Here is a 60,948-nt window from a genome sequence, read left to right on the forward strand (position 1 = left end):
AAAACTCAATGCCGGCTGCCTTGCTGGAGGCCATCTCACCTTTATGATCCAGCTCAACCACAGCTCCCTTTGAAGACTTCCCTTAGAGGTGGGGTGATTCTGCTCATTTACACTCCGTGGGCAGCACTCTGGGTCTGATGCAACCCACCTGGCCCTCAGCCAGGGCTTCTTATGAAGGCAGTGCTGGCCTTATAGGAGGTGAGAATGGCCCCTGGCCCTGCTCTGGGCTTTGGAGGGCCATGCCCTTTCCAGTGGGTTGGAAGCCCGAGGAGAGAGGGCAAGGACCTGGATCCCCTCTTATGGAATGTTCTGAGTACTTGGCAGTACTTGAGAGTCCCGTGGACTGCAAGGAAATCCAACCAGTCCATTCTAAAGGAAGTCAGTCCTGAATATTCATTGGAAGGACTGATGCTGAAGCTGAAACTCCAATCCTTTGGCACCTGATACGAAGAACTGACTCCTTGGAAAAGACCCTGATACTGGGAAAGATTGAAGGCAGGAGGAGAACAGGACAACAGAGGATGAGATGGTTGGATGGCATCACCGACTCAATGGACGTGAGTTTGAGTAAGCTCCAGGAGTTGGTGATGGACAGGGAGGCCTAGTGTGCTGCACCATGGGGTCACAAAGAGTCGGACACGACTGAGCGACTGAACTGAACTGAGTACCTGGGACCCTGGAATTCCCTGCATGAATGGTCCTGCAATTGTCCCCTGCCCCACTCTTCCAAGGGTAGCATTGCTCTCATGGGTTATACCAGCTTAGGATGTGCCCTCCCTCTAGGCCTGAAGGATGTCTGAGAGCAGGAAGCAGAGGACAGAACTGACATGAAAAGTGGGTGTCTATAAGAATGAACACAAAGTCCCTCAAGACTCAAAATAAAGAGAGGGTAGGAAGAGAATGTGAATAACTAACTGGGGGCTGGGACTGAAGGACAACTCTCTCAGCAGTATCATTGTATTCATTTTCTGTTGTGTAACAATTACTGAAAACTTAGTGACTTAATACATATTTGTTATCTCACAATTGCTGTGAGTTAGGAATCGGGCAGAGCTTAGCTGGGTACTCTTATTTCGGGGTCTCTCATGGGTGCTGTCCAGAGCTGAGGTCTTACCTGAAGGATTGTTTGGGAAAGGATCTGCTTCTAAGATTGTAGCTATTGGCAGAATTTCAGTTCCTCTAGGGTCACTGGACTGCAAGCTTTACTTCCTTGCTAGCTGTTGGACAAGACCACCCTTGTGTACTTGTTACATAGGCCTTTCCACACAGCAACTTACTTCATCAAAACCTGGAAGGGAAAGAGTCTATTAGCAAGAGAGAAACCACTATCTTGTATAACCTAATCATAGATGTGATATCCCATCCCATTTAATACATTCTATTGGTTAGAAGCAATTTACGTAAAAACCACTATGCTTCAATTAAAAAATAAATAAATGTGGACTTTCCAGCGGTTAAGAATCTGCCTGCCAGATTCTTCCCTGGTGGTCCAATGGCTAAGATTCTGAGCTCCCAATGCAGGGAGCCAGGGGTTCTATCGCTGGTCAGGGAACTAGATCCCACATGCCACAACTAAAGATCCCATGAGCTGCAACTAAGACCCAGTGAAGCCAAATAAATAACTATTTAACAACAACAACAACAAAAGAATCTGCCTGCCAATGTAGGGGACACAATTCCATCCCTGTTCCAGGAAGATCCCACAAGCAGTGAGGCAATTAAGCCCACCCGCCACAACTACTGAAGCCTGAGCCCACACTCTGCAACAAGAGAATTCACCAGGAGGAGAAGCCTGTGCACCAAACTAGAGAGTAGCCCCTGCTTCCTGCTACTAGAGAAAAGCCTGCTTGCAGCAAAGAAGACCCAGCACAGCCATTAAATAAGTAAATAAATTAACAAACAAAGAAGTAAGTGGTGATTCACATCCACACTCAAGAAGAGGGGATTACACAAGAGTGTAAGAGATGGAGTTCACATTATTAGAGAAATGCAAATCAAAACCACAATGAGGTACCATTTCACACCAGTCAGAACGGCTGCTATCCAAAAGTCTACAAGCAATAAATGCTGGAGAGGGTGTGGAGAAAAGGGAACCCTCTTACACTGCTGGTGGGAATGCAAACTAGTACAGCCACTATGGAGAACAGTGTGGAGATTCCTTAAAAAACTGGGAATAGAACTGCCATACGACCCAGCAATCCCACTGCTGGGCATACCCACTGAGGAAACCAGAATTGAAAGAGACGCGTGTACCCCAATGTTCATCACAGCACTGTTCACAATAGCCAGGACATGGAAGCAACCTAGATGTCCATCAGCAGACGAATGGATAAGGAAGCTGTGGTACATATACACAATGGAATATTACTCAGTCATTAAAAAGAATACATTTGAATCAGTTCTATTGAGATGGATGAAACTGGAGCCCATTATACAGAGTGAAGTAAGCCAGAAAGAAAAACACCAATACAGTATACTAATGCATATATATGGAATTTGAAAGATGGTAACAATAACCCTATATGTGAGACAGAATAAGAGACACAGATGCATAGGACAGTCTTATGGACTCTGAGGGAGAAGGTGAGAGTGGGATGTTCTGGGAGAATAGCATTGAAACATGTATATTATCACATGTGAAACAGAACACCATTCCAGGTTCAATGCATGAGACAAATGCTCAGGGCTGGGGCAATGGGATGACCCAGAGGGATGGGATGGGGAGGGAGGTGGGACGGAGGTTCAGGATGGGGAACACATGTAAACCCATGGCTGATTCATGTCAATGTATGGCAAAAACCACTAAAATATTGTAATTAGCCCCCAACTAAAATAAATTTATTAAAAAAAAAGAGAGAGATGGAGTTCACTGGGCACCATCTTAGAAGCTGCCTGCCACAGCCTTACCCAAACACAAAACTCCAAGGAATCACAGAGGGAACTCTACATTCAAACCTGGCCTTCTCTGGTGCTTCAAAATTATATTTATTACAGGAGGAGAACAGATAATATTTTAGTCAACAGTGTGGTAGCTTGAGTTACAGCTTTTAAATCTTTAGACACATGGGATGCGGCCTCTATTAATACTCTCATCCTGGCCTCATAAATATTAGGACAGGCCTGCTTCTGTGCATTCGTCCTGACTGCCACTTCACACAGGCAAGGCCTTGTTGGCAGAGTCCCGTCTCCTGATTGCTTTTTCCCACACACAGCCTAGTATGCCGTCATGTGGGAGGCACTCAATGAAGTCTGTCTGGGCATCTGCTGGCAGCTGCCCGACTCCAGGGGTGGCCCTCCTCCAGCCATGGCCATGAGGTAGCTGGGCTGATTTTGAAACCTCATGGGTTGGGCTTCCTCATGAGCAAGAAGAGAGGATCCTATAAGGTACAAGAAGAAAGGGAGAGGAGCAAAAGCCGCCATGTCAGCAAGACAAAGCTGACTCCTTCCAGGGGAGCAAAAGCTCTACCTTTAGAGTAAAACCTGATTATCAAGTTTCTTTTCCCTTTTTATTATAAAAATAATGAATATGGTTTACTTATTTTTTAATCTAAGAGACAAAAGCACTACAATTCTATCAGTAAACTCCCTTTGGTGTTACCTGGGCACATAACATACACATATATATGTACATGAGCTTCGAGGAGGCTAACAGGCTGCAGTCCATGGGGTCCCAAATAGTTGGACACAAATGAGCAACTTCACTTTTCCTAGGTGGTGCTGGTAATAAAAAACCCATCTGCCAATGCAGGAGACATAAGAAACATGGGTTCAACCCCTGGGTGGGGAAGATCCCATGGAGGAGGGCGCGGCAACCCACTCTAGTATTCTTGCCTAGAGAATTGCAATGGACAGAGGAGCCTGGCAGGCTACAGTCCTTGGGGTCACAAAGAGTTTGACACAATGAATGAGACTTAACACACACACACACATATGTACATATATATTCGTGTATATTTATAAATACGTATTTTAATTTTATAATGTAATATATTACATTAACATAATTTGTATTTAATGTATTTTACATTTCCTTCCTCAGAAAGTTTTTTATGCATAACTACTCTTGCTAGTGGTGGTGGTGTTAAATTTGTGTGGTTTGAGGGCTTTAAAGAAAAAAAAGACTGAACTGTCTATTCATTTATATATCTACTTTTTCAGGACAGTGAATGTTTTTTTCTAGATTAAAGAGACAGAATTTAAAAATAACTTAAAAATAGATGATAGTTTCACAAGCTCAGAAAAGTACCCAGTGAAAAGTTTCCCTCCCTATTCCCAGTTGATACCCCTGGTAGTAACCAATGTTAACAGATCCTTCTATGTTATTCCAAAGATAGTTTTATATACAAAGCAAATATACAAACATTTTCTTTATTCCATCTTATACATAGTGGTAGTATATTATGCACACCATGCTGCCCTCAGTATATCTTGGAGATAGTTCCATATATCTATACACCAATAGTTCTCAACCTTCGTTGAACACTAGAACTATCTGAGTAGCTTTAAAAAGTTCTGAACGCCCAAGCCACACCCAAACCAATTAAATTAGAATCTATGGGGGTGAGGCACAGGCATCAGGATCAGGCATCAGTGATCAGGATCACTGTAGCTGGCCAGTCTCCTCTATCCACGGGATTCTCCAGGCAAGAATAATGGAGTGGGTAACCATTTCCTTTTCTAGGGGATCTTCCCAACCCAGGAATCAAATCCATGTCTTTTATGTCTCCTGCCTTACAGGCAGATTATTTACCATCTGAGCCAACAGGGAAACCCCATATATTAAAGTAGCTATGCAAAAATGTTTATCACAAATATTGTTTAAAGTAAGAAAAAATAGAAAAACATCATTAATAGTGATTAAATGAATCATGGTCCGTCCATATTAGCAAATGCTATGCAACTGTTGAAAAGGTTATTACATCTATTGACTTGCAGAGATTTATTCATGTTGTCATTCATTAAACATTTACCAAGCATTAGCCGTAAACCTGGTAGTCTTCTAAGTACTAGAGATACGGCAGGAATAGGACAAGGTTTATTGCTTATGAAATCCACATCTTAATGAGGAAAGACAGACCATAAACAAATAAAGAAGTAATATGTCAGATGGTGGTTAGTGCTATAAAGAATGATAAAGGTAGGTTGGGAGACAGAGTCTGGAAGGAAGTGAGGGAAGGGGCTCTGTGGCAACGGGGAGGAAGGGCAGCTGAGGCTGAGGAAACAGCAAGTACCAAGACTTGCTTTGGGAGTGTGCTTAGTGGGAACAGAGAGCTCAAGTATGCCAGGGTGGAGCAGGTGAGATAAGAGAGAAGAGAGGTAGAGTTGGTGTGAGTGTGTGTGTGTGTGTGTACACCCAGATCATATACGGTCTTGTGGCCCCTGGTGAGAATTTTGGTTTTACTCTGCATAGGGTGAGAAGCCAGTGGAGGGCTTTGAGCTGAGGAGCAACAGGACCTGACTTAGGGTCGTTTTGGGGTTTTTTAAATTAAATTAAAAAAATTTTTTGGCTGCACTGGGTCTTCATTGCTGCACGCAGGCTTTCTCTAGTTGTGGCAAGCAGGAGCTACGGTTTAGTTGTGGTGCATGAGCTTCTCATTGCAGTGGCTTCTCTTGTGGAGTGTGGGTTCTAGGTGCACGGGCTTCAGCAGCTGTGGCTCATGGGCTCTAGAGCACAGCCTCAATAGCTGTGGTGACTGGGCTTAGCTGCCCCATGGCATGTAGGATCTGTCCTTGCATTGGCAGGTAGATTCTTAACCACTGGATCACCAGGGAAGTCCCCTGACTTTTACAGTTTTAAAGGATCCCTCTGGGTGCTGTGAGGACAGTAAACCAAAGAGGGCAAGATTGGAAGCAGATAAGAGGGAAGAGGCTGCTGCCTTGAGAGAGAGAAGGTGGCCCTTACACCAAGGTGGAAGCAGTCAGCTGGGAGAAGCAATGGGATTCTAGATAGGTTTTGAAGAGGAACAGGGGCTGTGGATGCCATAATGGAATTGGAGGTGGGTGTGAGTAAGGAGCCAGATGGCCTTTACATTGTGTTAATGAGCAAAGCTAGTTCCACAGTAATATAATTATAGGATGACCCCATTTCTGCTCAAATAAACAACAAATAAAACACCCTCTCTGTGTGGAGAAAAGGGAATCCTCTGTTGATGGGAATGTAAACTGGTACAGTCACTATGGATAACACTATGGAGGTTCCTTGAAAAACTAAAAATAAAGCTACCATATGACCCTGCAATCCCACTCCTGGGCATATATCCAGAGAAAAACATGGCTTGAAAATATACGTGCACCACAATGTTCATTGCAACACTTTACAATAGATAAGACAAGGAGACAACCTAAATGTCCATCGACAGAGGAATGGATAAAGAAGATGTGGTACATATATACGATGGAATATTACTCAGCCATTAAAAAGAATGAAGTAAGGCCATTTGCAGCAACATGGACGGACCTAGAGAGTGTCATACTGAGTGAGGTAAGTCAGACAGAAAAGGAGAAATATCAATGACATTCCTTATATCTGGAAGCTAAAAAGAAATGATACAAATGAACTTACTTACCAAACAGAAAGAGACTCACAGACTTAGAAAATGAACTCATGGTTGCTGGTGGGGGGAAGGGATGGTTGAGGACTTTGGGAAGGTCATGCACACAACTGCTATATTTAAAATGGATAACCAACAAAAACCTACTCTATATAGCATGTGGAACCCTGCTCAGTGTTATGTGCCACCCTGGATGGGAGAGGGTTTGGGGGAGAATGAATATACATATATGCATGCCTGAGTCCCTTCACTGTTCACCTGAAACTATCACAACATTGTTTATCAGCTACACCCCAATACAAAATGTGTTTGATATTAAAAAAAAAAAAAAGCTCTCCTCTTTGTGCCTGGATCTTTTCATCCAGGTTACATGAGTGTATTAGTCTCCTAGGGCTGCCATAAAAAATTGCTACAAACTGGGTAGCTTAAACAACAGAAATGCAGTTCTGGAGGCCAGAAGTCCAAGACAAAGAAACCATCAGGGTTGTTTGTTGTGAGGCCTCTCTTCCTGGCTTGTAGATAGCAGTCTTCTCACATGGCCTCTGCTCTAGAAGGCTCCATTCTCAAACCCTCACTGAACCTTTATTACTTCCTTATAGACTCCATCTCCAAATAAACACACTGAGGGTTAGGGACGAATTAGGGGTGTGGGGGGTGGGCACAGTTCAGTCCACAACAATGAGTATAGGGAAAGTTTTGAAAGGTGACCCACAAACAGTTAACATTGATCATCTGAGGGACAGTGGATCAGGCAAGGGTGGTTTTAGTTTGTTTTTTTTTCCTTTGAATAGTTTCACTGGGTACATGTCCATTTTTAAAATTTTTTGAGAAAGTATTTAATAAAGAATGACTTTAAGAGAGGAGGAAAAAAAGCTACCTTGGCTTAGAATTCATTCCTGTGCATGTTTTTAAGGCCACCACTGGCCTCTGGCTCTGAGCCTCTGTGCTCAGCCCCTGGTTCACTCCTGGCCTTGGCCAGGGAGCAAGGATACCCAGGCAAGCTCAACACTTGATCAGAAGGTTAAGGAACCCAGGAGAAAGGAAGAGGACATGACTGCTTTACCTGAACAGATGTGGGGTATCCATGACAGGACCCCTCCCTAGCCCTGCAGGTACCTTAGGGCAGAGGGTCTGAGATGGCAGTGACTGTGAGGAAGGAAGGCATAGTGAGGTCAGTGTAACATCCCCTCCTCTGAAGCTTTAGGTGGTCCTACCCACCTCTGCCCTACCCCACACAAGTGACTCAGAGCTGGCTCCAGCTGGCACCTTCTGTACTCAGTGACCTTGGCTAAGCTGCTTGACTTTGCTCACCCTCAGCTGATAGTTGGTGGTGAACATTCAGTGAAACAATGTGGGGACCACTTACCTGTTTCTTCCTCTATCAAATGGGACCTATCTCTCAACACACTCTCACGACAGCAACACCTTAGCTTGTAGCAGAACCTGCTGTGTGCTGGCACCCCAACGGTACTCCACACACAGGTTCTCTGGATTCTTGTGGAGACCAGGATCCCATTTTACAGCTGAAGAAAAGTACGGCTCAGAGAAGAGAGGTAACATTCGTGAGATCATGCTGCTTACAAGAAGGAGAGCTGGGATCCAGGCCCAGCTGTCCCCACCCCAAGGCCCGAGCTCTTTCACCCCATCGTGTAGCCCTCACAGGGCTGCAGAGAAGCCCACATGATTTAAATTGTATGAAACCACCTTGAGAAGCACAAAGTCCTGGGTAAACATGAGGTATTGGCATCTCTAACAGCTCAGCGCCAGGTCCAGGGCACCCAGTGACTGCTCATGAATTCACCGGTTACCTGCTTTTATGCCCATCACTGAGCTGAGAGTCCAGCCATGTGGCTCGGTCGGTGAAGGCACATTGGGCCTTTGCTCCTGCGTCCCAGGTGTGCTCTGGGGAGGCTTCACGGTGAGGAGGGCTGCAGGGCCCCACAGAGGGCACAGCTGTAAAATAAAGTGGAATCTGTCACTTCTTAGGGTCTTCCCAGCTGTAAAGTTTTGCAATCCACAGAGAAGCTGCCCTGGGCTTCCTCATCTGGGAGTGGAGGCCTCACGGACAATCACGAGGCTCGTGGCTTCTAAAAAGCTCACCACAAAATATCAGAGCTCACCAATCCTGTCACGATCTCCCAAACCCAGCTCATGGTCTGACCTGTCTTCCTGTTCCAAATCTACTCTTACTTCTCTTCTTGTTCCTTATATTCTGGGAAGAAAGCCCTTCCCACTCCAGGGACTCTGTCCACAGTCCCTCTGCCTAGAACACCTTCTAACTCAGGAGTATGAGGCCAGCTCCTCCTCGCCTTTTGAGATTCCACCTTCACAGTGAAGGGGTCTGGAATATACCATGCTGAAAAGGTTTGTTCCTGAACCTCCTTTTTTCTTCCTAAAAGAAGAGCCTCCCCAAAGAATTCAACTGTCATATGACTGATTCATATCGAGGTCTGACAGAAAACAACAAAATTCTGTAAAGCAATTATCTTTCAATTAAAAAATAAATTAATTAAAAAAAAAAACAGAACTCAACTGTCATAAATCTTCTCCCTAAGACTTCTGCACTAGGAAAGATTGACTTCTTTCACTCAGACAGAAGTTGCAAGGGGATAAGAAATCTCTTAGACGTTGTCACAAAACTATATCACCTCTCCCATCTGTTCTCCTGAGGGCCGTATATCTTTCCTAAAAGTCATATATTTTCCCATAAGTGCTTTTCTCCCTCTTTCCCTCCTCTATTAAGATAGTATGTAAGTCTTAAATTGTAACAGCCTCTTTGAGTCACATTTTTCTGTGAACTCCTGCATACATACAAGAATAAAATTCTGTCTTTTCTGTCACTAATTTTTTTTGTCACTTTAATTCACAGGCCCCTATTACTAAACCCAAGAGGAGAGAGGAAAAGTGTTTCCTCCCTGAGAGTTGTCACCACCTAAGAGGGGTCTTCCCTAACCATTTTATCTCTGCCACCTTTCATAGTATTTATTGTAACTTATTATTATAACTTATGACTTTATTTATTTGCCTGCTTATTTAGTTTTTGTCTGAACTTCCATTAGAGTATAAGGTGTATGGAGGCAGGGACAGCATCTGTCTCATTCATCACTGAATACTCCTGGCCTACTATAATACTTGGCATATAATAGTTCATTAAATACTCAGTGAATGAATGGATGAAGAACTCCATCCACAGCTCAGGTATGTTGAGTCTAAAGCTCATCTCAGTTCCATACTCACTCACTGAGAACTTATTAGGTGCCATGATAGTTCTCAGTGTTAGCAAGCCACAAAGATCTGCTCCCTGTCATTGGGGAAGTGAAGTGAAGTGAAAGTCGCTCAATCGTGTCCGACTCTTTGCGACCCCATGGACTATACAGTCCATGGAATTCTCAGGCCAGAATACTGGAGTGGGTAGCCTTTCCCTTCTCCAGGAGATCTTCCCAACCCAGGGATCAAACCCAGGCCTCCTGCATTGCAGGCGGATTCTTTACTAGCTGAGCCACAAGGGAAGCCTGTCATTGAGAAGCTTACAGGAAAATATGCATCTGTGCTGGGTCCTATGTGGGGCAAATATGAGAAAAGAGACACAATTCCTCCCTGGAGAAGTCTCCTGATGGAGTAGGGGGAGGAGAAAATGGAAAACATGTGAAAATGAGCTTGGAAACAAATACATCTCCAAGTACAGTTATTTAGTACATAGATAAAACAGACTGTTTAGCTGTTCTCTTGGCCTTTGTTTAGGAAATAATTCATGTCATTCTGCTAATTACATTGGATGGAGCTCATGCTACTTCTGCTTCATTTATACACCTGAGCCTGAGGAGTGTCTGTGCCCCTGGCACTCAGACCCACTGACAGGCCTCGCTGGTCCCCTCTTCACAGCTCCTAGAACAGACATGGAGATTCTAAAAAGCCTTGCAGAACAGCCTCCCTGCCTCAGTCAGGACCCCTTAAGCCAGAAGGGCCACAAACATACTAAAGTTAACTCCTTCACCCTCCAAAAAGTAAATAAATAAGAGGCAGAGTTTATTGCAATTCTTCAGCGCACAGGAACCCAAGAGAACCTGACAGCAAGGCGAGGCCTAGTGCGTGGTCTCAGCTCTTTAGATTCCCAAGTTCACATTTCCATTCTCTCACCCTTCTGCATTTGCCCTCAACTCCTATATGCTGGCTGACCTGTGGCCAGAAAGCCCTGGGTCAGGTGTTCATAGCCTGGTGCAATTAGCCTACCTCTGGGCAAGGATGTGGGTAGCAGACCAGGCCCCTAGACCAGAGGAGACAGCCCCAGAAGAGGACTGAGGTAGGCAGAGTGGTCAACCTTTGTCCAGGACTGAGAGAGTTCAATGGAAAGATGACTCCAGACTAAAACCAGGAAAGTTCCAGGCAAATCCAGGTGAACTGATCACCAATGCAGCCGACAGCACATCTGTTCCATGCCCATAAATATTATCAGTTCTGAGGAACACATTTCTGCACATTTAACATCACTGAAATTGGGATGTGTCTTAAAATCGACGGTATCCTACGACGGCTGTCAGCCAGGAAAGCAGCCCAGTTCTCCAGGAGAGGATGTGTGTTTGGCAGTCACTTCTGAGACACTACCAACATGAAATGATCTTAAGTTAATTTTCTGCTTGACTTTTCTGGAACATTTGTTGTTGTTTTTCAGTTGCTCATGTCCAACTCTTTGTGACCCCATGGGCTACAGCATACCAGCCTTCCCTATCCTTCACTATCTCCTGGAGTTTGCTCAGACTCACGGCTATTGGGTTGGTGATGCCATCCAACCATCTCATCCTCTCTCATCCCCATCTCCTCCTACCTTCAATTTTTCCCAGCATCGGGTCTTTTCCAATGAGTTGGCTCTTCGCATCAGGATCAAAGTATTGGAATATTTCTAGAACATACTTAAGAGTGAGATCAAACCTGAATGAGGACAGACTTGTGGTTCAGATTCTCATAATTATTTTTTCTCCTTCCACATAGTACCAGGATTAAGACATGCATGTTTGCAGCCAGTTTCTTCTTCGGGAAAATTTCTTAATCTCTGGTATCCCAGCTCTGATGTGGAGTCTTCCTCTTCAGCGGTTTTTCTTGCTTAGTCATACATAAAAAATGGTACAGTTTACAGCTGATGATATCTCAAACTGGATGAAATATGAGTAATCAACACCCAAAAGTCTGCATGTGAGTGTGTGGGGTGGTCATTGCTGGTGCTAGAAGGAGGCACAGTGCTGGATGCCCTGGGCACTCCGGGCTGGATCCAGAGACTGTAGAAACCATCCCCTCCACCCATCCAGGCTTCTTGGTCCTCATGAGCCTTGTTCTAAGCTCAGGGGTCACTTCATGGACCTGTACAACCCAGCCCCTCATTCAAAAAACTCTTCTTCACCTGTTTCTCCAGACAGGTTGGTGTTTGGAAACATCAATAGCTTTCCCTACATCAATGAGTGGAAAATTTCCCCCTACCCCTCTTAGTTCTTTTGGCTGGTGCAATAATTAAATTGACACAAGGCAGGTTAATAGGAAGAAAAAACAAATTTAACTTCATATGTACAGAGATAATAATATACATAGCTATGAGACCCAAGAAGTGACCAAAGCAAGCTGCTTATATACCTTTTAGACAAAGAAACAGTAAGTCTGTAAAGAACTGACAAGACAAACATACTTAGGTTTATGTACTAAGTAGTGAAGAAATGAAGGCTTCCCTGGTAGCTCAGCTGGTGAAGAATCCGCCTGCAATGCAGGAGACCCCAGTTCGATTCCTGGGTAGAGTAGATCCCCTGGAGAAGGGATAGGCTACCCACTCCAGTATTCCTGGGCTTCCTTGGTGGCTCAGATGGTAAAAAATCCACCTGCAATGAGGGAGACCTGGGTTCAGTCCCTGGGTTGCAGAAGATCCCCTAGAGGGCAAGGCAACCCACTCCAGTATTCTTGCTTGAAGAATCCCCGCGGACAGAGGAGTCTAGTGGGCTACAGTCCATGCGGTTGTGAAGAGTCGGACATGACTGAGCGACTAAGCACAGCATACAGCACAGTGAGGAAACGCAGCAGAGTTTGTTTACAAGCCTTCTGGCCTTGAACTCCCTGTCTCTGATGATAAGGATGTCTCTCTACCTCCTGGTGCAGGGAGGACACCTTTCACATGGGAGATTTATTTCCCATTTTCAAAGGGACAGAGGAAGAACTATATCTTTCTTTGCATGCACTGTTTCTCAAGTAAATTTAAAATCATCAATATGCCAATATTGATCGCCTGTCAGGAGATCCATCAGTTCACTCTTCTGAAATATCTCTGGAAGTTTCATAATTAAAAGCTGAGTTTATTGTAGAGAGTAGAATAGATTAATAGCTGAATGGTAGATTGTTCCATATCTCAATAAACTAGTTTCTTAGCCCTGAGAATAGGTCAGATCAGCTAAACTCAATTCAGGAGGCAATGATGCAGGTGGACTCCCAAGTTTAGACCTATAATTGGATGATCAACCAGGTATTTGATGAAGCATTTACATGGAAACAAAAGAAAAACAATGGTTAATAATTGGAGCAAACTATGAAAAAGTTTTTGAGTTCTGAAGATAGCAAGTCAGGATGATTTCTAGATGTTAGGTTTGAAGCTTCTTTAGATGGAGTGACTACAAGTAGTGGTAACCTGATAGGTTTCCCTGGTTTGTAGTTTGAATGTCTCATGTTCTTTCTGAGGAGCCACATAGCAATAAGCATGAAGACTGTCCACACACAAGCTGCTGGACTGTTTTCTCCAAAGCTTACATCACATTGTCCAACCTTAATTAACATGGCTTCAGAAAAAGGATGGTGTTAATTCTCATAAGTCAGAAGGGTGGGAGATAAATTGGAAACGTTAGTTTGGAAAGTTGTAGCCAGATATTGGAAGAAACTAGAATTTTAAGATCTAGTCAGTTTACAGGTAGAAAACAAAGCTGAAAGACAATTAACAGAACTAGAATTTAATATTCATAAGTATATATTACAGCTTCTACTGAAAAAATCTTTCTCTTATAATTACCCTCATTTTTTATCAAAAATAACCATAATAAGACTACAGTAAGTACATGAACCTTCAAGTTTCAAACTTTCAAAGATCCAAATAATAAATGTATTTAGTCTTATTCAGCTTGATCACACATAAAATTCCTTTTTCAAGATTCCATTTTTACAAAACTTCTTATCCTTTAAAAAATGTTTTTCTTTTATATTGGAAGACAGTTGATTTACATTGTTAGTTTCAGGTGTATAGCAAAGTGATTCGGTTTCATATATACATATATCTATTCTTTTTCAGATTCTTTTCCCATTATAAGTTATACAGAGTATACAACTGAGTTCCCCATTCTATATAGTAGGTCCTTGTTGATGATCTATTTTATATATAGAAGTGTGTATATGTTATTCCCAACTTCCTGATTTATCCCCCGCCATGTCTCCCCTTCAGTAACCGTAGTTTGTTTTCTAATTCTGTGACTCTCTGTTTTGTAAATAAGCTCATTTGTATCATTTTTTTTTTTAGATTCCACATACAAATGATATTTTTATTTCTCTGATTTACTTCAGTTAGTATGACAATCTCTAGGTCCATCCATGTTGCCACAAATGGCATTATTTCAGTCTTTTTCATGATTGAGTAGTATTCTATTGTATATATGTACCATATCTTCTTTATCCATTCCTCTGAGATGGACATTTAGGTTCCTTCTTTGTCTTGGCTATTGTAAATAGTGCTGCAATGAACACTGGAGTGCATGTTTCTTTTTGAATTATGATTTTCTCTAAAAATATTCCCAGTTGTGTAATTGCTGGATCATATGGTAGCTCTATTTTTAGTTTTTTAAGGAGCCTCCATACTGTTCTCTATAGTAACTGCACCAATTTACATTCTCACCAACAGTGCAAGAGGGTTCCCTTTTCTCCACACCCTCTCCAACATGTATTGCTTATAGACTTTTTGATGATGGCCATTTTGACTATTGTGAGGTGATACCTCATTGTAGTTTTGATTTGCATTTCTCTACTAGTGATGTTGGGCATCTTTTCATGTGCTTTTTGGCCATCTGTATGTCTTCTTTAGAGAAATGTCTATTTAGATCTACCTATTTTTTGATTGGGCTGTTTTGTTTTTTTATATTGACCTGCATCAGCTATTTGTGTATATTGGAGATTAGTCCCTTGTTGGTCTCATCATTTGCAAATATTTTCTCCCATTCTGCAGGCTGTCTGTTCATTTTGTCTATGGTTTTCTTTGCTATGCAAAAGCTTTTAAGTTTAATTTGGTCCCATTTGTTCATTTTTGTTTTTATTTTCATTATTCCAGAAGGTGGATTCAAAAAGATATTGCTGTGATTTATGTCAAAGAGTATTCTGCCTATGTTTCCCTCTAAAAATTTATTAGCATCCAATCTTACATTTAGGTCTTTAACCCACTTTGAGTTCATTCTGGTATATCATGTAAGAGAATGTTTTAATTTCATTCTTTTACATGTGGTTGTCCAGTTTCCCCAGAACCACTTATTGAAGAGAAAATCTTCTCTCCATTGTATATTCTTGCCTTTGTCATAAATTAATTGACTATAGGTGTGTAGCTTTGTTTCTGGGCTTTCTATCCTGTTTCATTGATCTGTTTGTCTTTGTGCTGGTACCATTGTTTTAGTTTTTAGTTTTTTGTTGTTTTTTTGTTAAGGAAAGGGAAATTAAAAAAAAATTTTTTTTTTAATTAAAAAAAAAATTTATTTTAGCTGTCCCAGGTCTTCATTGCGGCATGTGGGATCTTTAGTTGTGGCATGCAGGATTTTTAGTTGCAGCATGTGGGATCTAGTTCCCAGATAAGGGATCAAACCCAGGTCCCCTGCAGTGGGAGCACAGAGTCTTAACTAGTGGACCACCAGGGAAGTCCTAAGTACCATGCTGTTTTGATTACTCTTGTAGCTTTATAGTATAGTCTGAAGTCAGGGAACCTGATTCCTCCGTTTTTCTTTCTCAAGATTGCTTTGACTATTCGAGGTCTTTTGTGTTTCCATACAAATTTTAAGAATTTTTATTCTAGATCTGCAAAAATACTATTAGTAACTTGATAGGGATTGCATTGAATCTGTATATTGTCTTGGGTAATATAGTCATTTTGACAATATTGATTCTTCCTAAAACTTCTATACATTTTAATCCCTATTTTAGTTTGTCAGTTGTTCTCTTTTGTATTCAGAAATAATCAGCATTACTTTAAGATAAAATTACTTCTTTTTCCTTCAATAAAAATGCATCTCCATCCCTCATATCATTTTTTAACCAAAATAAACATATTCTACTTTTCTTCCATACAGAGTTGTTTCCCTTATTATTTTTAGTAGCTTTAATTACATATACAGGCCTACTTCGTTTTATTGCATTTCACAGATTTATTGTGTTTTCTACAAACTGAAGGTTTATGGCAACTCTGTACCAAGTTAATCTGTCAGTGCCATTTTTCCAAGAGCAATTGCTCACTTCATGACTTTGTGTCACATTTTGGTGATTCTCACAACATTTCAAACTTTTTCATTTAATAAATATTTGTTATGATCTGTGATCAGCGATCTTTGATGCTACTATTGTGATTGCTTTAGGGCACCACAAACCATGCTCACATAAGACATGAACTTAATCGATAAATGTTATGTGTGTTCTGACTCCTTTACCAACTGACTGTCCCCCATCTCTCTCCTCACACCACTCTCTTCTCTGAGACACAGCAATACTGAAATAGGCAAATTAATAACCCTACAACGGCTTTTAAGTGTTCAAGTGAAGAGTCGTATGTCTCTTACTTTAAATCAGACGCTACAAATAATTAAGCTAGTGACAAAGGCATATTGAAAGCCAAAATAAACTGAAAGTGAAACCTCTTATGCCAGTTAGCCAAGTTGCAAATGCAAAGGACGTTTTTGAAGGAAATTAAAAGTGCTAATCCACCGAACACATGAATGATAAGAAAGCAAATTAGCCTCACTGCTGATATGGAGAAAGTTTTAGTGGCCTGGGTAGAAGATCAAACCAGTCACAATGTTCCCTTAAGCCAGAACCTAATCCAGAGCAAAACCCCAACTCTCTTCAACTTTATGGAGGCTGAAAGGAACAAGAAAGATGCAGAAGTAAAGTTTGAAGCTAGCAGAGGTTTTTCATGAGATTTAAGGAAAGAAGCCATCTCCACAACATAAAGGTGCAAGGGGGAAAGAGTAAGTGCTGATATGGAAGCTGCAGCAAGTTATTCAGCTCTAGCTAAGATACTTGATGAAGGTGGCTATGTTAAAACACAGATTTTCAACGTAGACAAAACAGCTTCTTATTGGAAGAAGATGCCATCTAGGACTTTCATAACTAGAGAGAAGTCAGTGCCTGCCTCAAAGGATAGACTGACCCTCTTGTTAGGGGCTAATGCAGCTGGTGACATTAAAGTTGAAGCCAGTGCTCATTTACCATTCCAAAAATCCTACAGCCCTTAAGGATGTTGCTAAACCTACTTTGCCTGTGGTCTATAAGTGGAACAATAAAGCCTGGATAACAGCACATCTGTTTTCCACATGGTTTCACTGAATATTTTAAGACTACTATTGAGATCTACTGCTCAGAAAAAGAAATTCCTTTTAAAATGCTACAGTGGCAATGTAACAGGTCATCCAAGAGCTCTGATGAAGATGTACAATGAGATTAATATTGTTTTCATGCCTGCTAACACAACATCCATTCTGCAGCCTGTGGATCAAGGACGCTTTCAACTTTCAAGTCTTATTATTTAAGGAATACACTTCACAAAAGGACAGCTGCTGCAGATAGTAAGTCCTCTGATGGATCTGGGCAAAGTAAATTGAAAATCTTCTGAAAAAGATTCACCACTCTTGATGTCATTAAAAACATTCACGATTCATGGGAAGAATCAAAATATCAACATTAACAGGAGTTTGGAAGAAGTTGATTCCAACACTCATGGATGACTTTGAAGAAGTTCAAGACTTCAGTGGAGGAAGGGAAGTACAGATGTGGTAGAAACAGCAAAAGAACTGGAAGTGGAGCCTGAAGATGGGACTAAATTGCTATAATCTCCTGATAAAACTTTAAAAGATGAGGGGTTGCTTCTTATGAATGAGCAAAGAAACTGGTTTCTTGAGGTGTAGTCTACTCCTGGTAAAGATACTGTGATAACTGCTAAAATAACAACAAAGCACTGAGATTATATAAACAGCAGTATGGTTTGAAAGGTTTGACTCTAATTTTGAAAGAAGTTCTACTCTGGGGAAAATGTTATGAAACAACATTGCATGCTACAGAGAAATGGTTTGTGAAAAGAAGAGTCAATTGATGTGGCAAACTTTGTCATATTTTAAGAAATTGCCATAGCAACCACCATGCTGATCAGACAGTAGCCATCAACAGTGGAGGCAAGACCCTCTCCCAGCAAGAAGATTATGATTTTCTCAAGGTTCAGATAATAGTGAGCATATTTTAGCAATAAAGCATTTTTAATTAAGGTATGTACATTGGCTTCCCGGGTGGCACTAGTGGTAAAGAACCCTCCTGCAATGCAGGAGATGCAGGAGACATGGGTTCAATCCCTGGGTCAGGGACAATCCCCTGGAGGAGGGCATGACAACCCACTCCAGTAATCTTGCTGGGAAAATCCCATGGACAGAGTAGCCTGGCAGGCTGTGGTCCATGGGGTCATAAAGAGTTGGACATGACTGAAGTGACTGATCAGTTTGATTATGTTCAAGGTAAAAATTTCTGTGCAAAAAGGACAAGATAAATAATGTAAAAAGACAAGCCACAAAATGAGATAAAAATATTTGCAGGACATATAGTGAGAATCTAGAATAAGAAAAGAACTAAAAATCAAGAAGAAATGACAAGTGGAAAGAAAACGAAAACAGGGGAGCTAGGAACATGCAGTTCACAAAGGAGAAACATCAGTCATTGGTAAACTTATGAAAAGATGTTCGCCTTTTTAGTAATCAGGTAAATATCAATTAAAACTAGGATGCACTACTGTTTTATAGCATCATATTTACAGACATCTTAAAGACTGATCGGAGAAGGCAATGGCACCCCACTCCAGTACTCTTGCCTGGAAAATCCCATGGACAGAGGAGCCTGGTAGGCTGCAGTCCATGGGGTCGCTGAGAGTCGGACACGACTGAGCGACTTCACTTTCACTTTTCCCTTTCAATCACTGGAGAAGGAAATGGCAACCCACTCCAGTATTCTTGCCTAGAGAATTCCAGGGACAGCGGAGCCTGGTGGGCTGCCGTCTATGGGATCGCACAGAGTCGGACACAACTGAAGCGACTTAGCAGTAGCAGTAGCAGTAGCAATAAAGACTGATATTATTAGTATAGAGTTTGTCCCACCACTTTGAAGAGCAATTTGGCACTATCTCATGAAGTCGGGCAGTCCATGGGGTCGCTAAGAGTCAGACATGACTGAGCGACTTCACTTTCACTTTTCCTTTTCATGCACTGGAGAAGGAAATGGCAACCCACTCCAGTATTCTTGCCTGGAGAATCCTAGGGACGGCGGAGCCTGGTGGGCTGCCGTCTATGGGATCGCACAGAGTCGGACACGACTGAAGCAACTTAGCAGCAGCTTAGCAGAAGTGACTGAGCACACACATGTACAGTGTTTCTTTAGACATAATGCTATTGCATATTTAATAGACTATACAGTATAGTGTAAATATTACTTTTACATGCCCTGAGAAACCAAAAAATTCTTGTGTCTTACTTTATTGCAATACTTGCCTTATTGCAGTGGTCTAGAACTGAATTCCAAGGTATGCCTGTATTAACTTGAATTCTCAATCCTTAAAAGCCTTAATTTCTAGTGAAAAATAAGTAAGCAATTGTGAATTGCCTGTTATACAAGCATACTTTAGTTTGGCAAATTTATGAATAGATTTAAAAATTTCTTAAAACATCATTTCCTCATAGCTCAATTTTTCAGTGTGGCACAAAGCATGTTTACTAATACACTCAAATACCTTTAGTCTCCATAATAAAAGGTCAAAGTAGATAAACTTAGATTGGTTTAGCAATTAATGTTTTAGTATTCTATCTTATTTGAAAATGATACAGACATTCAATGAATTCCCATCATTTAATTTAGCTTAGTAAAATTCTAAAGTAACCAAAGAGATACGGGAAGCTAAGTAGACTTATCACAAAGCAACCATGGCTAAAAAGTTTACCTAAAACACCTCATTAACATCTATCTAATTAATTCGTTCTTGACAATTATACTCATGAAATGCTCATGATACATTAAAACAGGTAATCGTCACATTAAGTTATTTTTCTTGCTGAAAACTTTTGTAATAGAGATAACATGATCTTTTTTCACTTAGGTAAATTAAAAGTATTATACTTAATGCTGATTACTCTAAAACATGCCTGAATTATTTAAGTGAACAAACCAAAACTACTTTTTATTTACTGAAAATTGTCTTCGATCATGTGCACTTGAAAAACATTTGTATGTTTCTATATTTCTGAGACTTAGACATAATAAGTGCTTATTTAAGCCAATTAAATAGAGCTCTTTAACAAATTAAGTCTGGCAATGCTATTCAAAAGTAGAAAAATACTGTATCTATAATGCACGTACATAGACATACATAAAAACAAACACAGAGATGTTCACTTTAAAATGTTAGCTATAAATCAAGTATATTGATTCAAGTAACAACAATATATTCTACATGAATTTATAAATAACAGTTGGAAAAAGTTGAGTTTATCCATTCAGATAGCTAAAGCTTTTTACTATTTGTGGAGATAACTTTTAATATTTGTATTTGTCTTTGACAAGTAATCTTTAAGAGGCTGTGGTCTAGGGCTTGGGCAAGAGAGCCCTTTTAGCAGTTTGTATTTTTAAAAGACCTACTTCCTCCTTTTAAATATTTTTTCCTTTAGTCTCCAGGCAATGAGGGCTGTATTTACTTTTCAAAGACATGATAAGATTTACAACTTTAAGAGACAGAGAAAGAATGTAAATTTTCTCCAAGGAATTTGGGGTTTATTTTTCTATTACCAGTAGTTTAGAATATTTACAATCTTAAATTTTCCTTCCATTTTTCAAGTGCAGGACCACTGTGTTTCCAATGTCCTGTTTTTTTACAGTATCTGCAAATATCTGAAGGCAATTAGGAAGAGATATGCTTGGAGCTGCTTTTCAAGTTATGCTTTTGTTTTTGTAAAGAGTCAAGCTGTTGATTTTAATTTTTTTTTTTTCATCTGCATTCCTGCAAGCTACCTACAAAGAACTGGGGAGGCTTTTCAATCATAATGTTTAGAAGTTGATTTGCCCATTCAGTCATACTATCTTGAATTTGCCTTTTGATACCATAGAGAAATTTTCCAGCTAAATGGAAATAAAAGATTTCTATGTTCTGTGGTCCAGGAGACATAACTTCTTCAGGTGGAGATCTAGAATATATCTGCAAAGGACGTTGCATAGGAAGGGCCAAAACCTGATTAAGGAGCTGAGCAAAATGAGACTTATTGTCCATCCCAGATGCTTCTGCTGAATTTATTTCCTGGGTTTTAGCATTTATACGAATTACTGGTAAACCTTGGGCCTAGAGATTAGGCTGGAGGGCTCTCTGTAAATCTTGTAGCGAAAGGGAAGTTAAACAAGCAGCTGAGTGTTTCAGGGATTTTCTGGGGAAGGTAGAGGAGTTTGGGGAGTTAGAGGAATTTGCTGAGAAGATGGGGTCAGATTTTTGAGAAGGTGAATGTATGTAGAATGGGAACTATTTTTTTCTAGGTTTAATTTCTATTCTTTCATCTTCTTACGAGAGTTGCTAAACTAGATGTTACATTTCTCTATCAGTTCAGTCGCTCAGTCGTGTCCGACTCTTTGCGACCCCATGAATCGCAGCATGCCAGGCCTCCCTATCCATCACCAACTCCCAGAGTTCACCCAAACCCATGTCTATTGAGTCGGTGATGCCATCCAACCATCTCATACTCTGTCGTCCCCTTCTCCTCCTGCCCTCAATCTTTCCCAGCATCAGGATCTTTTCAAATGAGTCAGCTCTTTGCATGAGGTGGCCAAAGTATTGGAGTTTCAGCTTCAACATCAGTCCTTCCAATGAACACCCAGGACTCATCTCCTTTAGGATGGACTGGTTGGATCTCCTTGCAGTCCAAGGGACTCTCAAGAGTCTTCTCCAACACCACAGTTCAAAAGCATCAACTCTTCTGTGCTCAGCTTTCTTTATAGACCAAATCTCACATCCACACATGACTACTGGAAAAGCCATAGCCTTGACTAGACAGACCTTTGTTGACAAAGTAATGTCTCTGCTTCTTAATAGGCTGTCTAGACTGGTCATAACTTTCCTTCCAAGGAGAAAGTGTCTTTTAATTTCATGGCTGCAATCGGCATCTGCAGTGATTTTTGAGTCCTCAAAAATAAAGTCAGCCACTGTTTCCACTGTTTCCCTATCTATTTGCCATGAAGTGATGGGACCGGATACCATGATCTTAGTTTTCTGAACGTTGAGCTTTAAGCCAACTTTTCACTCTTCTCTTTCACTTTCATCAAGAGCCTCTGTAGTTCTTCTTCACTTTCTGCCATAAGGGTGGTATCATCTGCGTATCTGAGGTTATTGATATTTCTCCTGGCAATCTTGATTCCAGCTTGTGCTTCTTCCAGCCCAGCGTTTCTCATGATGTACTCTGCATATAAGTTAAATAAGCAGGGTGACAATATACAGCCTTGACATACTCCTTTTCCTATTTGGAACCAGTCTGTTGTTCCATGTCCAGTTCGAACTGTTGCTTCCTGACCTGCATACAGGTTTCTCAAGAGGCAGGTCAGGTGGTCTGGTATGCCCATCTCTTTCAGAATTTTCCAGTTTGTTGTGATCCACAGGCAAAGGCTTTGGCATAGTCAATAAAGCAGAAATAGATGTTTTTCTGGAACTCTCTTGTTTTTTTGATGATCCAGCGGATGTTGGCAATTTGATATCTGGTTCCTCTGCCTTTTCTAAAACCAGCTTGAACATCTGGAAGTTCACAGTTCACGTATTGCTAAAGCATGGCTTAGAGAACTTTGAGCATTACTTTATTGGGTTTCCCCAGGGACTCAGAGGGTAAAGCATCTGTGTGCAATGCGGGAGACCTGGGTTAGATCCCTGGGTCAGGAAGATCCCCTGGAGAAGGAAATAGCAACCCACTCCAGTACTCTTGCCTGGAAAATCCCATGGAAGGAGAAGCCTGGTAGGCTATAGTCCATAGGGTCGCAAAGAGTCGGACATGACTGAGGGACTTCACTTTCACTTTATTAGCATGTGAGATGAGTGCAATTGTGCGGTAGTTTGAGCATTCTTTGGCATTGCCTTTCTTTGGGATTGGAATGAAAACTGATCCTTTTCCAGTCCTGTGGCCACTGCTGAGTTTTCCAAATTTGCCGACATATTGAGTGCAGCACTTTCACAGCATCACCTTTGAGGATTTGAAATAGCTCAACTGGAATTCCATCACCTCCACTAGCTTTGTGCGTAGTGATGCTTCCTAAGGTCCACTTGACTTCACATTCCAGGATGTCTGTCTCTAGGTGAGTGATCACACCATCATGATTATCTGGGTCATGAAGATCTTTTATGTATCATTCTTCTGTGTATTCTTGTCACCTCTTCTTAATATCTTCTGCTTCTGTTAGGTCCCTACCATTTCTGTCCTTTTTTGAGCCCATCATTGCATGAAATGTTCCCTTGGTATCTCTAATTTTCTTGAAGAGATCTCTAGTCTTTCCTATTCTATTGTTTTCTCTATTTCTCTGCATTGATCGCTGAGGAAGGCTATTTTCTCTGTATCCACTTTTTAATTTAGTCTTTAAAAAAAATAGGAACAAATAAAATGATTAACAATTCTCCAAAAAAATTTTTTTTCAAATATGGAAGCTTTTCACTTTAAAAGATTCATCATCTAGCCATTGACGAGTAGTATCTATTAATCTCAATAACAATTCAAACCCATAAACCTTTTTATAGCTTAACCAAGAACGCAAGAAACTTCCACAAAAGACTGCAAAAGAGATACAACCCTCATGAGATCCAGAAAGTTCCCTCTCAGGTAATCTAAGAAAGAAAAGGCCTTTGTTACACAGGTGGTAAGAATGGTGTAGTGACAATGGGGAATGTGAAACACCTCCATGACAGACTCTGTGACACCAGGCAGGCACTACCGGAATGGGACTTTTCCAGTACTAACCAAAAAAAAGAAAGGTGGAGATGACAAAGTCCTCTTACGGATCAGGACCCTTTATGACAACATTCCCTGAATGCTAGCATGGCTGCTTATGAGTTCATGCTTTGGAACCCCAGTATATTAAACCGACCACCAAAGGGCACCCTAGACAGAATGGGAAAGACCAGACAGAATATTCTGACTGGTGAAAAAACCAAGCTTTCAGAACACAGAACAAGATGAAAGGAAAAACCTCATCTGGTTTTTACACAAGGGACCCACAGTATGGTTGGTCTAAACAGACACCAGTCTGGTAAGAACCACGAACTTGGCAGTCTGTGAGGCCAACTCCAACAGCAGGTTTATAAGGCCCATGCCTGTGTTCTGCCCTAAGAGACAAAGAAAAGTAGTGACCAATTCTGGGAGGAAAGGGCTTCCCAGGTGGCGCTAATGGTAAAGAATGTACCTGCCAGTGCAGGAGACATAAGAGACTCGGGTCAGATCCCTGGGTCGGGAAGATCCCCTGGAGGAGGGAGTGCGTGGCAACCCACTCCAGTACTCTTGCCTGGAGAATCCCATGGATAGAGGAGCCTGGCAGGCTAGAATCCATAGGGTGGCAAAGAGTTGGACACGACTGAAGCAACTTGGCATGTACACACTGGGAGGAAAAGGATCCATAAACCAAGAGTACTCATTTATCAAATCTTTACTAGAATTCCTGTAGACAAGGAATAATCCCACAAATACTTTCTTCTGCTAATTTAAATTTTAAAAAGGAGGAAAAGAAAAAAAGAGAAATGGAGGAAAAGGACTCTTACCCCTTTTGCTTCCATCAGACTCCACAGATCCAGGAGGCTGAAGTGGTAAGAATTCTCAATTTCTGCCAGGTTCATGTCAGAGGTTCTAGGATTTCTTTATCTGCAACAGTCCCAGGAGCAGGCAGTACCCAAGCAGTATCCAACCAATTGGACCAAAATGATCAGGGAGGGGAAAACTTCCCCCTACTCCTCTTGGATCTTTTGGCTTGTTGTTTTTCAGTCGCTAAGTTGTGTCCAACTCTTTGCAACCCCATGGACTGCAGCATTCCAGGCTTCCCTGTCCTTCACTATCTCCCAGAGTTTGCTCAAACCCATCCAATCATTTTGTCCTCTGTTACCCTTCTTCTCCTGCCCTCAATCTTTCCCAGCATCAAGATCTTTCCCAAGGAGCTAGCTCTTCCCATCAGGTGGCCAAAGTATTGGAGTTTCGGCTTCACCATTAGTCCTTCCAAGGAGATCAGTTCTGGGTGTTCATTGGAAGGACTGATGTTGAAGCTGAAACTCCAATACTTTGGCCACCTGATGCGAATTGCTGACTCATTTGAAAAGACCCTGATGCTGGGAAAGATTGAGGGCAGGAGGAGAAGGGGACGACAGAGGATGAGATGGTTGGATGGCATCACTGTCTCAATGGACATGAGTTTGGGTGAACTCCGGGAGTTGGTGATGGACAGGGAGGCCTGGCGTGCTGAGGTTCATGGAGTCGCAAAGAGTCGGACACGACTGAGCGCCTGAACTGAACTGAAGAATACTTGGCTGGTCTAATAATTACACAAGGCAACTTAACAGAAGGGAAAAGAAGTTAACTTTGTACATGCAGATGTCTCCTAGCTATAGGACCCAATAAGTAGTCAAAGCAGTCTGTTTATATACTTTTTATACAAAAAAACAATAAATCTGTAAGGAACTGACAAGACAAACAAACTTAGGTTTATGTACTAAGTGGTGAAGAAACGAAGTAGAGTTTGTTTACAAGCCTTTTGGCCCTGAACTCTCCGTCTCTGATGATAAGGATGTCTCTCTACCTCCTGGTGCAGGGAGGATACATTTCACATGGAGGATGTATTTCCTGCTTTCAAGATAATGGAGAAAGGTCATAGTGTCCTCCTTGCACAGGCTATTTCTCAAATAACTTTAATTCTAAGGAATCGATATGCCAAAGTGGTGGCATATCCTGAGCCCCATCACCTACACAGAGTCTAAGTGTTTGAAATGTTAGTAAACCACCCCCCCCAACTGCTGCCCTGTGTAGAAAACCCAAGGAAGAAGAACCATCAAAGAGAGAAAGAGGAAGAGGCAGTGTTTAAACTTGGAAACCAGTATCCACATCTTCTGTCCCCAGATTTTCTTTCATTTACCCAGGCCTGCTCAGCATTTCCTGGTTCTGTGATGTCTGGTTTCTTTTATTAGTTCAGTGAGTCGTCATTTCCTGAGGGTCTGCTCCACCCAAAGCACCTTGTCCTCAGGGTCAGCTCACCCCTCCTCTGGGATTGTCTTTCATAGTATCATTTCTCAGCTTCCTGAGCTAAGTAACTTCCACTCCAGCCCAAGGCAGGGACTTGACCTCCTGCTCTGCTCAGTGAAGGCCTGGGGACAGATGCACCTGCATCTTCCAAAGGCCTTGCTAGCTCTGCTCACAACCTGGTCTAGGGCAAGGGGAGGAAGACAGGTATGCCAACTCCAGGCTGGCAAAGAGGATATGAAGTATGAGATTCCTGGGCGCACTGGGAATCCAACACAGCAAAAAAGAGCTTACACTGTCTCAGTTCAGTTCAGTTGCTCAGTCCTGTCTGACTCTTTGCGACCCCATGAATCGCAGCACGCCAGGCCTTCCTGTCCATCACCAACTCCTGGAGTTTACCCAAACCCATGTCCATCAAGTCAGTGATGCTATCCAACCATCTCATCCTCTGTCGTCCCCTTCTCCTCCTGCCCCCAATCCTCCCCAGCATTAGGGTTTTTTCCAACGAGTCATACACTGTCTAGCTTAACCTAAACCCATACCGTAAGAGTTGAGGGTATTGTATACAGTGAGACTAATGTTAAGGAACTGTTGCAGGAAAAAGACTGGGATGTGGAAGGATGGTCACATCTTAGGTCACATCTGAGTCCCTGGGATGGCAGCCAAGTGTGGGTTCTTGGCTTCTCACAGGAAAGAATTCAAGAGCAAGCCATAGTCCAGGGAAAGAAGGTTTACTCAGGAAGGAAGCACACCCATAAACATAGTGTGGGCCATCTCAGGAGGCAAGAGAGGCATTAGGGTCCAAGGTTGTCAGTTTTTATAGGGATGGGTAATTTCATAGGTCAGTGAGTGGGATGAGTATTCCAGCTATTTGGGGAAAGGGGTGGGGGTTTTTAAGAATTGAGCCACCACCCACTTTTTGACCTTTTGTGGTCATCCTTGGGACCATCATGCCACCTGGTATGGGTCATTTAGTGTTTTGATGTGTTACTGTTGTTGTTTAGTCACTAAGCCTTGTTCGACTCTTTGAGACCTACCCCTCTCCGCCCCACCCCACCCCTCTCCGCCCCACCCCACCCCTCCCCCAGCCCGTGGACTGTAGCCCGCCAGGCTCCTCTGTCCATGGGATTTCCCAAGCAAGAAACTGGAGTAGGTTACCATTTCCTTCTTCAGGGGATCTTCCCGATTCAGGGACTGAAACTACATCTCCTGCATTGGCAGGCAGATTCTTTATCATTCAGTCATCTGGGAAGCCCTTTGATGTATTACAGTAAGCATATACTGAGGCTCGAGGTCAAGTAGAAGTCAACTAGTCTGCCATCTTGGACCTAGCTGGTTCTAATGAGTTTATATCCCATCCTCAGACTATGTCATTCTTTTAAAGGTTGTACCTGCTCACTTCCTGCTCTCTTCCTCCAGGAGAATTCAGGAGGGGCCAAAAGGAGGGAGGAGACACCAGCCCATAATATGTCCCACCAACCTCCCAGAAACCCTCACGCTAAAAATCCATTTTGGCTGAGAGATGCACAAGACACCAGGAAAGACCCTGAATCAGACTAAATATGGGCACAAGAAAGATGATAGGCCAGAGACAACCTGGAAACTAACTTCATTACCATAAAACCTGAGACTGCAAGTCATGTGGCAAAGCACTTCTCCTGGGTTCCCTTACCCTGCGGCTTTCCACCAGATGCCCCTTGCCAATAGTCTTTTTTTGCCAGCAAGAGTGTCTCCTCAGACAATTCATTTCCGAGTGTTAGACAACAGCCCACTCTCAAGCCCTGGAAAGGATCCCCCTTCTGGTAACACTAGGAGTCTGGTTTGAATGTAAAGAACACTAGATTTAGATTCACAGATTTGCATCCACAATCTTCCCTTTCTGGTCACAAGACTGAGCAAAGTTTCTTTAACAGTTTAGACCTCAGTTCCCCCATTTGTAAAAAGGGAGTTATTATTCCCATTTTAAAGTTGTGTAAGGATTAAGTGGGATAAGCTATGCTTTAAAATCTGCTTTGCAAACATTGAAGCATTACACAAATACTTAACTTATGCCTGGGAAGGAAGAAAAGGGGCTATTCTGTTTAGTGCAGTGATTTTCGAAGAGCAGGTTGTGGGTCCTGATCACCATTTGAAAATTTTAGGAGAATAGAAAGCATCAACAGGTATCCCAAGTGTTAAGTATAGGTATTGTTTCTTTTTTGATTTATGTTGCATGAGGGTGTATATTAATTAGTATATGTTGTGATGTAAAATCTGTGTCTTTTACAAAACAACACACATGCTAGCACTTTATTTCTGTTGTAAACAATGGAACTGGAAATAAAAGGAGCTGTTTGCGCTTTGTTATATTTTTTTAACTGCAGCATTTCCACATTCCAAGAGTAGGAGAATTCTTCTTGGCAAAGAATCTTATCTTTTGTTTGGGAAACACTTTAATGGGCCCTTCGGTTATGCAAAGGTAAGCTCCTGGGGCCAGGTTGAAGTGAACCGTGGCTAAAGGGCTCCTCATAATAAAGTCAACATTCAAAGACTTCTTTTTCCTTTGATGGTCCTGGAAGCAGCAATTTGGGCCTGGAGTCTCAGAGAAGACAGGGTTTGAGCAGGGCCAGAGAGAAACCCTGAATGAAGGCCTCAACACAGTATGACCAGAGGATGTGGGGGCTCTCTATGCTGAGTACTAGGTGGAATTCTCCTGGCCTGTGTTGTTAAAACCCTTACAAGGGTGATTAAGCATCCTAGATAGCCCTGCCTCAGAAATAATGGGCAAGTCCCTGCTTGAAAGCAAAGCAGCTCAGAGGGAATGAGCTGTGTATAGAACCTGTGATGGGGGAACAGAATGGAGTGAGAAAAGACAGACCATGAGTGTGGATGCACATCCGAGAATCCTTAGCAATATTTGAGAGGGGACTGACTTCCTCTGACCTCAGAGCATGAGCTATTTTCTTTGAATATTTAAGTAAAAGGTAATTCTGCAAGACTGCAAAATGTGGGACACCAGTCACTGGGTTGATGAGGCTTGTCAACTACAAATTGGCACTTGCCAAGAGTTGCCAGTGACTGAACAACAGCAACGGCATTTGAAATCCGCCTCTGGTGGCTCAGGCAGTAAAAAAATCTGCCTGCAATGCGGGAGACATGGGTTTGATCCCCAAGTTGGGAAGATCCCCTGAAGGAGGGCACGGCAGCCCAGTCCAGTATTCTTGCCTGGAGAATTTCCATGGACAGAAGAGCCTGGTGGGCTGCAGTCCATGGGGTCGCAGAGTTGGACACAACTAAGGGACTAAGCAGAGCACAGCAGAGCTCTGTGGAGATTGAACCTTGTGTTGCTGCAGCTGCCAACCTTTAACAACCCCTGAGAGGAATTCAGGGTGGAGAGTGAGGCATTCTGTGCTACAGGGAAACTGGTGGAACAGGTCTTTAGATAGATATTTTCAGGAACTGATTTCATGATCCCAATCCTTGCATCTCTTCATTCCTAGAAAAGCACTAAATCCCTTCATGGTGACATCAGCTCCTCATGACTAGCACTTGATTGCATTGAACTCACCCTTCACCAGATGGTCAACACCGAAATCAGACTGATTATATTCTTTGCAGCCAAAGATGGAGAAGCTCTATACAGTCAGCAAAAACAAGACCAGGAGCAGACTGTGGCTCAGATCATGAATTGCTTATTGCCAAATTCAGACTTAAATTGAAGAAAGTAGGGAAAACCAATAGTCCATTCAGGTATGACCTAGATCAAGTCCCTTATGAGTATACAGTGGAAGTGACAAATAGATTTAAGGGACTAGACCTGATAGAGTGCCTGATGAACTATGGACAGAGGTTCGTGACATTGTACAGGAGACAGGGATCAAGAATATCCCCATGGAAAAGAAATGCAAAAAAGCAAAATGGCTGTCTGAGGAGGACTTACAAATAGCTGGGAAGAGAAGAGAAGCGAAAAGCAAAGGAGAAAAGGAAAGATATTCCCATCTGAATGCAGAGTTCCAAAGAATAGCAAGGAGAGATCAGAAAGCCTTCCTCAGCGATCAAAGCAAAGAAATAGAGGAAAACAACAGGTTGGGAAAGACTAGAGATCTCTTCAAGAAAATTAGAGATACCAAAGGAACATTTCATGCAAAGATAGGCTCAATAAAGGACAGAAATGGTATGGACCTAACAGAAGCAGAAGATATTAAGAAGAGGTGGCAAGAATACACAGAAGAACTGTACAAAAAAGATCTTCACGACCCAGATAGTCACGATGGTGTGATCACTCACCTAGAGCCAGACATCCTGGAATGTGAAGTCAAGTGGGCCTTAGGAAGCATCACTACGAACAAAGCTAGTGGAGGTGATGGAATTCCAGTTGAGCTATTTCAAATCCTCAAAGGTGATGCTGTGAAAGTGCTGCACTCGATATGACAGCAAATTTGGAAAACTCAGCAGTGGCCACAGGACTGGAAGAGGTCAGTCTTCGTTCCAATCCCAAAGAAAGGCAATGCCAAAGAATGCTCAAACTACCGCACAATTGCACTCATCTCACTCATCTCACTAGTAAAGTAATGCTCAAAATTCTCCAAGCCAGGCTTCAGCAATACGTGAACCGTGAACTTCCAGATGTTTGAGCTGGTTTTAGAAAAGGCAGAGGAACCAGAGATCAAATTGCCAATATCTGCTGGATCATCGAAAAAGCAAGAGAGTTCCAGAAAAACATCTATTTCTGCTTTATTGACTATGCCAAAGCCTTTGACTGTGTGGATCACAATAAACTGTGGAAAATTCTGAAAGAGATGGAAATACCAGACCATCTGACCTGTCTCTTGAGAAACCTGTATGCTGGTCAGGAAGCAACAGTTCGAACTGGACATGGAACAACAGACTGGTTCCAAATAGGAAAAGGAGTCCGTCAAGGCTGTATATTGTCACCCTGCTTATTTAACTTATATGCAGAGTACATCATGAGAAACGCTGGGCTGGAAGAAACACAAGCTGGAATCAAGATTGCCGGGAGAAATATCAATAACCTCAGATATGCGGATGACACCACCCTTATGGCAGATAGTGAAGAAGAACTAAAGAGCCTCTTGATGAAAGTGAAAGAGGAGAGTGAAAAAGTTGGCTTAAAGCTCAACGTTCAGAAAACTAAGATCATGGCATCTGGTCCCATCACTTCATGGGAAATAAATGGAGAAACAGTGGAAACAGTGTCAGACTTTATTTTTTTGGGCTCCAGAATCACTGCTGATGGTGACTGCAGCCATGAAATTAAAAGACGCTTACTCCTTGGAAGGAAGGTTATGACCAACCTAGATAGCATATTTAAAAGCAGAGACATTACTTTGCCAACAAAAGTATGTCTAGTCAAGGCTATGGTTTTTCCAGTGGTCATGTATGGGTGTGAGAGTTGGACGGTGAAGAAAGCTGAGCGCCGCAGAATTGATGCTTTTGAACTGTGGTGTTGGAGAAGACTCTTAAGAGTCCCTTGGACTGCAAGGAGATCCAATCAATCCATCCTAAAAGAGATCAATCCTGAGTGTTCATTGGAAGGTCTGATGTTGAAGCTGAAGCTCCAATACTTTGGCCACCTCATGCGAAGAGTTGACTCATTGGAAAAGACCCTAATGCTGGGTAGGATTGGGGGCGGGAGGAGAAGGGGACGACAGAGGATGAGATGGTTGGATGGCATCACCGACCTGATGGACATGGGTTTGGGTAGACTCCGGGAGTTGGTGATGGACAGAGAGTCCCGGCGTGCTGCAATTCATGGGGTCGCAAAGAGTCGGACACGACTGAGCAACTGAACTGAACTGAACACCCTTCACCAAAATCTTAATTTATTGACCTTTCCCCACTACCTCTTTGGAGCATTCTCTCAGGGCTATCTGGGGTGCTATCTCCCAGGCTGTAGTCCTCATTTTGCCCGAAATAAAACTTTACTCATGACTCTTGCATTGTGCATCTTTTTAGTCAACAGCATCCTATCACCAGAACCTCTGAATATGTTAGCATATGCAACAAGGGGAAATTAAGGTTGTGGGAGAAATTAAGGTTGGTAATCTACTGACCTCAAAGTGGGGGAGAGAATACTGGATATCCAAGTGGGCCCAGTGTAATCACAAGAGCCCCTACAGATGGATGAGAGAGGCAGAACAGTGAGTCTTAAAGCGATATGACTTGAAAAAACTTAACCAGCCACTGCCAGCTTTGAAGATGACCATGAGTCAAGGAATCCGGGCAGCTTCTAGAAGCTACAAAAGGCAAGGAAACCTTTTCTGGAGCCCCCAGAAAAGAACACACCCCTGCTGACATCTTGGTTTTAGTCCAAAGAGGTTCTGATCTCCAGAATTGTTAGATAATAAATTTTTTGGTTTTGTTTTTTAGGACTTCATTTTTTTTTTTTTAATTTAAAGAATGGTTTTAGGGGGTTTGGCTCCTGGTTGGGGAAACTAAATCCCAAGTGCCACAACTAAGACACTGAGCAGCCAAACAAATAAACATAAAAAAAAAAAAAGAATGGTTTTAGGTTTACAGCAAAACTGTCAGGAAGGTACAAGGAGTTCCCATATACCCCATGCCCTCACACAGGGATACCCTCCCCCATTACCAACATCCCCCAGCAAAGCAGCACACTTGGTACAATGACCCCACACCAACACAGAACCATCACCCCAAGCCCACGGGTCCCATCAGGCTTCACTCTTGGTGTTGTACATTTGCTGGGTTCTGACAGATGTATCATACATGATTCATCATTAGAGTCTCATACAAAGTATTTTCACTGCCCTAAAAATCCTCTGTGCTCTGCCTATTCACCTCCCTGCCCAACTCCCTGGAAACAACTTTATGTTTTTTCTGTCTCCATAATTTGGCCTTTTCCTTTTCCAGAACATCAAATAGTTGGAATTACACAGGATGTAGCCTTATCTGATTGACTTCTTTCACTCAGTAATGTACATTGAAGGTCCCTCCCTTGCTTTTTATGGCTTTGATAGCTCATTTCTTCTTAGTGGTTAATAATATTCCATTGTCTGGAGGTGTCACATTTAATTAATCCATTCACCTATCAAAGATCTTAGTTGCTTCCAAGTTTAGGCAAGTATGAATAAAGCTGCTATAAACATCTGTGCACAGGTTTTTGTGTAGACATAAGTTTTCAAATCCTTTGGGTGAATACCAAGGAGTATGATTGCTGGATTATGTGGTAAGGGTACATTTAGTTATATAAGAAACTGCCAAACTATCTTCTAAAGTGGCTGTACCATTTTGCATTGCTACCCATGATGAGTGATTTCCTGTTGCTCTGTATCCTCACCTGCATTTGGTGTGGTCAGTTTTTCAGATTTTTGTAGTGGTATCTCAGTGTTTAACTTATTGTTTTCATTAATTTGTGTTGTTTTAAGACACTAAATTTATGGTAATTTGTTATAACAGCAACAGAAAACTAATATAATGACATCTTGCAAGGAGGTGACAAAGGACCAGGAGACAGGAGGCCTGACTCTGTGCTGCCACCAGCTCACTGTGTTTCCTTGTGGAGGTTACATTTACCTTATTCTTCTGGGCTTGTGACACCTCATGACTAAACCAGGAGCAGTAATTCCTGCCTTAGCTATAGCAGGAAGCAGTGAGTCAATCTGGGGTATGATGGCTATAGTAGCAGTAACATGGGAAGCTGACAGTGAAGAAAGCTGGAAAGGTCAAGGGGTTGGTTCCATGGCTCCATCAGTATCTGGTGTTTTGGTGGGTTCAGCCTCTTGGGGAGGCTATGAGCCCATGTCATGACTTAGCCCATGATGACTCAGTACACATGTAGAGAAGCAAGTAGGGGCAGGAGCTGGCCCTACTGGAAAGCCCAGGCAAGACATGAGTCAGGCATGGTGTGTACATGGATGAGGTTGGGCAAGGCTTCCACCCAGACTTCCTTTCTAGAGTAGGAACCGCTCAAGGGCAAGGCCTTGCCGACATCTGGATTTGGTACAGCTTCAATTCCTGACAGATCATGCTTACTCACTGAAAATATGTAGTGCTCAGCAGGACTTGAGCCAAACATAGACTCATAGGAAGCATCATTTAATAACAATGGCCAGATGTTCTCCGCTCACGGTCCCTAATCCTCCCAAGAAGCCTGCATAGGTATTCACCTTTGACAGAGGTGTGAATGGGTTCTAGAATTGGCACAAGGGCATGCAACCATTGAGAGGCAGAACCAGACGTGAATTCAGATTTGCTTGGCCACAGGTATCCAGCATCGTGTGTACTGAGCTAGAAGAGAGCATGATATCAATAAGTCCTGGCCCTCATTTTACAAATGAAGAAGAGAAATGACTTGTCCAAGTTTGCCAGCCTAGTAAGAGGCAGCCAAAGTTAGGACTTAGTTCTTGACTACTGGTTCATTACTCTTTTCATTAACCTTTGGGGGTCATAGACTTCTTTGAGAAGCTAGTACAAACTGTACCCTTCCTCTCCCCAAATGAACATCTACACACATTTTGCCTACAATTTGGGGGTGAGTTTGTGAATCATCTCCCTCTATCTAGGAAAAGTGAAACTGTTAGTTGCTCAGTCAGGTCCAACTCTTTGCAACCCTATGGACTGTAGCCCACCAGGCTCCTCTGGGCAAGAATACTGGAGTGGGTTGCCATTTCCGTCTCCACAGGATCTTCTCGTCCCAGGGATCGAACCTGGGTATTCTGCATTGCAGGCACATTCTTTATGGTCTGAGCCTATCTATGGACCTAAGTTAAGTGCTCCTGCATTGTTCCCTCTGCCTCTCTTGAGTACAGGGCTATGAACGGGGTGGGAAACATAGGGTGCCTGTTATTAACCAACCTTGCATAAGAGAAGATTTATTCTCCCTGCATGTCATATACCAACCTCACCCTTTTTCACCAACCTTTAATTTTTTTATAACAGCTTCATATATATTGTAACTGAGCAGTACTCTATGGAGTCTTCCCAGGGCAGGCCTTCTCCCACATTTCCTGAGTTGTTTTACAGATGTGAACACCCACCACCACCACCACCGCCACAGACTTCCCTACCAGTCCAGTGGTTAAGACTCTATGCTTCCACTGCAGGGAACACAGGTTAGATCCTTGCTCGGGTAACTAAGATCCCTTATGCAAAATGGCAGAAAATGTTAACTACTTGATGACCATGAGCACACAGACCCAGGCCTCCTAGTGTCTAAAGACTGATAATGTTAATTCCTATAACACAGCCCTATTACCTCACCATCAACCAATCAGAGAATTGTTCAAGAGCTGATCAGAGACTCCATGACCGCTTTCCTTCACCTGACCTTTGAAAATGCTTTGTAGAAACCAGAAACTCAGGGGGTCTTTGGGGGCCTAAACCACCATCTCCTTGCATGGCCCTGCAAGAAAACTTTCTCTGCTCCAAACTCTGATGTTTTGGTTTGTTTGGCCTCACTGTGCATGAGGGACACAGATTTGCACTAACAATATAACAAGTTCTGCTGTTGCTGTTGCCTCTATACATCTGGACAATGAGGATAACTCCACAACTCCTTGCATCATCGAATTGCTAAGAAAACCTATAAGGTCATTTGTATGTGGTAATCATTAGTGCTTTTTCCAAACAGTCATTGGGCACATTTTAGGATTATACTTCTTGGTGTCCTTGTGGCCAGTTCCAACAGATGGTTTCCTTTGGCTAATGAATTTTGAGCAGAAGGAATACGTGTCATGTGCAGGCCATGGCACCCCACTCCAGTACTCTTGCCTGGAAAATCCCATGGACGGAGGAGCCTAGTAGGCTGCAGTCTATGGGGTTGCTAGGGGTCGGACACGACTGAGCGGCTTCACTTTCACTTTTCACTTTCATGCATTGGAGAAGGAAATGGCAGCCCACTCCAGTATTCTTGCCTGGAGAATCCCAGGGACAGGGGAGCCCGGTGGGCTGCCATCTATGGGGTCGCACAGAGTCGGACACGACTGAAGCGACTTAGCAGCAGCAGCAGCAGCAGCAGGCCAAATATTTAATTTCTGAGTGAGACCTACTGTGACATTACCATGATACTAGCAATGTTCTGAATAGTGGCTGCTCCATTGTCCTAGGTCTTAGAGGAAGCAAAAGGCAAGGGAACAGAGTACCTAATACATCTGTAGGAAACCTGCTGTGAGAAATGAACCTCTGCTGTTTCAATGTACAGGAAATTTTTTTCTTTTTTTAAAGTATAACCCAGTCTATCCTGACTGATAAAATATATAACTGTGCTTTAAAAGCTACAGGACACACATATAAGGGATATTTATTACCCCTAAATGTACCCTCACTGCAGCTCTTCCTGAATCGCCAAAGTTGTCACATTAGGACAGTGTAAACTCTGTCTAAATAGATGACTGCTCATCAATGCCCTAAGGATCAAAGGGCTGTTTGCCATGGTCCCCAGAGTAGAGCTAAAAGGGGGACATTTTAGACTCCTTAGGGGAGGGCAGCAGTACTGACCAGTCACTAAAGAAACATCCGTTGATTTAAAGAAAACTTGGGTGAGTTCATTCTACAAATATAGTCCCAGAAGGAGTCTGGGGTAGCTGTGTTTCTCAATTTACCTGATCTCTTCTATCCAAACTCAACCAAAATACTCTTGATGCTGTTAGCAGCCTGGCAAAAGTTAAAACAGGTCATTCTAGAGACATTCTATACTAAAGAGCCAAAATAACCAATAAGGTAGAGAATGATACAGAAAAATAAGTTTTGGGGTCAGATGGACCCTTTTGGTTCAGATCTCAATTTTGTCGCATGCTGGCATTATCATTTTGGACACGTTACATCAAAGCCTTGACTTCCGAGTCTGTAAAGACACCCTCCACCCCACAGTGAACCTTGTCTCTTCACAATATCCACACTCTTCTGTGGTTCCTTCCCACATTGAACGGGGCTTCATACAATGACCAACAGGGTACAGCAAAAGTGATGCTGGGTCATAAGAAGCCTTGGCCCCTTGGAACACTAGCTCTGGGGAAGGCAGTGGTCATGTGGGTCCAACTACCTGATACTATAATGCTGGGAGGAAGCCCAACAGGGAGAGACTATGTAAAGACAGGGATGCTCAGCCAGCCTCCAACTGCTTCCATCATCACAGCTAGGGCATCAGACATGTGAATGAAGAAGGCAGCTTAGACATCCAGCCTCATCGACTCCAGGTCGCGACACACGGTTTGAAGGCATTTGTCCGCTGTAGCCCCCCTTTGTCTGGCAAAGCAATAAAGCTATTCTTTTCTACTTTACCCAAAACTCTGAGATTCAATTCAGTACTGGTATACAGAGGCTGAATTTTGGCTACAATGGCAACCATGTGTGACGGTTCAAGAGTGAACCAGCCCAGCTGAACCTAGCCAGCTGATAAAAGTTTAAGCATATAACTATATTGAGTTATTTTAACCCATCAGATGTGGGGATGATTGTTACAGATAATCAGAATGTCATCTGAGAAGTGAGAATAATAACCTCAAACTAAAAATGTGTCTAAAATGCCTAACACAGCTCTACTGGCAGCTTCCGACAGCAGGATGTCTCATAGGAAGATCTCCACTCCCAGGCACGGGTCCCTGGGCTTCCTGCCCTGGAAGCGCAGCAGCCGGCACCACGGGAAGGTGAAGAGTTTCCCCAAGGATGACTCTTCCAAGCCTGTGCACCTCACCGCCTTCCTCGGCTACAAGGCTGGCATGACCCACATTGTGAGGGAGGTCGATAGGCCAGGGTCCAAGGTGAACAAGAAGGAAGTTGTGGAGGCTGTGACCATCGTGGGGACTCTGCCCGTGGTGATTGTGGGCACTGTGGGCTATGTGGAAACACCCCGAGGCCTCCGGACCTTTAAGACCATCTTTGCTGAGCATATCAGCGACGAGTGCAAAAGGCGCTTCTATAAGAACTGGCATAAATCTAAGAAGGCGGCCTTCACCAAATACTGCAAGAAGTGGCAGGACGTAGCGTAGATGGCAAGAAGCAACTGAGAGGGACTCCAGCAGCGTGAAGAAGTTCTGCCAGGTCATCCGGGTCATTGCCCACACCCGATGTGCCTGCTTCCTCTGCGACAGAGGAAGGCCCACCTCACGGAGATCCAGGTGAATGGAGGCACGGTGGCTGAAAAACTGGACTGGGCCTACGAGAGGCTTGAGCAGCAGATCCCTGTGAACCAAGTATTTGGCCAGGATAAGATGATTGATGTCACTTGGGTGACCAAGGGCAAAGGCTACAAAGGGGTCACCAGCTGTTGGCACACCAAGAAGCTGCCTCGTAAGACTCACCGAGGGCTGTGCAAGGTTGCTTGTATTGGGGCGTGGCATCCTGCCTGGGTGGCCTTCTCTGTGGCTCGGGCTGGGCAGAAAGGCTACCATCACCGCACTGAGATCAACAAGAAGATCTACAAGATTGGTCAGGGCTACCTCATCAAGGACGGCAAACTGATCAAGAACAATGCCTCTACTGATTACGATCTGTCTGACAAGAGCATCAACCTTCTGGGTGGCTTTGTCAACTACGGTGAGGTGACCAATGACTTTGTCATGCTCAAAGGCTACGTGGTGGGAACCAAGAAGCGAGTGTTCACTCTGCGCAAGTCCTTGCTGGTGCAGACCAAATGGCGGGTCCTGGAAAAGATTGACCTCAAATTTATTGACACCACCTCCAAATTTGGTCATGGTCGCTTCCAGACTGTGGAGGAGAAGAAAGCCTTCATGGGACCACTTAAGAAGAACTGAATTGCAAAGGAAGAAGGGCCTAATAGAACAGATTGTACAACTGGTAGAATCTCAATAAAATTATTTTCCAGTGGGGGAAAAAAAAATGCCTAACACAATGCTTTTGCACTCAATAGTAGCTATTTGCATTAAAAATAGCATGTCCGCATAAACACAACCAAATAAAGCAATTTTTATAACTGAAAAACACTGACATCCATTGTGAGGTCATTCTTGTAATAAATACACACATGGCAGGGGAAGAAGCTAGAAACAGGTACAGCTGGGGAAAGACTGCGGCTTTTGAAGGTCACAGCAGAGCAAAGGAGCTATGGGTCAAGATATATTTGGAGATGGAGAGTGAGACATCTGAGTGAGAACTCTGAGTCCCGGGCATATATTCCCTGCATATCAATAATATGAGGGGAAAAAATGCAATATTTATCTTACTACATTCTCCGTAGAATATGGCCATTTAAATTTTAAGTTAGTTCTCCAGATTAATGAAAAAAGCATTTATATTCTAAGTGAAACTTCTGCTGCTATATAACTGAAGAACAGAAATGAGAAATAACCCTACAATGGATTCTAAACAGCTCAAGTTCAGCAAGGTCTGTCAGCCTCCAGAGAGCTGCTCCAGATAAGGTTCACGCTTTCAAATGTCAAGGACACTGCTGGCCCAGGAGCTTCACAATTAAAATTCAGATTTTTTTTTGTGGACTAAAAGTCACATTTCACTACGCTCTCAGCTTGAGAAATGTCATGAGTAGCAGCTGCTTGTCTCAGGAATTATGCTGAAAGAAAAAGGAATGCTTTGTCACATCACCCATGTTACTACAATGTAAATGTAGGTATGGAGATACCATGGGAAAGGATCGGTGGGAAAGAGGGTAGGAAGGGCTGGGGGTGAGACTGATCAGTGGGCTTGAGGAGGAGCAGCACTGCCGCCCTGAATATCTCCTGGGTCCTTCCTCCACCCCTCTCCCTCTCTTTGAACTCATGCTCTGCCCTGTATATTCCTTATTAAAGCTCTTCTCAGGATGGAATTTAACAAGCACACTTGTGCTGAGTGGATGGGATCACCATAGTTTAAAATAAAGACTTTTTCAAGACCTAGGAGATCTTTGAGCACAGAACAAAGCCTCAAAGCAAAGCACTCATTTCTCATCTTGATTTAAAGATCAGTGAGCAGACAGGAGAAGTGGTCTCAGAGGGGCATTTGGTATGCCTGAAATGGTCCTTCCCATCCCACCCACCAAGAGCTGGTCTCATTCTCATTCGCTCTCTCTATTCACAGGTTGCCTAGTTACATTACTGTAATTGAGTTTGTTAATAAAATCTTCTATTCCTCTAGGATTTTATTTTTGGTCTGCTTGATTCTTAGTATAAAGAAATGTTCTTAAATCTCCCACCATAATTATAAATCTAAACTTAGAGGACAAATTACTAGTTGCTCTATCATTATTCACTTAGATTTAGGTATACAAAGGCATAGACTTACCAGGTGGTGCAGTAGTAAAGAATCTGCCTGCCAATGCAGGAGACACAGGAGATGTGGGTTTGATCCCTGGGTTGGGAAGAACCCCTGGAGGAGGAAATGGCAACCCATTCCAGTATTCTTGCCTGGGAAATCCCATGGACAGAGGAGCCTGATGGATTACAGTTGATGGGGTCGCAAAGAATTGGCCATGACTTAGGAACTGAGTAGGGCTTCCCTGGTGGCTCAGGTGGTAAAGAGTCTGCCCGCAATGCGGGAGACCTGGGTTCGATCCCTGGGTTGGGAAGATCCTCTGGAGAAGGAAATGGCAACCCACTCTAGTACTCTTGCCTGAAAAATTCCATGGATGGAGGATCCTGGTAGGCTATAATCCATGGGGTCGCAAAAAGTCAGACATGACTGAGTGACTTCACTTTCTTTCTTTCTAGCGACTAAGTACACAGAAAAGCACAGTAGGCTTATTTCTCACTGTTACTGTTTCCTCTCTTCTTCATCTTCCCCTATCCTGAGATGTTTGCTTTGATTCATTTGTTGCTTCAAAAAGGGCTCTTCATTTCAATAAATTGCTTAAATGACTCGTGTGGGTGCTATACACTCTGCAGCCCATCATATCCACCCGAACAGGAAAGACTGCCAGGTGAGGTTACAGAATTCTTAGGTCAAGGTCCACTTCTTTCATTAGATGTTACTGATAGTCTTCTGATTTAGTGCTGCAGATGAAAAACTTGATGACAGTCTGGTTCTCTATTATAAGTGATTTATTCTTTCTTTCTGGAAGCTTATAGAAATTTCTTTTTATCCTGGGAGTTGAGGAATTTTACAAGCTATTACTACATGTGTGCCTTTTCCCTCAATCCCAGCCTACAGTTCACTGAACTCTTTTCTTTTCTTTATTTTTGGGTTTTTTTTGGGTTTTTTTTTTCTAATTTATTTATTTATTTTAATTGGAGGCTAATTACTTTACAATATTGTAGTGGTTTTTGCCATACATTCACATGAATCAGCCATGGGTGTACATGTGTTCCCCACCCTGAACCCCCCTCCCACCTCCCTCCCCATCCCATCCCTTAGGGTCATCCCAGTGCACCAGCCCCGAGCACCCTGTCTCATGCATCGAACCTGGACTGGCAATCTGTTTCACATATGATAATATACATGTTTCAATGCTATTCTCTCAAATCATCCCACCCTCGCCTTCTCCCACAGAGTCCAAAAGTCTGTTCTTTACATCTGTGTCTCTTTTGCTGTCTCGCATATAGGGTCATTGTTACCATCTTTCTAAATTCCATATATATGCATTAATATACTGTACTGGTGTTTTTCTTTCTGACTTACTTCACTCTGTATAATGGGCTCCAGTTTCATCCACCTCATTAGAACTGATTCAAGTGCATTCTTTTTAATGGCTGAGTAATAGTCCATTGTGTATATGTACCACAGCTTTCTTACCCATTCGTCTGCCGATGGACATCTAAGTTGCTTCCATGTCCTGGCTATTGTAAGCAGTGCTGTGATGAACATTGGTGTACACATGTCTCTTTCAATTCTGGTTTCCTCAGTATGTATGCCCAGCAGTGGGATTGCTGGGTCGTATGGCAGTTCTATTTCCAGTGTTTTAAGGAATCTCCACACTGTTCTCCATAGTGGTCACTGAGCCCTTTTAAATTGCAAATCTTTCTTAAACTCAGAGGCATTCTCCTGTATCATTTATTTAATTCCTACACCTCCTCCAACAACTCCTTTTCTCCCTCTTAAATTTCTTTTTCTCATATTAGGTATCTTGGATCTGTCCCCCTACTTGTTTATCCTGGCAGAATAGCATGGCTGTTAAGAAGCAGAAAATATGATTAAGAACCGTCCCTAACAGCACAGTCACTGAAGCCAGTCTACCTGGGACTGAATACCAGCTCTGCCACAGCTGAGTGACCTTAGGATAATTCCTTAACCCTTCTGGGCCTCGATTTCCTCAGCTGTACTATGGGTTGAAAAACAACAGTAGCCAACACACACTTTTTCCATTTTGCCCAGCCAAGTTTCAAATTAATCTACTGAGTTTTTAATTATAAAATCACTATCTTAGTTCCAGGAAAAAAAGCACCGATGCCTCTTAAGTCTTAAATGCTCTGAGCTAGATCTTTTCACAGTTCCCAACCATCTTCCCTCCTGTGCGAGATGTTTGTCATTTTCTACTCCATGGACAGCGTGTTTGGAAGACAACTTGCTTTAGCCATGAAATGTGAGTAGAAGACCCACAGGCCACTTTTGAAAAGAAATTTTAAGAGATTTCACATGGTTCTGTCATCTCATTTACCTCCTCCATAAGCTGGAACATTCCAAGTAGGGGCTGTTCCTTTACCTTGAGTCCAAAATCAAAAAGGTATAGGCAGAGTCAGAGCCAGCTCATAAAGGAGAGGTATTATAACTGAGAAGCAAGCCTTTCTTTTTGTAAGCCATGGCATTTCTGGGATTGGTTGTTATCACAGCATCACCCAGCAAAAGCCTACTAATACTGGTGAAGGTTAATTTTTGTTCAAACATTGCATGTATCCTCCAGCAGTTATACTTGGCTCAGAGCCATTTATTCTGAGTCCTCTCCTAGATTTTATTTTCCTGGTTGCTGGGTCTCTCTGTGTGTATTATTCTTATTTGCTTACATGGCTCTAGTCACCTTTAGGGCTTAGGTCCACCTGGCTAGGATTCCTTAGGTGTAGCAAACTTGTAGTCTCCACTACCACTATCGCGTGGTAGTCCCCTGTTCAGGCAACAGGCTTTGACACTAAAGGTAGATTTTCTCTCCCTGTTCTTTTCTTCCACAAAGGCCAGTGCTCACCCAGCCTCACAGGTAAGGAGAAGTCTGCTTCCTATTTAGCTTCAACCAACACAGAGCCAGATACCACCATCTCTTCCTCTGGATTCCAGTCAGTTCCATTTTAGACCCTTTGATAATGTCCTACAACTCTCTCTCTCTCTTTTTTTAACAAACAGCTCTTTTTAGCATTTTATTTTTTAATTTTCTTGGCTGCAGCATGCAGGACCTTAGTTCCCTGACCAGGGATCAAACCCATACCCCTTGCATTGGAAGCTCAGGCTTAACCACTGGACCACCAGAAATGTCCCCTTACAACTCTTCAATACTCTGTTTTTCACTCTTTATTCTGTGTTTCATTTTGGATAATTTCTACTGGTGTATATTCAAGTTCACCGTTTCTGTCCTCAGCTATGTGGTATACTTATCAGAGGCATTCTTTGGCATTCAGCTCATTTTGGTTGCCTCGTGACCTTGGTTCTCTCTGGTGGATTCAGGAAGACTTATGAGGTGAGGACTTTTTTCTCACTGTTTGGGTAGGGGCTTTGTTCTTCATTCTCTTACAGCTTTCTACATCCTACGTAGAAACAGAATGTTTTCTGTTAGAATTTATGTGGGGCCTCGAAGGGAGGTAAGAAAAAGCTGTGTTTGGCTCGATTCCCAGCCAGGGGCTATGTTAGTGGTGGACAAGTGATTATCTCTGGGTGGTGAGACTCTTTTGTTCTCCTTTTAATTTGATTGTAATTTCCCAAATTATTTTTACAATGGGCCTACTTGACAAAAACCAGAACACTAAACTTTGAAGCAGTTCTTTTAAACAATTGTTTCAAATGACAGTGAAACAATTCCTGAGCGCTCCTTTCCTGGACTCACCAGAGAAAACAGTGTACTCAGAGGCACCACGGGTTACTGTGCAGAAGGTACAGACACCAAGGGAACAGAGCTCTGCTGCTCAAGGACACAGCTCCCTCAGCCCCCACCTAGGCTCAGAAGGCAACTCTGGGTATTTCCTTTCAGAGCCACCACTTCCCTGCAGCTGGGGAGGGTGCCAGGACGCCAGCCCTGTTCCTTCACTCCTACTCTGCCCAGTGGGAAAGGGCCAGATGCCAGCCCGGGGGGTAGGTAGTTGTTCCATGCTTTTCTAGCACCCTCTCGGCAACTGCCAAAATCTTAGTGATAAAACCACAGCACGGTGTAAGAACGCTACTCAGGGAGTCAAAGTCTTACTCTCAGCTCTGCCACTGAGTCTGCGACCTTGACCAGTCACTGAGCCACTCTGAGCCTCAGTTTCCTCACTTATAAAATAAAGATCACAATCACAACCACCTCACAGGACTTCATTTTAGGAGGATCAAACGTGATGATGTTACCCAGAGCATTTTGTAAACTCTAAAGAACTATCATCGTTCATTTTGTTAAGTAAATTAGGCCTGGGAGTAGAATAGGGTGGGAGAAAATAGGCCCCCAGAATCACCTGCAAATCACAGTTTGGGGCCAGATTTGGAGATACAGATAACCTCTCTCTGTTCTCTTGTCTCTTAACCACCTGCTCCCCACCCTCCTTCGGTGGACTCTCAGTGTGTGGGTGTGGTTGCAGCTGCTGGTACCCCTGTAATCACAATACTCAGGGGGCCTCCTTCCTTCCTGTCACCTATACCCTGGTTCAGGGGTATGTGTGCTGCAGGAAAGTTTACTTATATAAGAGCGAGAGGAAATGATGAAGTACCCCGCAAGGGCTTCTCTGCCCGCCCATCACTAACCCTTTAATTGAAAAGGAGGGCCGCCTTAGTAACAGTGGTGTGACATCTTCTCTGTCTCTGCCATTGTGTGCAGTGAAGATGCTGCCTAGCTGATTTCTCTGGAAGGAGGAGGAGCTAATCCCTCTCACATGAGGTGTGCTCCAGGCCCCAGGCCACAGAAACACCCTCCCTCTGCAGCTCAACCAAATATGGACTCCCAGATGGCACTGCCCAAGACCGGGAGGAAGCACAGCTGGGTTATGCTGTGACGGGAGCTGTCTAAGAGAGGACTGAGCCAGGGATGGAGCTGACACCACTGGCTGGTGGGTGATAGAGCACATTTTTTTTTTAAGTATTTATTTCTTTTTACTTATTTGGTTCTGCCAGGTCTTTGCATTATGCGGAATCTAGCTCCCTGATGAGGGATCAAACCCAGGTCCCCTGCATTGGGAGCTTGGTGTCTTACCAGTGGACCACCAGGGAAGTCCCAATAGAGCACATTTTAAAAGAAGCTTCCCTTTCATTAATTTTTCTTGGTGTCATAGAGTCTCACCACTCAATCATTGGCAGATACTACCCTTTTTCTCTTTAGCATGAGAAAAGGCTTTTTTAAATCTTAATTTATTAATTCATTTCAAAACTATACATATTTGAACATCTGTAAACATGTCTCAAACCAAGATATAAAATATTAACAGTAAGTTACTTTACCTATATGTTTCTCTTTGGGGTTGTGGTTTCCATGAATCATGAGGCCAAGATGGAATCATGAGGTCAGGAGGCAGGACCGTGCAGTCCTTCGATGAAGAGGACCAGGCCGAAGTTTGACTGACACATCTGCCCAGCTATGGGTAGAAACAGAGTCAACAGTCCTGACACACTAGCCTAAGGTCTGGTCTAGTAGTGCAACATTCTGAAGACCAACACTGAAACCTCCCTTGTGGGAATTCCCCTTCCACAAGCCAGGGAATGGAGGGAAGATGTCCTTAGAAACATGTTTTCCATGGAAGATGAGTTCACAGATAAGAATTACAAAACCTACAAGGAAAACCAACAACACTAAAGTCTTTAGACCCCCAAAACAAAATTTGATCTTGTATAATATCCCATTGTGAAAGTATCAGTTTATTTATCCATTTACCGGTCAGTGGGCATTCTAAGATATTTCTGGGTTTGTTTTTTATTATTATATAAGGAGCTATTAAGAATATTCTTATACATGTATCCTGATGTACACACTGACTCATGGAGAATGAATATTCAATTTTATAATATATTTAACCAGATCAAATTTTTCAGTCTTTCCTCTTTTTGGTTGGTGCTTTTTTGTACTTTATTAAAGAAATTACTCCTTTCTCTAGTGCAAAAAAAATAGTCATTTATCTTTTCTGTTAAGATGAACTTATGAAGACATGGGTTGATGCTATCCTTGATCCATTTAGTGTTGATTTCATGGATGTGGCGTTAGGTGGGTATCCTGTTGCAGTTTTATCCATGTGAATGTTTTTCTAGCTTCAGTTATTGAATAATTACTCTTTTCCCCACTGATATGACATAACTATTAATATTATATTTCATACTGATTCTTCACAGGAGAAATAATTTTTACTCATAGTCTTCAGTTCAGTTCAGTCGCTCAGTCGTGTCCGACTCTCTGCGACCCCATGAATTGCAGCACGCCAGGCCTCTCTGTCCATCACCAACTCCCGGAGTCTACCCAAACCCATGTTCATTAAGTCGGTGATGCCATCCAACCATCTCATCCTCTGTCGTCCCCTTCTCCTCCCGCCCCCAATCCTACCCAGCATTAGGGTCTTTTCCAAAGAGTCAACCCTTCGCATGAGGTGGCCAAAGTATTGGAGCTTCAGCTTCAACATCAGACCTTCCAATGAACACCCAGGATTGATCTCTTTTAGGATGGACTGATTGGATCTCCTTGCAGTCCAAGAAACTCTCAAGAGTCTTCTCCAACACCACAGTTCAAAAGCATCAATTCTGGGGCGCTCAGCTTTCTTCACCGTCCAACTCTCACATCCATACATGACCACTGGAAAAACCATAGTCTTGACTAGACGGACTTTTGTTGGCAAAGTAATGTCTCTGCTTTTAAACATGCTATCTAGGTTGGCCATAACCTTCCTTCCAAGGAGTAAGCGTCTTTTAATTTCATGGCTGCAGTCACCATCAGCAGTGATTCTGGATCCCAAAAAAGTAAAGTCTGACACTGTTTCCACTGTTTCCCCATCTATTTCCCATGGAGTGATGGGACCAGATGCCATGATCTTAGTTTTCTGAATGTTGAGCTTTAAGCCAACTTTTTCACTCTCCTCTTTCACCTTCATCAAGAGGCTCTTTAGTTCTTCTTCACTTTCTGCCATAAGGGTGGTGTCATCTGCACATCTGAGGTTATTGATATTTCTTCCAGCAGTCTTGATTCCAGCTTGTGTTTCTTCCAGCCCAGCGTTTCTCATGATGTACTCTGCATATAAGTTAAATAAGCAGAGTGACAATATACAGCCTTGACGGACTCCTTTTCCTATTTGGAACCAGTCTGTTGTTCCATGTCCAGTTCGAACTGTTGCTTCCTGACCTGCATACAGGTTTCTCAAGAGACAGGTCAGATGGTCTGGTATTCCCATCTCTTTCAGAATTTTCCACAGTTTATTGTGATCCACACAGTCAAAGGCTTTGGCATAGTCAATAAAGCAGAAATAGATGTTTTTCTGGAACTCTCTTGCTTTTTCGATGATCCAGCGGATATTGGCAATTTGATCTCTGGTTCCTCTGCCTCTTCTAAAACCAGCTTGAACATCTGGAAGTTCATGGTTCACGTATTGCTGAAGCCTGGCTTGGAGAATTTTGAACATTACTTTACTAGCATGTGAGATGAGTGCAATTGTGCGGTAGTTTGAGCATTCTTTGGCATTGCCTTTCTTTGGGATTGGAACGAAGACTGACCTCTTCCAGTCCTGTGGCCACTGCTGAGTTTTCCAAATTTGCTGGCATAGTCTTAGGAAAACATTATGTCAACATATTACCATTTTAAAAAGTGGTTGAAAAATTATAAGTTCCAGAAAACGTACTCCCCACTAGCTATGCTTCTGGTCCTTCCCTCACAGCATCAGGCAAGTACCCGCTTGGTCCATAGCTCTTCAGTGAGGTTCTGAGGGCATGAAGCCAGAAGAAGGTTCTGCTGTAGGGCGGCAGGGGACTCTGGTTTGCCTGAACAGAGATGGAAACAATTTATAGGCCTGAGGGAACCAGGTCTTGGGACAGGAATGGGCTAGTCAGAATAATTCTCAACAATAAGGTACTGTTATGAGCTGGGTTGAATTTTCTTGCCTCCAAAGATACGCCCTAGCCTCTGAACCTGTGGACAAGAACCTATTTACAAACAGGGTCTTTGGCGATGTAATCAAGTTAAGATGAGGTCATACTGGATCAGGGTGGACGCTAATTCAGTGACTGGTGTCCTTACAGAAATAGGGAAGTCTGACCACAAACACACATGGGAGAAGCCACGTGAAGACGGAGTCTGAGATACCAGTGAGGAATCTACAAGCCAAGAAACGCCAGAGACTGCCAGCAACCATGAGAAGGTGGGAGGAGGCAAGGGAGGATCCTCCCCTAGTGCCTTCAGATAGAACGTGGTCCTGTCAACACCTTGATTTCTGACATGTAGCCTCCAGAACTGTGAGGGAATCCATTTCTGCTGTTTTGAGGTGCCCAAAGCTTGTGGTACTTGGTTAGAGCAGTGCTAGGAAACGAACACAGGCACCTTGTCCCTTACCAAGCAAGGGCCAGACAGTGTGAGGGGACACAAGGCTGACGGGTTCCCAGCCTTTCCCATCCCCAGGAAAGGTGGCTCCGTACCCCTCTGTCTCCTCTGGACCTCATCCTCCAAGGGAAGGAGCCCGGCTCTGCCAGCCATTCTTAACATAAAAATCCAGGCAAGGAAGGAAACAGCCAGGGGAGGATCTGAGAGCCAGGAAGAGGGCAGGGACACCTGCAGGGAGAGCAACGAGGGCAGGGCTGGGGGACGTGGGAGAAGCTCTGTGAGTCTCTCAGTTCATTTAGCCACTTAGGAGAAACGCAAGTGAAAGCCGAGTTATTTTTAAATGACTTTTCGTTTCATGACCTCTTGGCTGCACTGGGGCCCCTAGCATGGAGCTGAGCCCTGCAGCAGAAGCTCTGGGAGCTTAGGGCTGAAAGCTTGGTGGACACTCCTCTCTTGCTCCAGCAGCACTCTGAGGAGGGCGCTGACCTCCGTGATAAAACTGAGGCCATGCAGCCTCTGCTCAATGGCCAAATTCAAACAGCTCAGATTGCCCTGTGCCTAGCTCAGACCTGGCAATGGCCAGGAGCCTCGAGGAAGCTCAAGGCCAGCCCTACCACTGGTCTGCACCCTCGGCACAGCCTTGCCTCCTCCGGTGATGGCAACTTGGTTTCCCTTGAGGAGACTGAATGACAGTATGTTTCTGGCACTGAGGCTTGACCAGGCAAGGCACGCAGAGGTGGAGGCCACAAAAGGGGCTCTGGAGCCAAACTGCCAGGGTTCCCCCCAGCTCTGCCTCTTCCTAGCCATATGAGAACATTATCCAACTGCCTAGGCCTCTGTTTCCTTATCTGTAAAATGGACATGATAATAGTTCTCACTTCAGGGAGACTGAGTTAATACAGCAAATGATGCGCTGGGTACAGCACTGGCACAGAATAAACACTTGATAAAATCCAGCTCTCATAAGTGTTAAAAGCATGATGCTCTTGTCAGATCTGACCAGATCTTAGCTACAAATAATATATATTATCAAGAAAAAGACTCCGATAGGTTGATTACATTCAGTGTAAGAATAAATTTATCCCTAATTATACATGTTATACCATAAATTGTACATATATATATATCTTTATTGTACCTTAAAATATTAGCTAACTGTAACATTACATGTATATTTAAAAATACAAATACTGACAAATCTCTCCATGCAGGAGAATTCCAAATAATTTACGCAGATACTTAACCCTGGAAGGGAACATAACTCCTTAAAGAGTCTCTAAAGGGCTGCAAATAGTGATTTCCTTCCAAAGAATACAGTATGGAAGAGAGTGGAGGTAATTTCACAGTGGAAAAACCTGCCCAGCATTACCTCAAGCAGAGGTCAACCCAAAGTCAGCACCAACAGTGATAAGTCACGTTGACGGATGTACCCTCGACCTGATGTGATGAGGTAACACTTTACCTCTGTGTTCTTCTCCCCAGAACCCTAAACACCAGTTTTCAATGAGAAAAAGCTCAGACAAATCCCAGTTGAGGAACAGAAGCAGTCTACAAAATACCTGCCCAGTACTCCTTGTAACTGCCAAGGTCATCGAAAACAAAGTCCGAGAAGCTGGCACAGTCAAGAGAAGCCCGAGGAGACACGACAACTAAATGTAATGTGGTGTCCAGATGGGACCCCAGAACGGAAAAAGGAAATTTGGTAAAAATCAAGGAACTATGAATAAAGTAGGAACTGTGGTTAATAATAGTGTGTCAACATTGATTTGTTAATTGGGACAAATGTGTCATACTAAGGTAAGATGTTAGTAAAAAGGGAAACTTTTTCCCTTCTTCATATGGGAGTTTCATATGGGAACTCTCTTTGTGGTGTTGACAAAAACTCTATAAATCTAAAACTGCTCTGAAAACCAAAGTCTGCTTAATGAAAATATTGGGAACATACGCCTTTGATGATTGATAGGACGTTCGAAAGTCTACGCCACTCATTTGTAACCCACACTGCCACATGGTCTCTCCTATGGCCATTTAACACGGGAAACCTGGCACAGAGTTGGCTGTTTGGAGCTGACTGTGCCATAGTCTCTAGCTGTGTGACCCTGGGCATGTTCCTAATCCTGAACCTCCCCTTCCACCTGTGAAGTGAAGGAGGTATGCCAGACAACAGTGATGATATGAATAATAATTAACAACATTTACTCAGCGCTTTCTAGTGCCAGGCCCTGTTCAAAATGCTTCACCTGAATTAACTCATTGAATCCTTACAATGACTATCAGAAAGGTATTAGCAGGATCCCCATTTTTCAGAGGAGGAGATGGTTCATAAAGTCCTTCCAGCTCATATGAACCACAAGGCTTCGGTCCCTCTCTCTGAAGGCATCTCTCAAGGCAAATCACATGAGCTCTGGAGTGTGGCCAGCACCAGCTGAGGGACAATCAACACAGTCACAACCCCTCCAATCACAGTTCCTGCTTCTGTTGACTGAGGGCTGCATCCCACCTACATCTACAGAGATTTTGTGAGCGTGAGAATACAACACAGAACTTACGGCAGTTGATGAATACGTTTACCTCCTTTGTTTAAAATGGCCAAGTTCATAAATAGGTGCAGGAGTGAGGAGACAACTAGTAAACGTGGTAGGAACAGGTGGCCTGAGTCCAAGGCCAGTCAAGAGAGGGTTACTGCCCACCAGCTGCATGGCAGTCTGGGATGGCTATGGGGACATTGTGGCTGATCCCTAACCAGCCTGCTAACCATTCAAAGAGCTGGACCAACCCAGCTGTGCTACAGTGGGTGGTGGGACTTTTCCCCACACCAACAAGCAATTTTCTGACACCAGCTGGGTGTCCTACAGTTCAACTCACTTCTGACACTATCTACCTGAAGACAGTGTCAGATCCCAGAGGTTAAGGACTCAGCCCCACAAGACTGCCCTTAACCTCCCTCAACTTCAGATGCCAAATGCAAGCCCAGACTGTCACCTGTGCTTCTGACAAACTGGCTCTAGATTAGAGGTTCAGTGAAACCCCACTTTGGGTTTGATTAATTTGCTAGAGTTTTTCACAGAACTCAGGAAATCCACTTACTCACTTAGATTACAGGTTTATTTCAAGAGGATATAATTCAGGAACAGCCAGGTGGAAGAGATGCACAGGGCAAGGTACAGGGAAGAGGCCCTCTCTGAGTGCCCACTCTCTTCAAATCTCCACTTGTTCACCAGAAGCGCTCAGTTCATTTTTGTTGTATGAGTTTCACAGCTAATGATTACAGGAGACATGAGATGGTAAAAATAGCAAACCTGGGGAATTTACAAAGCCCTCCCAGGCTGGACCTTGACTTTCTGTAAATAGGAAGTGTCACTCCTGAAGACTGTGGCAACTCCCAGGATGTCTGCATTGAACACAAGACTCAAACACAGAGGAGTGGGTCACTGACAGAGAAATTTCAGCCAGTGCCAGCTGCCTACAAGGAAAGACAGAGGGAGGCAAATGGCTTCCACTCTTCACAAAGGACACGGAATCGATTCCATATTATAGAAATGCCCAAACTCTCAGTTCCTGGCTGAAGGCAGCCCAGGCAAATGGTGGTCTCAGGTACCCTGGCCTCTTCCTCAAGGACAGCAGGCTGGATACCGAAGGCAGACTTATTGCCTAGTGCAAAGATGGGGGAGCAGAAAACTAAGCCAAGGAGTACTATGCTTAGTGTCTGACTCTTTGCAACCCCTGGACAGCCTGCTAGGCTCCTCTGTCCATGGGGATTCTCCAGGCAAGAATACTGGAGTGGGTTGCCACACCCTCCTCCAGGGCATCTTCCCAACCCAGGGATAGAAGTCAGGTCTCCCACACTGCAGGTGGAGTCTTTACCATCTGTGCCACCAGGGAAGCCCAAGAATACTGGAGTGGGTAGCCTATCCCTTCTCCTGGGGCTCTTCCCAACCCAGGAATCAAACCCGGGTTTCCCTCATTACAGGCAGATTCTTTACCAGCTGAGCTAGCAGTATCTCCCCGAAAGTGTTTACTTGAAATATTCACAAAAATGAGTCACAAAAAGAAAACAGAGAAACCAGTGCGATGTGTAACCAGACTCTCCTTTCTGTTCCAATCCTTTCTGTTCCACAAACCAGTGAGAAGTGATGGCAAGAATACCAGGGAGCAGAGCCTGCTCTGCAGAGGTCCCAGCTTGAGAAACCTGCACGCCCCCTACTTCTGGCCTTGGACCAAGATTAAGAGGGGAAATTGAAACTGTGCACAGGCAGAGAAGCCCCCGCAGGAAACCAGCCATTGGTCGAGGTAACCACGGCCACCGGCCGGCCAGTGCTCTCCTCCCTTGAGAGAGAACGGGCTTGTAGAGGCCACATGTGTCCTGCTCCCTAATCCCAAATAAGAGGCCTTGACCTTTGACAGCATCAAATAACAGCACTTCCTGAGCATTCCCAGCTCATTTAATCCACCTCTCAAGGGAGTTAGATCCAGGGTGTTTGTATCTGACAGGTCAGGAAACTGAGGGTTGGAGACATGAAGTATCTGGCCTAAATTCACCTGACCAAGAAGTAGCTCAGATCCAACCTGAGACTTTAAACACCAAGTCCAGGATGTATCTTCTTGCGCTGCTACTGTTGAATCAGTAGCCAATGGTTTTTTCAAGGGTTCTCACTTCCATAAGCTTATACATTCTGGGTGAGAAATACCAGGTGTGGATCACTCCTCCTCCATCTCCCACCTCACAGCTGAGAAAAGACCCTGCAGGGACGTGGGATCCAGCAGCTGCAGTCTGTGTGGTTAGGTTAGCCAGCCTCTGTGCGTGATTGTGTGCTGAGTCGTGTCTGACTCTCTGCAACCCCAAGGACTGTAACCCGCCAGGCTCCTCCTTAGAGTAAGTTGCCAGTTCCTCCTCCAGAGGATCATCCCGACCCAGGGATTAAACTCGTATCTCCCAAGTCTCCTGCATTGCAGGCGGATTCTTTACCAGTACGCCACCTTGGAAGGCCAACCGGCCTCTGACCGAGACTCAGATCCAGGGTTTCTTCCATGATACCGGCTGGCTGCCTCCTTCCCATCCCACTCATGGCCCCCACCAGTCCTTTCCCCCCACATCTGGAAAGTTGACTCAGGCGACAGTGGACTCCTCATCCGCATGTAGGAAGATGCCACAACATTTATGAGGCTCTTCAAATTGGGAACACTTGCCCTGGCTTTTCCCCAGCCCTGTGCTAAGTAAAGGTCATGATGTTTGTTAAAATGTGAGCACACGGGTGCCTGGCTCACAGGAAAGGGTTTCAGAGGCTGTGCCTGAGATAAGGCTGACTCCTGGAGGCTTCACCACAGATAGGCACAACTCCCCCAGACCCCCACCCCTTGTTAGAGAATAAGACTCGAAGCTCCAGCTCAGTCCTCCTGCTAGACTTTGGGGAGCCCTAAGTCTGACAGGACTGCCCCTTTTCTCACCCACCTGAGGTCTGTGCTGCAGAACATTCCAACTACTCAAAAAAGGCAGGAACAACAAGGAGTTCAAGTGCAAAGATGGTTTCCAGTCTCCCTCTGGAAGAGCAGTTTTTCTGGCTATGAAGAAAAGTTTTCAGTCCGTCTCCACAGAGGATCCTAAAGTCATTCCTCATTCTGTGAGTCTCTTGATTCCAGACCCAGGGCCCCAAGGGTACCTGAAACCCTCACTTGGTCATTGCACTAAGACATGGCTCATGTATTTGCCCAGCACAGAGTCAGGACAGCCACAGCAGCCTCTCTGAGGTAGCAACTGGAAATGATCCTCCCAGCAACCCCCTCCCTCCACACCTGTCCCAGCAGATGAAAATCATAGAGGTGCTAACAAGTAGCGGGGAGTGAAGTAGGGCTGGAGCTTTAATTGGCCTTGAAACACCCACTGCTCCTGCCTTTCTTGAGTGGTTGGAATGTTCTACAGCACAGACCCCAGGTGGGTGAGAAAAGGGGCAGTCTTGTCAGACTGCTCACAGAAGCTGGGCAGGAAGGACCAAGCTGGAGTTCTGAGACTTGCTATCCAATAAGAAGTGAGGGGTCCGGGGGAGTCGTGCCTGTCTGCAGAGAGGCTTCCAGAAGGCAGCCTTATCTCAGGCATGACCTCTGAAACTTTTTCCTATAAGCCAGACACCAGTATGCTGAAACACAAACACAATTTTTTTTTATTAAGACATTTATTAAGAGCAGTTTTAGGTTCACAGCAAAATTGAGGGGCAGATACAGAGATTTGCCATATATGCCCTGCCCCCATACGTGCATGGCCTTCCCTATGATCAACATCCCCCACCAGAGTGGTATGTTTGTCACAAGTAACGGACCTACAAAGATCTATTGTAATTACCCAAAGTCCATAGTTTACTTTAGGGTTCACTCTTGGTGTTGTCTAGTTTTAATCATGTCAAACAGCACTTGCAATCAACCAGATGTGAGGCAAGCAGCCACGGTTGTTCTGGAGGAAACCCAGATAGAATGCTCTGATCCAAGAAGTGATAGGTCCTACTTGGGAACACACGTTGAGCATAGGAGCAGAACTGGCCCAGACAAATTAGACACATGTTTTAGTTTCCCTCTTCCCTTAAATACAGGTGTAGACTGCTCTACAGCTGAAAATAATTGTTGGTTCCTTGGAGATGCAGCTATTGAATTGTTCAAGATGTGTTTGTGGGAGATGAGGTGACCAGATGATGGCAGACTGACCCTCTCCACACCCCAGGAGAGAGAAAAGGCTGTGACAGTGCACTGGACAGAGACTGTTGCTTCTTGGACTGGCCTGTGGCTGAGACCAAGACCTTCAGACTGGAGACTATTATGGTTATCTTCTCTGAGCTAAGGAGATCAGGCCACACCTTTATCTATGTGGTGGGAGGGGGTGGGGCATGGGGATACTGCACTTACCGTAAAGTGTTCTCACAGTCATTCATCCAGTGGCAGGCAAGGGAGGATGCCTTAGGCTGGGTGAGGAAAGGATTTCCCCTCCTCTCCATTTGGTAAGTGGGCTTGGAGACTGCTGTTAGTAGGCCCTTGTGGGTACCAGACACTCCTCTTCTAAGGCAGATGGAAAGTACTCTCAGGAGCCTGTTGTCACAGAAGCTGTAGGGCTGGGAGCAGGGCCGTGTCCTCTCCCCTAGGCCTGGCAGAGTCACCAAGGGACCAGTCTCATGAGCACAGAGGCAGAATCAAGTCAGCAAGGTGAGAAAGCTGGATGAGAGAGGTTTTGTGGAGCTCACGCCACGCTGTGCCTCAGGAAACTCTCAGAAATCCTGGAGAAGGAAACTCAACGTTTTGGATGTAGGAAGGAAGTATAATTTCATTTTAGATACAGTGAAGTTTAATGAAAGGTGAACAGCATAATACAACACACTCACTTCACAGATGAAGAAAGCAGGGGTCAAAGGGCCTGAGAGAGACTGAGAGAGTCTGCTCTCTGAGGAGCATGAATCAGTCTCTGATGGTAGCAATAACCCAGGAGTCCCTGGGATCCTGTGTGGCATTCTCAACAGCTGCATCTGCTTAGACTTTAGTAAGGGTGGTGCAAGTGATGCCGGATCGCACAACCTCCTTCTATTTCACTCAATTTTAAGTGATTGAAAAATAATTTTGGGGGAAAAGCCAAACATAAATCAGAGTCCATCAAATATGGAAAATAGTACAACCTTATACGACTGAAAATGTGTCAAGAGAAATAAAACAGAATTCTAGAATGGAATGTTAGTTGTCTCTCTCCCGCCACACCCTGGCACTGAATGAGAAGAGGAGGTTAGAGAATAAGACCCCAAGGAGTATCACCAGCACCTCATGATTGAGCACAGAGAGGGCTGAGAGGGTGAACAGGCAGCCTGGGGAAAGTTGAGGAGAAATCCCAGGGAAAAACCCATAAGGGAGGCCAACAGGACCTGGAGGAGCAGCTGCACTTGTTTTTTTTTTAGGGCTCTGCGCTGCCTTCCAGGAATGAGCCAGAGCCCCAGGAAGAGGCCACATCCCTGCTAAGTGAAGAGGACCCTGGTGTGGGGCATTGAGCACATTTCAGGAAAGAGAGCAGAGCCCAGATCTGTCATCCACCTGTCGCTGTAACACTCAGACCTCAGTGAAGCAGGAAGTACTCTCATCCCCCAAACTCTGGGGTCAAAGGAATGACGGGTAGGTAGAAAGGTGTCACGAGGGCCCTCACACTTTCAGAGCATTGGATGGTCTGGCCAGACTTCCTCATGCAAAATTAAAAGAAATGTTAGGGAAGCTAAGCCAACATGCTAGATGTTTTTGAGGAACAAAAATAAGGCAGAGGAGGGGAAGAGAAAAAAATAAGAAACAGAATATGAAAAGATAAACAGAGCAAGTCTAGAAGTAATCACTGTCCCAGTTATAGAAGAAAACTCCTGAGTGCTTCATACTATAGAACCAATATGAATATTTAATTATATTAATTTAATAGTTAATTCATTAATTCAACATTTAATAAATTATATCCAGTTAGTGTATAATTAAACATATTTGGTATGTTTTTGAAACAATAAAAAAGAGCCCAAAGATGAGTGGATAAATCAACTAAATAAAAAGGAAACTGCGAGTGAAGGCAAAAAATTAAGGACAAAAACAAGAAATTTATAGAGCTATTAGATAAGTTAGAAACATCAAAGAAGCCAACAAATTTTCTGGCTCAGAGGGAAAGCTTGAGATAATTACAGTGAACATGGAGGAAAATGACAAAGCAACTAAAGCAATTAAGAACATGTTGCTCTATGGAAGACAAGCAAAACCATCCAACACAGGGATAATTGGTATTGAATTTAAGGTCAAATTGATGAGCACTACTCCCCTACAGCCCTAACTTCCTATTGCAAATACGTAGAAAAGCTTGATTTTAAAATACAAAAACACCATTTTAAAATGTTATCTCCAAGCTCCAAGCAAGCAAGGCAAATCTTTAAGGACAGAGTAGGAATATTACCAAACAGAATCTGAATGTGCTCATCTGACACACAGCAAAGGCAATCTACTGACACCAGGTTGTGGTGAAAGAAAGTACAGCTTTTATTATCAGGCACCAAGCAAGGAGAATGGGTAGCTCATGTTCAAAAGACCCAAACTCCCCAATCCCTTCCAGGGAAGGGTTTATAAAGACATTATGAGGAGTAGGGTTGTGGGGTATATGATCAGCCCAGGCACAATTCTCTGGTTGATGGTGAAGTAACAGGGTGATGCTTTGGGAATCTCAATTATCAGTTTTCAGGCTCCAACTAGTCTGGGGTCCATGTGATAATGGTCAGCATGTAGTTAACTTTTTCCTCCTGGTGGGTGTTTTAGTATTTGCCAAAACATTCAAAGATATGGCTTAGGATATTATTTATAGCCCTTGAGGGGGAACTAAAGGTCCTTGACTTTGTTTTATGGCCAAACTATTATTTCATCTTGCTTGACTGTTTTTATTTGTTTCTGTATTTTCTCATGTCTCTAATTAAAATTGCTCTTTGTAACTCAAGCAAGGCCTAGGAGGCTAAAGCTTTTCTACAAACAACAGGCAGGGGACCCAGGGGAAGGGGGTGGTCTGTCCCTGAGAAGGTCCCACAGGGTTGTGCTCAGTGTCAGGAACAAAGATGTAAATAAGAGCTGAAGCAGCAAGACCCACAGGGGACTCAGACTGGGTGACTGCGGTTGTGGTTTCAGTGAGTCATGAGCCCCTGATGTAGCAGAATCTTGAGGTCAGGAAATAGGACCATACTGCCCTTCAATGAAGAGGCCCATTCAGTACAGTAGAGGCTGTACTGAATACACCTATCAGCCCAGCTATGGGTAGAAACATTCCTGATCCACTAGCCTAAGGTTTGGTCCAGCAGTGCTATATCCTAAAGGACAACACTGAAACCTCCCTTGCGAGAATCTCCCCTCTATAACCCAGAGAACACAGGGGAGATGTCCTTGGAAAGACGAGTTCCATGGAAGATGAGCTCATAGGCAAGAATTACAAAGTCTACAAGGAAGACCAACAACACTAAAGTCTTTAGACCCCCAAAACAAAAAGATTTACACTGGAGATAATATGCAATCTTGAAGAGATTTTAAATTAAAATGTATGTAAAACTTCAGAGAACTAAATGAATTAATAGCCACCACCATAAATAGGAACAGATGGTTATGAAATAACAGGCAAACATTCTACACAGTTAAACTATTAGAAACTAATCATGTAGTTATTGAGATATCTAGACGTAACCCTCTTTGTGTTCTACAGGTATGTGAGTGCTTTTTATACACAAGCATTCCACGAGTCCATACATAGAAGATTTGGAAGAATGTATACGTCAAGTTGTGAATAGTAGTTAACTCTGAAAATGGAACTGTGGTATTTTTAATTTTATTCCTTTTGCCCATCCGTATCTTTTAACTTTTTTTTTTTACAGTGAATGTGTAATATTTTATCAAAAGAAAAATCAATAAGGGAGATACTTTAATCTTAAAAAGATAGGAGGAGGTTTTCAGGGCTTCTGAATCAGCCCATAATCTTGAGTTAAACTGTGAGAAGTTAATATAATTGTATTATCACATGAAAACAGTTGAATAATTTCTGAGCAAATGTTTAGAGTATATTCAGTATTGTCTAACTTTATTTATAGACTAAGTTTTATGCCCCAAATAATTCACTTCAAGGAGAAATAGGCACGCATCTTCCAGAGTGGCTACAGCTGAGGTCCACTGAGAGGCTGGTATGACTGCAGAGAAGGGGGACCTCCACTGTATAATCAGATCCTGTGGACAAAGAAAGCAAGTTTTGAGTGTGCCAAGCATCTAAAGTCACGAGAGCAGGTGCTCGGAATTCCAGGCACTGATTGGGGTTCAACTGCTTTTCACATGGGAAACTGATAACTTCTGGGTGAGGAGGAACAAAGATTATTCATTTAATGATGAAGGGTGAGTCTCCCTGAGCAACAGGTAAAGCCACCAATAGTAAATCTAAATTATTTCAAGAACATGGCCTTTAAAATAGTTTTTCTAACCCCAGTGTAGTATGTTCTCCCCAGACACAGAGTCCTAAGGGAACAGGTCACAACTGCAGTGTGACAGAAATATCTTTGACTCCAGTCCACACTCGGTCCTTCCACAAGCAGGACTTGGGTATCTTATCAACACCACCTCAACCAATAAAGCCTTTCTGTACTTCTCTTTGGTGCCATTCTCCTCTCTGCTTCAGTGGGATTTGCTGGGGCTTTTGCCATGATTGCCAACCTAGTCATCACCAAGGTCAATGATGTTGACTCCATACATCACTGCCAGTGTTGGCCATTAACCACACAGCTCCCAGGTTTTTGTTGTCATTGTCACTGTCCAGTAAGGATGTCATCACCCTGTTCTCTGACCACGGCCACCACTACTCCCTACTGTGCCCTTGAGCCACTTAGACCAAAAGATGCCCTTTCTCAAGATGTCCAGTGTCTTCCTCTACCAGAAACTGTCATAATTTCCTGATTTTGTTGGAATGCACACTTGACTGCCATTTGCTGTTAAGATTTGTCTGTAGTGTCCATTACATGAATGCGCTTCCTTCATCGTGGCAGAGCACAGACTGCACAGCCTTCTGACCGCCCTCAGAAGAGGTGTTTCTCCTCACAGTATTCACAGTTTCTTTGTAAGACTCCAAAAGGAAAACCCCAGCTATATTCATTTATTTATGGCCTCCTGGCCTCTTCTACTCAGAGCTGGGTCAGAGGTCCTCAACCATCAAACACCCAAGGGTACATTCAAGAGAATCCTCCCCATCAAATTCAAGCCAGAGCCTTCAACACTGGAGTGAACTCTTTGCCCATGTGGGCATACTCTTCAGAGATCAAAGCTACCTTTATTTTTCCCCTAGAGATGTCAACCTGCTCTCCTAGGATCCAGCAGTTAAGACTTAAAGGTTCTTTTCATTTCTTTCAGCAGCCCTAGCAGGTTCTCATGCAAAGCAGAGACCTGAAATCCCACTTGGATATCCCATAAATACACCTTCCTTTGCATACAGCTGTGGTCCCAGGGGATTCTGCCACACGACTGTGACTTGTCAGACATGCCCTATGCTCAGCAGCCCCATCCTGAAAGGGTCCACTTCCCATTATGGGGGCCCTGCTGTCTCTTTGTTTATTCATAATTCTTTTGACAACCAAAGCCAACCCAACCTACATTAAGGTATTTGAACTAAACTGAGAAGTCTCTCCCTCTAAATTTGCCCTAAGTTAGATTTCCTGGGAGGTGGACACCAGTCAATGTTCACTGAGCATCCCTGTGAATTTAAAGCTCTGGGCTGGATACAGATGGGACTCTAAGATGGATAGACAAGGCTTCTTCGTGGAAGAAGCTCCCAGTTTATGCATAGTCCCAGTATAATCAGTATTTGCATCCCCTTTCACTC

At 43.5% G+C, this 60,948-nt stretch overlaps 1 protein-coding gene and 1 long non-coding RNA gene across 2 annotated transcripts; both read left to right on the forward strand.

Moving 5' to 3' along the window:
- Positions 1-36,237: 36,237 nt before the first annotated feature.
- Positions 36,238-38,864, forward strand: LOC145544961 (large ribosomal subunit protein uL3-like). The gene is made up of 2 exons (XM_081588439.1): positions 36,238-37,971; positions 38,122-38,864. The coding sequence occupies exons 1-2, from the start codon at positions 37,549-37,551 to the stop codon at positions 38,776-38,778; spliced, it is 1,080 nt and encodes a 359-aa protein (XP_081444565.1). The 5' UTR covers positions 36,238-37,548; the 3' UTR covers positions 38,779-38,864.
- Positions 38,865-45,773: 6,909 nt separating this feature from the next.
- Positions 45,774-50,326, forward strand: LOC145544965 (uncharacterized). The gene is made up of 2 exons (XR_014081765.1): positions 45,774-48,399; positions 50,061-50,326. It is a non-coding gene; the product is annotated as an uncharacterized LOC145544965 (long non-coding RNA).
- The last annotated feature ends 10,622 nt before the right edge of the window (positions 50,327-60,948 follow it).

The sequence above is a fragment of the Giraffa tippelskirchi genome, chromosome 4 (genome assembly GCF_054371585.1).
Source record: "Giraffa tippelskirchi isolate mGirTip1 chromosome 4, T2T-mGirTip1v1.2.pri, whole genome shotgun sequence".
Lineage (NCBI taxonomy): Eukaryota > Metazoa > Chordata > Mammalia > Artiodactyla > Giraffidae > Giraffa > Giraffa tippelskirchi.

Bases quoted from the DNA above. Each gene is read 5' to 3' on its own strand.
- LOC145544961 (XM_081588439.1), top strand. From the start codon at position 37,549: ATGCCTAACACAGCTCTACTGGCAGCTTCCGACAGCAGGATGTCTCAT. The intron at 37,972-38,121 runs GCCTTCACCAAA...CGACAGAGGAAG, and splicing joins GGCATAAATCTAAGAAGGCG to GCCCACCTCACGGAGATCCA.